This window comes from Zingiber officinale, chromosome 4B, assembly GCF_018446385.1.
Source record: "Zingiber officinale cultivar Zhangliang chromosome 4B, Zo_v1.1, whole genome shotgun sequence".
NCBI lineage: Eukaryota > Viridiplantae > Streptophyta > Magnoliopsida > Zingiberales > Zingiberaceae > Zingiber > Zingiber officinale.
The window spans coordinates 56,363,492-56,435,580 of NC_055993.1; the positions used below are offsets into that span (position 1 = coordinate 56,363,492).

The 72,089-nt window shown below is 37.4% G+C and overlaps 1 protein-coding gene across 10 annotated transcripts; it reads right to left on the minus strand.

Moving 5' to 3' along the window:
• Positions 1–23,908: 23,908 nt before the first annotated feature.
• Positions 23,909–59,965, minus strand: LOC121975078 (probable inactive ATP-dependent zinc metalloprotease FTSHI 3, chloroplastic). 10 transcript variants are annotated; one of them, XM_042526458.1, is made up of 7 exons: positions 59,834–59,965; positions 58,656–59,750; positions 36,583–36,906; positions 36,197–36,497; positions 30,592–30,819; positions 24,755–24,953; positions 23,909–24,275 (listed from the first exon to the last, which is right to left on the minus strand). In XM_042526458.1, the coding sequence occupies exons 2-6, from the start codon at positions 59,664–59,666 to the stop codon at positions 24,769–24,771; spliced, it is 2,049 nt and encodes a 682-aa protein (XP_042382392.1). In that variant the 5' UTR covers positions 59,667–59,750; positions 59,834–59,965; the 3' UTR covers positions 23,909–24,275; positions 24,755–24,768. The 10 variants fall into 10 exon arrangements, with proteins under 10 accessions (XP_042382392.1, XP_042382393.1, XP_042382391.1 ...); XM_042526459.1 differs by having other exon boundaries at positions 59,825–59,951; XM_042526457.1 differs by having other exon boundaries at positions 59,838–59,936.
• Positions 59,966–72,089: the final 12,124 nt, after the last annotated feature.

Genomic DNA, 72,089 nt, shown 5'->3' on the forward strand with positions numbered 1-72,089 from the left:
TAGACTTAGGAATTCCAAAAACAACTTGAACAACAAGTCTTGTACTATTTTCTAGTTTTTTTAGCTATCAACTTCTATAAGAGGCTTCTCCACCTACAACGAAGGAGAATTTTGATAGGACCGGTGCGGCCGGCAAGAGGGGTGAATTGCCTGCACAATAATAACAAACAAAAATCTTTCTCGATCTTTTGAATTAATAAGATACTTGTATAAAAAGAATTGATAAACTAAAAAGAAAGAGGCTATCGATTTTTTTACTTGGTTACAACCGGGAAGGTTATTAATCTAAGACTCTGAAGTAATACTCAAATTTTCTTTTCGTCATAGGCGGAGAAGCCTCTTACAAGCCTTAGAAGAACACAGAGTCATAGAACACTTAAAGAAATTCATGTACAAGTGATTCTTGATTATTGGGATCAGGGCTATATTTATAGCCCCGTTCGGGGCGCTTGGAAGGGTTCTAGGCACCTGGAGGGGGATAAGATTTTATCCTCGTTGCGACAGCTCACGCCACGTAGAGTTTGGCTAAGTTTTCAACTCCGGGCTCTCGGAGCCCCTCTGGGCGCTCGGAACCAAAAAGTCAGCCTCTGTTGACTTTTTGGTTTAGGTCTTCTAGCCCGGTTTCGCTCACTTGGGGTCCGGATCTTTTGCTCCGGCTCTGTTCACTTGGGTGATCTCAGCCATCTAGAATAGGGCTCACCCGAACCTAACTTCCGACCTTCGAGTAATCTTCCAATCATGCTTCTTGTCCCTCAGAAACACCACGCGTCTCCTCGTCCCCCCGCATACTCTTCCACAGCACCTCGTCCCTCAGACACACCGAGCCCGTCGGCTTTCTTCCATGTTGTCCTTCTCGCTAGCTGCGTCTTTCGCTCGACTTCTTATGCTCCTAAGTTCTTGCACACTTAGACACAAGGGTTACATACCAATAGGACTTAACCTGACTTGGTTGATCACATCAAAACTACCTTGAGATACTAACAATCTCCCCCTTTTTGATATAAGCAAATCCAAATTTAGGGTAAATCTAAAAAATAATAGTTATTATTTTTGAAAGAAAAAAATTTGCAAGTAAGAAAAAATTTAAAAATATGTACTAACTACCATCCTCCTAGACTTAATCTTCACTACTCCCCCTTTTGATCACATTAAAAATGGGATACTTTTAAAAATGAATTTGGGGAAAAAATGAAAGGTTAAGCTTCAATAACTCTGGTTTTATTAACAAGTTTTTTTAAAAAAAACTTTAAATGCTTAAAAAGAGTTAATAAGGGTAGAATTTTGAATTTTAGGAAAAAAAATTTCACAAAAAAAAACTTGCATTTTGATAACTAATTCATAGAAAATTTTATAACAAAAATTTTGATAAGCATTTAAAGCATTAGTTAAATGCTTCACAGTAAGTCAATTAAACATTCAATTCAGTAATTAGCTTCCAGGCTGTGGTGAGACACTAAGCCTTCTTAGTTATTTGAGCATCAATCACTTCTAGACAAAACCTCTTAAAGAATTTAAATATTTAATTTTCTTTCTGAAAGCCCTAGGTCTAACTTAAAACAGATCATGCATCAAAAGATAATTTTAATTTAAGCATGATTTTAGAACCCAAAACAGATTCCTTCCTACCATTTATCAAAAACTTTCTAGGAGCATACTTCTGTGATATTTTTCTAATTTGACCTTATGATATTTAATATACTAATTTAGGTTTCTATAAATTTCCCAGGTATTTTGATTATCATATGTAAAGTTTTTTGATTTTTTAATTTGGTCCTTCAATTTTTCATTTTCTTTTTTTAATTTATTATACATTTCTAGGGGGCATGTTTTTACTAGGATTATTCTTAATTCCAAAACTTTCTTTTTTAAATTAATATTTTTTTATTTTTAGTTTACATAGGGACCTGGTCATGGATTTAATACCTAAATATAACTGGCTAGGGGATAGTAAACATACCTCACTTACCAGATCTGTTCTAAAGTTTGTTTCTTCCTCCTCGCTGCTACTTCCCTCTGAGGAGCCTCCTCCTTCATCTATGCTCTCCTCCTAGTGGCTTTCCATCAATGCAAGTCCAGCGTACTCCTCCAGATCTGACTCTGATGACGACTCGTCCCACGTCACTTTCAGGGTTTTGTGCTTTGTTGTGGTTGGTTCCTTCTTGTTTTCCTTCTTTAGCTTTGGGCAGTTATCATTAATGTGCCCCTCTTCATTGCAGTTATAGCATCTTACCTTCCTTGCTCTTCTTTTCTTTGCCTGCACTTGATTAAACTTATTAGTTTTAAAAAAAAATCTTGAATTTCCTTACCATATATGTTGTTTCATCGTCGTCGAAGGAGTTATCAGCATCTGATTCATTCTTCTTGTCTTTTACAGCAATGTTATTTGATTTTTCTATTTCCTGAGAATCTATATAGCGAGACTCGTGAAGTTCAAAAGTCAAAAATAAGCTTTCAAGAGTACATATCTCAAGGTCTTTAGTAAGCATCTACTAAGGGTGACTATTCTTGAGTTCTCGGAAAGGAGTTAAGTGTGTACCTTAAGGAGTCACGATTTGTTACCTTTTTCTCCGAGGTTGTTGAGCTGGGTGATCAGATCTTTGATTCTTGCATGGAGTTGGACTACCTTCTCTCCCTTGTTCATTCGGAGGTTTGTTAGTTGGCTTCGGAGGATGTCTCGCTTAGCCAGTTTAGATTCCGAGGTACCTTCGTAAAGCTTCAGGAATTTCTTCTAAAGATCTTTAGCGGGGTTGTAGATTCTGATTTGACTGACCTCCTTGGACGAAAGAGCGCTGAGTAGATGGAACTCTACTTTTCCATTAGCCACGAATTTGGATTGGTCCTTCTTCGTCCATGTGTATTCTTATTTCTCGGCTCCGTGCTAATCTGTATGCGCTACAAAACCGTATTTTATACTTAAGAGAATTTTGAAGTCGATTTTAAAGAATACCTTTATGCGCTTCTTCCAAGTTGCGAAGTCTCCCTCAAATTTCGATGGATAGATGTTGGATCTGACCATTTCTTTTGCTTCAGATGGTGGTTAGTCCTTCTGAAGCGTGCTTGGCTCTGATACCAATTGATAGGACTGGTGCGACTGACAAGAGGTTTGAATTGCCTACACAATAATAATGAACAAAAACCTTTCTCAATATTTTGAAATAATAAGATACTTGTATAAAAAGAATTGATAAACTAAAAAGAAAGAGGCTACCAATTTTTTTACTTAGTTACAACCGGAAAGGTTGTTAATCCAAGACTCTGAAGCACTACTCCAATTCTCCTTTCGTCGTAGACGGAGAAGCCTCTTACAAGTGTTGGAAGCACATAAAGTCATAGAATACTTAAAGAAACTCGTATACAAGTGATTCTTGACTACTAAGATCAGGGCTATATTTATAGCCCTGTTCGGGGCGCCTGGAAGGGTTCTAGGTGCCTGGAGGGGGATAAGATTTTATCCCCATCACGACGACTCGTGCCACGTAGAGTTTGGCTAAGTTTTCAACTTCGGGCGCCCAGAACCAAAAAGTTAGCCTCTGTTGACTTGTTGGTCCGGATCTTCTAGCCCGGTTCCGCTCGCTTGGGTCCGGGTCTTCCGCTCTGGCTCCGCTTGCTTGAGTGATCTCAGCCATCTAAAATAGGGCTCACCCGAACCGAGCTTCTGGCCTTCGAGCAATCTTCCGCACCGGCTTCTCTTACCTCGAAAACTTCACGCGCTTCCTTCTCGTCCATCTGCATACTCTCCGCAGCACCTCATCCCTCAGATGCACCAAACCCGTCGGCTCTGTTCCATATCGTCCTTCTCGCTAACTGCGTCTCTCGCTCGACTTTCTGTGATCCTAAGTTCCACAATACTTAGACACAGAGGTTAAATACCAACAGGACCTAACCTGACTTGGTTGATTACATCAAAACTACCTTGAGGTACTAACAAATTCTAGTGAAATACTTTTAGAGTCTTGAATTAATAACCACCTAGGTTGTAACTAAGTTAATTTTTAGCCTTCTTACTTCTTTCTTTTAGTTGTTCAGTTTTAATGTTTAATTTAATTGTGTCTACTAATCTAAGTTGAAAGAAAAAGAAGGGATAATTTTATTTTATAGGCAATTTACTCCCTTCTTATTGGCCCTCGCTGCACCAACAAGTGGTATCTGAGCTATAACGCCTCGAAAGGACTATCTGCCAATTGAAGCACCGAGACGATGGCCGAACCAAGCATTTATTCGCCGAAGTTCGAGGGAGATTTCGTGTTATGGAAAAAATGCATATAGGTATTTTTTCAAATTAATTTTAAAATTCTTTTAATAATTAAATATGACTTTGTAGACCTTAAAGACCAACAAGGAAAAGAAAATGAAGAGTATCTCTGGACCAAGAAGGAGCAAGCCGATTTCGTAGCAAATGGACGAGTCAAATTCCATCTGTTGAGTGTGCTATTTCTGTAGGAAGTTAGCAAAATCAATGCCTATGAATTAGTAAAGGAACTTTGGGAGAAGTTCCTAGAGTTACAGAAGGTACGTCTAAAGCCAAGCTTGTAAAACAGGATCTGCTCTAGAACTAACTAACCAACCTGCGGCTGAAAGAAGGAGAGTCAGTAGCACAACTACACGCCAAGCTGAAGGAGTTAATCACTGGACTTATGAATCTTGAAGAACAGATAACAAACCGAGATTCTTTAAGGTATGCATTAAATGTTTTCCCTATGACACAAGATTGGACGTCTATAGTTGTCTCCTATTATATTTCAAAAGATTTAGAGAGTTTATTTTCTACTTTAGAACTTCATGAATCTAGATGTACAGAATTGAAAAAGAAGCCCAGTCAGAACATTATCTTGAAGGCAAGAATGAACGATTCAGACTCTGAAACATCAATTGATGAAGACGAAGCGACCCTAATGGTAAAATTTTTTTAGTAAATTTATTAAATCTAATAAATTTAATAAAGTGTAGGCTAAAAAATATTCTCAGAGCAAAAGGAATGTCCGATGCTGTAATTGTAATGAAGAATGACACATCAAGGATGATTTGCCAAAACTAAAGATGAAGGAAAAGAAGAAAGAGCCAGCCAAATCAAGGCACAAAAACTTAAAAGCAATATGGGATGAGTCATCGTTGGAGTTAGAAGTTGAAGAATACGCTTGTAGCGTTCGAAAATTTCACTACTAAATCGCATGCTCTAGTATTATTGTTAGTAGTAGTATTACGAATTTTACTCCATTATCATATTATTTGAACTATTTAAATTGTTTAATGATGAGTTCTTTTAGAAGTTTAATTTAGATGATACGAGGCCAAAAAGGAGAAGTCGGGAAACACCGTGGTAAAGAGGACTTTTTATAAATTATTTCTTGAGCTCGCTATCAAGGCATTAAGAAAATTTAGAGCATTTAAGGAGGTTTTCTTTTATTATTTTTTTAGCTTTCTTTTTTTTATTAACCTTGTTTTTATTAAAAGAAGAGGATAGATAGATAGTTTTTAATAGTGCTGTGATAAATACGTGATTGACCACTTTTATGTAAATTTAAATAATTGTTTTTTTTTCCATTGAGGGGATATAAATATATATCTAGGAAATCACACATATCAAAAGGGGACCTTAGGTTTTAGGTGGGGCGCCGTTTTTCTCATCCTCCTCGAGGCCCCAATTTTCTAGAGATTTCCAAGAGTTGGTGGCGTTCCATCATCTCCTTTGCAGCTCGCATCGGCTTGGTAGTAAGTTTCCGATCAAGGCAAGTACATGATCTCTTTTATGCACCTCCTGTTCATAGCATGGTTGTAAGATTTGGTGGTTTTTCTTCCCATGTTTCGATTAACTATGATGGTAGATGTGAAGATTATGATGGAGAACCATGTCAAGACTGCCTAGGAATCAAGAGGGGGCAAGTTCGATGGGAGAAAGGGAGGGTTGTAGCCGTGGGAGGTTAGAGCCGAGTCTAGAGGATTCGAGCGGGGGCTAGTGCTGGGATCTTAAGCCATGAAAGACCCTTTTCTCTTTGGAACAACTTATGCCTATCTTAAGAAATACATAATCTTAATTGTTGCCATTCCACTCGAGACTACTTATATCTCTGTTTTTTTTATGTTGATGTTTGTCTTCCTTTAGATGTCACAATAATGCATAGGGTGTTGGTGAATGTGTATTGCAACTTTATCATGCTCTAGCCTATAAATCAAATTGATCTTGGGCAAGTATTCTTGTGGCAACCTAGCTATTGGACTTTTAGCACATTCACACTGAAGTGGACAATCTATAAGTTGAGCTATATACCAAACTCAACATCTACTGATGCCATATTCAAAATAGTTTAAGTCTTATATATTACGTAGTTTTCACTTTATTCCCATTAATGGGTTATGGCTTGGGTTAAAAGTGGTTCCCCCATCTGGACGTTAGTCTCTTAATACCTTAGGTCAATTAATCCTTATTTACTAGCCTTCGAATGAACAATATTGTGATGATATAATCTTGCTTTGCTATGGTTTGCAGTTTCTGTCAAGCTTCTATTTATAATGTGAAAGGAATGATGCAGTTTTGAGGCAAGGAAAGAAACCAAAAAAAAAGAGAGAAATTAATATTAGATTCGAAGCAAGGAATCAGTACGAATAATGTGTCTTGATTGTGGTTGTTCTATGACGGATATGGGGCCGAGAGACGTCTCGTTTGGCCATATCAAATTGACGCGTAGTGGACTTCGGATAAGCACCGGGGTGCCCTACACTTGACGGGTATGGATTCCAGATAAGTACTGGGATGCTATACCAACCTAGTATTATGGTTTGACAAAGCTTGATCAAGCGACTTTGAGATCTAGGAGCCACAGTCAGGAAACTGAATTCGTAGGAAAATACACGAGTAAATCTTATATTATGCTTTTAATTTTAAATGAATAATTATCTTAGCATGAGTATTCCTAATTGCATGCAACTTATTTGTTCATATTTGCTATTCCTCAGATTCTGTATTTGCTGAGTCTTTAAACTCACTACATTTGAATTGGTGCAGATGATGCTGAGTTAGAGGTCAGGGGGCAAGACCCTTGAGTGGATGGCAGCACAGCTTGGCACATAATCCCAGCGATCTTCACGTTTTCTGCAAAGTTATTTTTTTTATTTTTTTTTATATTTTAGTCATGTTGGAAAGTTTGGATGAAATAACCTCGAATTGAGTTGAGTTAGAAAATATTATAAGGAGTTGGTTATCTTTCTTTTAGATTGTTGGTTATCTTATTTGTCAAATTCAAATAATAGAGATTTCTAATTGTTCAAAAAAAATAAATAAATAATATTGGGTGTTTTACAACGCTGGACTAGCCATATTGGCGGACTACTAAGGAGAAGATGAAAGCAGCTCAGAGATAAGCATCGATGAAGGGGGATATCATAATACGAGGTAAGTGAGGTACGTGTCATATCTCCTAAAAAGTCATTTCAATTTATTGAGATACTTTCTAAGAATATAGTAAAACTAGAAAAAGAAAATGTTAAGATAAAAATGACCTTAGCCAATTCATACCCTTAAAAATGTATGATGATCTAAGAGTAGAAAAAAAAAATTGAAAGCACAAATAGAAAAACTAGAAAATGATTATGCATGTTTGAATTCAAATATGTTTCAAAAATTAGAATTAAAAAAATTATGAAAGAATTAACTGGTACATCAAAAATCACCAAAGGCAAATTAGGAAAATCCCTAAAAATTATGTACCTCCAAAATTTTTAGTAAATCCAATAGGTAAAAGTCTATATTGGGTTCCAAAATCTTTTTTTAGATTAAATTCCCAAATGTTTAAATTATTAGGATAGAAATTGTTTTAATTAGAAAATATTTTTCAAGTAAATTTTTTTGTTTGAATTTCTCATTCAAAATTTTTATACTTATAGAACAACGGTATTTCTTTAAGGATTTTTTTTTCCAAATTCTTTTTTGGTTGAGTTATTTTCTATGAAATTATCAATGAAAATCATATTTTGAAATTTAAAATTATTATACAGACGTATTGTTCAAAAATTTTATTTTTCTATGATAAAATATGATATTCTCTATCTTAACAAAAATTTTAAAATTTTTTCAAATATTATTTGAATTATTATGAATTAATTTACAAAAATTAAAATTTTAATATTAAAAAGTCAAGAAGATAGACATTTTGAAACTTTTATTTTATTTACTATTAAATAATTTGTTTTACATATCCAAGAAAATTAGTCGAATTTTTAAAGTTGAAAAATATTTTTTTAGGATTTATTTTTGAAAATTAGTTTCTTTTCTAAAATAAATCATTTCTATTTGCCTAAATAATATTTTTCTATGAAAACTTTTCTACTGTTCTAACTTATTCTGATAAATTTGACAAAAATTATTAGGATTTTTCAAACATGAAAAGTAATTTTTAAATATTTTTTATGCCAAAACAAAGATTAATTATTAAAAATAGAATATATTTTAAAATTATTTCTAATAAATATTAGCCTATTTCTAATTATTGTTATGTATCCCTGGAAATTTATTTCAAAATTTTCTAACTATTTATTTTATTATTTTATTTTTTTATGTGATAAAGGGAGAGAAATAAGTAGAAGTTAAGAGGGGTTAACGGGGAGTTAGAATAATTTTTAGAATTTTTATCCTTGTACTTATTTTACAATTTTATTAACTTGTTTAATTCATTGTATTGAATTTTTTTGTTATAATTACAATTTACTCTGTTATTTCATTCTGGCTTAATCTTAACTTAACTTGGATTGATGCACATCAAAAAGGGGGAGATTGTAAGTACTCCGAGTTACTTTTGATGTGATCAATAAGGTTAAGTTAGGTCCTGTGTATTTGATCATTATGTCTAAGTATGCAGAAACCTAGGAACACAAGAAGTCGAGCGGAAGACGCAACTAGCGAGAAGGATGACACGAGAATGGAGTCCAAGGGCTCAGTGTATCCAAAGAATGAGGTGCAACAAACGAGTACACCGGCGGATGAGAAGCCGGGAAGGAAGGCTGCTTGAGGAGAAGGTTGGAGTTGGGTTCGAGTGAGCTCAACTCCGAATAACCGGAGCATCACCTACGAAGAAGACTAGCTTGGTCTGCCTTGTGGAAGGCACCTTCCATAGGCTAGAAGGCGTCTTCAATGCTTCATGGAAGGCGCCTTTACTAGCCATTACCTTAGGATAAAGTTTTATCCTCGGTAGATAAAATATATCCGATGGAAGGCGCCTTGGACCACTTTGAAAGAGTCTTCAAGCTGCGGATAACATTTTTCAGGGGTTATAAAAAGACTCTTGGACCTAAGAATTCCAAAACCAACTTGAACAACAAGTCTTGTACTATTTTCTAGTCTTTCTTTTGCAACTTCTGTAAGAGGCTTCTTCGCCTATAATGAACGAGAATTATAGTGGAGCACTTTTAGAGCCTTGGATTGATTAACAACCACCTAGGTTATTACCAAGTTAATTTTTGGCCTTCTTACTTCTTTCTTTTAGTTGTTCATTTTTATGTTTAATTTAATTATGCCTAGTAATTTAAGTTGAAAGAATGAGAAGGGATAATTTTATTTTGTAGGCAATTCACCCCCTCTTGTCGGCCCTCGCTCCACCAATAGACGGGAGCATCTGAGTTGGAAGAACTTGGAGAAGAAGTTTCTATGGAACGATCAATGGGTGGAAGGTAGTCAACAAAGGATGAGGCTTGATCAATTTTGCGCTCATTTAGTAGGGCTTCACCCAGTCAAGTCAGAGCGTCCTTCGTTACCCAAATAGTTTTAAAGTGAAATGCTAGGGTAATATCCTTCTCTACAAAAAAAAAAAAAATACAATGAGAGAAGTCAGCATAAATAACTAAGGAGGAGAAAAATTTCCTATCAAAAGTGGCACTTAACCCGAGGTCTGTTGGTGCAATATCCCTAGGTCAAGGTTGACCTGGTTGACTAAGCTTGAGTTGGCTCAAGCTTGAGTCTCTATGTTTGAGTTTCGATATTTGACAATACAGATAATACGTGGAGATTACAGGTGTAATCATCCGATTGGGGAGATTGCTGGAGCAAATTCCCCTTTGGTTAGGGTTTGACCAGTTTGAGTTTGAAGAAGAGTCAAGTGGGTTAAAATTGACCGGATACTTAACTAGGAAGTCCTAGTGAGTGAAGCTAGGTAGAAAGAAAAATCCTGGTGAGTGAAGCCAGGTGAAAGACCTAGTGAGTGAAGCTAGGCAGTTAGAAAATCCTAGTGAGTGAAACTAGGTGAAAGTCCTGGTGAGTGAAGCCGGGCAGTGGAAAAATCCTAGTGAGTGAAGCCAGGTGAAAATTCTAGTGGTTGAAGCTAGGTGAAAGTCCTGATGAGTGAAGTCAGGCAGATGGGAAGTCCTAGTGAGTGAAGCTAGGCGGATTGAAAGACCTGGTGAGTGAAGCCGGACATGTGGAAATCTAGGTGGGTCAAGGTTGACCGGACACCTAGTGTTTAGAAGTCCAAGTATCAAATGATTGACTGGACACTTGGCATGAGATGGTAAGTCCAAGTGGGTCAAGGTTGACCGGACACTTGGTGCGAGGAGAAAATGTCTAGATGAGTCAAAAGTTGACCGAACTCTTAGCGGTCGTAAGTCCAATAGGGAGTTGGCATGGAACTAGGAAGTTCGGACGTAGTAAACTTCCGAAGGCCATAACTTTTGACTCGGATATCGGAATGAGGGGATCTTGGATGTAAAACGAAGCTAATTTCAAGCTCTACACAGTTTTTTGGGTTTCAATTTATTGGCCAATCGATTGGGGGGTTCAATCGATTGGTTGACACGATTTCGCGCAGAAAATGTCTGGATCGATTGGGTAATCGATCAAAACTTCACCAATCGATTGGTCAATCGATTGAGATAGTTTCTGAGTGAACAGTAAGCTTATGAATCGATCAATTGATCGATTGAAACCTCTAATCGATCGGTCGATCGATTGGAGTGCTGGAAATCGCTCGAGAAGCCTTGAATCGATCGGATAATCGATTCAGGGCGATTCCAGAGAGCACAGAGGCGCTCTGGATCGATCGGCTGATTGATCCAAAGCCTCCCCAATCGATTGGGAGCAATCCAATCGATTGAGATTCGACCGTTGGAGCAGATAAAGCCGTTGGCGAGCGTGTCTTCGGTACTTCTTCCATCTCTTCTCTACAGCGATTCCACAGCTTCTCTACAGAGCTCTAACCGCCAGATCTTGAAGGTTCTTGGAGGCATTTCCAAGTCAAGAGGTGGATCTACAGCAAGAAGAAGAAGCTAGGGTTAGGGTTTTCATTGCATATCTTGTAAGATATTTGTTGTATTTATCTTCTCTTGCTTTCTTCTTGTATTGAGAGTGTTGTAAGGCTTCTCCGCCTTCGGTAGTTATTGTAAAGGCGTGATTTCATAGTGGAGAGTGCGTGAGTGTGTGGATCCTTGGATTAGTCACCTCTTCTTGAGGTGGATACCAAGTAAATCTCTTGTGTTAGCATTGTAGTTGTTGTTGCTTGTATTTTTCGCTGCACATCGTCGAAGAAACAAAGCAACAAAGAGCACAAGATCGCGAAGATCTATTCACCCCCCATCTAGCTATATTTCAGTCCCAACAAGGTCAATAGGAGTAATTCCAAAAACGTATAACAAGCCCTTTATAGTCAGCTCGAATAGACTAAATTTTTGACCTCTCAGCTTCTCCGAGGCCTGACGCAGGGCCGGATCCAGCGGATGTTGCCTAAATCTAGGATAGGAGGAAGGTGCTTCTGTCATGTTGTTGGATAAGGCAGAGAAGTCGGGAGTCGAATGAAAAAGTATTTGTCTCTCCACTCGCCCTGAAGCGGAATCTTGTCAAACAGAGGTGTCTTACGATGAGCATGGAAATGGAATAAACCCTCCATTACTTGTTGCGGGTAAAAATAGTGATGGAATAAGCGGAGAGACAAAGGGATGCCTAGTCGGCGGAAAGCAACAGTGACACCGTTGAGAATGCAAATAGAACTAGGGATGAGCTGATGAAGGGGAATCTAAAAGTATAAGCTAATAGAGGCAAAGAAAGGATGAATAGGGAAGCGAAGCCCCACTAAGACCCATTCCTTAAAAATAGCGATACTTTTGCTGGGATGAAGGTGAGGACGATCTTGGCCTTGGGGTATGACTACATAGGTGGGAATCCCATAATTAAAGTGGAGATCATCGACATCCACATCCTGAAGATTTGAAGAGCACTGTGTGTATCATGCGCTATCTTTAGCCATTCAGAGAAAAGAGATGAAGAGCACAAAGAAGGTGAAAGCAACGAGGAAGAAGGAGAGGTAATGGTGTTAAGGCCCTTAGGAATTTCTTATGAATCCTCTTAAAAGTTACATTTTAAAACTAGTTTGAGTAGAGCCATCAGATTATGATAGTGAAAAGGCGAGCTAAATTTTGGACCGTAGGATGGTAAGATGAAACTATGAGTATCTGAAAAGGTGTACCCTAATATTAAGGTAAAGGCACACGTGTTACCAATGGAAGTGCATGTTTGTTACTAATATGACAGACACTTATCCCGAAGTACCGGCAGAGTTATCGAAGTTGACTTTGATTTTTGTACAAGCCTTTAGGGAAGCCCGGTTGCCCTTCGACTTGGTTGAGTTTTTATGGTTTGTTCAAAGAGATAATAATCAAATGTCCGTCCGAATTTACTCTGAACTAGTTTTAAGCCCGATCAAAGTTAAGCCCGAACAAATTCAAGCTCGAATAGTTTCAAATTTTACTTCATTAACAATCATATGTTACAACTCATCCGACCTTAAAATTTGGACGAATTTGAGGCCGAGCGATTTCTGAAAATTGCTAAGTTATCATCACCTCAGTATAACTCGTTCAGACATTGACTCAAACGAATATTCATGGTCCTTAGTCTATCACACCCATTCAGAGAAAACAAAAGATATTAGACAACCAAACATTAGAATAAAGACCAATGATAAATTCAATGGAAACTTAGTTGTACTTGTTGGAGCAATCCCAATGGTCTGTGCAACCATGTGTTTTGGTGTTTGGGCAAAGGGTTTAAGTTAGGTTCACCCTTGTATTTGATATGTGTATTTGAGTTGTGCAGGTTTGCAGGATATACATGTGACTCAGGTTGATGGCTTTGGGTTCGGTGAAGGATGGAGCATCCGAGGGACCGTGGACAAGGCAACGAGAACAAGGGCCAAGGGAAGAGACTTCGAGGCATACGCGAAGGATGATATCGGGGGCAAGCCGCGGGCTTGAATGCATCCGAGGGACGGGAGCCAAAGGAAGTAGGCTTGAAGGCAAGAGGTCAAGACTGCAAAGAAGCGTCAAGTGAGTCATAAGGGTGAGGGTACGAGTGCACGAGAGATTGTACTCGGAGTAAAATCCTAGTTTTAGGGTTTTACCATAGTGTTACTGTAGCAGTACTATAGCGTTACTGTAGCAGTAACATAACGTTACTGTAACAGTCGACTGGTGTAGTCGATCGTGCAGTCGACTGAGAGTGAATAAAATATTTCTGTTCGTTCGGTCAGTGTAGAGCACTCGACTGCTAGTTTTTGCAGTCGACTGGTATCGAGCCGTTGGGATGTAACGGTCGAATTTCCATAGAGGGCAGTCGACTGGTAGGCGGGGTTTTCAACCCGCAGCCTATATAACCAAGGCTTGGAAGCTTGGTTATCCTTGACAAAATTAGTGGTGGTAAACCCTAATTAGTAGTCTACTTGTTCTCAAGTGTTTGTAAGTGTTGTGGTGAAGTTTCTTCACCCACAAGGAGCTACTTGAGATAGTCGGAGTTTACCGGGGGCTAATCGACCGACGGATCGGGATCGTCCACCTCAAGGACACGCCGTGGAGTAGGAGCCCTAATTTCCGAACCATGTTAAACGAACGTGTTAGTGGTTTGCTTGTTTTTCTTTCCTTTAGTCTTTAGCTTTCATATTCGTATTTTGTATTATATTATTCCGCTTGCGCACTAACGAATACGTAGGAAACGAGTATTTGGGGACGCGGTCTATCCAACCCCCTTCAAGTCGGCCACCGATCCCCTATAGTACTTACTAGTGAATAGTGATACAGAAGTTTTTGTTGGTGCAATCAACCTAAGTTTGATCGATACGATTATGATTTTGATGTGTGTGTCAAAGAATCTAAGTTAGGCTTTTATATTGATTTGATATGTGTGTTTGAGTCTTGTAGGACTTGGTGAAACACATGAGGAACTTGGTGCGGCCAAGTTTGGGAAGCTCATCCAAAGGCTCGGATCCTTGAGTCGGTGAAGAATGGTGTGGAAGACATCCGAGGGACCATCGGATGAGGAGCAATGGAGTAAAGCCGAGGGAAGCAGACTTCAAGGCATCGTGAAGGATGACACAAAGAGGAGTCGCGGGCTCGGGTGCATCTGTGGGACAAAGGCCGAGGAAGAGGGCTTCAAGGGTGACTCCGGAAAGGATGAGTGTGAAGGTGTAACTAGGATCAGTCGACTGATGGAAGTTGCAGTCAACTGGATGCAGTCGATTGGGAGCGAACAAAAATATTCTGTTTGTTTAGCCAGCAGTGACCAGTCGACTAGTACTTTCACCATTTGATTGGTAAGTGACCGTTGGCGACCATTGACAGAAACCCTGATTCTGCCAAGTAGTCGTTGGCTGTGTTCAACGGTTGCACCAGTCGACTAATGGAAGTGTCAGTCGACTGGTGTGCAAGGAATGAGTTGCTTTGTAATCAACTCTTTCCTCTCTATATATTAGAAGCTTGGGGCATTGAAGGACACTACTGATCTTGTTGTTACACTCCTAGTCTTGGCCTCCAAGCTTCCAAAGCCTAACACTCTTCTTCCAATTCTCATTCTCAATCTTGTAAAAAAGAAGAGTACCTTGTGAGAGGTTTGCTCCACAGAGAAGAAGAAAGCTCTAGCCAGAGATTGCCGGAGACTAATCCATAAAAGGATTAAGGGATCACCCACCTCAAGGACAAGCCGTGGAGTAGGAGCAAGCAATTTTCGAATCACGTTACATAGAATGTGTTAGAGTTTATATTTTTGATTGCTTTCTTGTTTTAGTTTCATTTCTTCTTGTGCAAACTAACCTTGTAGAGAAGAAACTTGGGGGTGTCCAAGCTATTCAACCCCTTCTAGCCGGCTACAAGATCTCCAACAAGTGGTATCATAGTGAGGACACCCTTCAACGGACTAATCACCGAGAAGAGCAACATCAACACATGGCCAGCTCAAACATTCACTCACCAAAATTCGAAGGAGATTTCTCTTGGTGGAAGAAGAGAATGAGGTATTTTTTGAAACTGATTTTGATATTATGTTAATCATGGAAAATGATTTTGAAATGCCTAGGGATCACAACAATGAGATACTCGAGAAAATAAGGTGGAGCAAGAAGCAAAAGGAAGAACATTTAGCAAATTCAAAAGCAATACATCATCTACTAAATGCCCTTCCCCAATAAGAAGTAACAAGGGTTGGAAACTACTCAAGCGCTAAGGAATTATGGGAAAAGCTAGTGGAGCTTCATGAAGGGACATCGGAAGTGAAATTAGCAAGAAGAGACCTCCTTCAAACTCAATTCAATAATATCAAGCTTGAAAAAGGAGAAAAGGTATCAATTTTACATTCTAGAATTAAGAAAATTTTAAATTGATTAAACAAACCAATACATCATAATGAAAGCCATCAATGCTTTCCCAAGAACCACAACATAGATGTCCATTGTAGATTTATTCTACATTTCAAAAGACCTAGAGAAATTTTTTCTAAATGAATTCTTCTCAACAATGGAGCTCTATGAAACAAGAGTTGAAGGATTAGATGGAGAAACCCATAGATCAAGAGGAGTAGCTCTTATGGCAAACAAGGAAAAGGGGAAGAAGAAGAAATCTCCATCTCCACCATCTTTCGATTCCGAGGAGTCAAGTGCCTCAATGGATAGCAATCAAGAGACATATATGGTAAGGAAAATGAGAAAAGTATTTAAGAATTTTAATTCTAACAAATCATATGTTAGGAGAAGTTCAAGGGGTAAGAGTAAAAGAAGGAAGATAAAGTGCTACAATTGCCAAGGAGAAGGACACATAAGGGAAAAGGAAGAAGAGAAGAAGACAAAGGAAAAAGGGAAGAAGGTCAAAAGTTTATTCGCAACATGGGATGATCCATCATCATCATCGGAGGAAGAAGAACACCTTGTCTCCCATTTTTCGCTAATGGGAATTGATGATATTGCCTCCACCTCATTCGAAAATGAAGAGGGAAAGAGCTCAAGTGAAGATGAAGAAGGGAGCTCAAGTGAAGAGGGAGGACAATCTTCCGATTTGGACTTCTCGGTAAGTGAGGTACACAATCTCCCCCTCATGTTTTAATTAAAATTATTTCAAGTAAAAATGATGATTTATTTAAGGCAAAAAGAAAGAACAAATCTTTGAAAAATAATATTTGCATGCTTAAGGAAAAATTAGAATTCATATCTATTAAGGATAATGATGTGCATGCTTCTTCTTCCTCTATTTTAAATGTATCATGTTTAGAAGAAGAAAATAGGGAATTAAGGGAAAAGGTAGAACACCTCACCAAAGCCCTTAGAAAATTTGAAATTGCCTCAAATACCCTAAGCATGATTATTGGGAGCCAAAGGACGCAAGCTTTAACAAAAATGGGCTAGGATACAATGAACCCAAAAATGAGAAAGTCTACCATTGTTTACTTGCTAGGAGGCAATCCAAGACAAAGACCATAGATAGGAAATGGATCCCTAAAGAGTACTTGGTCAACCCAATTAGAAAGAACTTCTATTGGGTACCAAAGTCAATCCTCAAGAGTTAGAGGATTTTGGGCTAGTCAACTGTGAAAGTCATAATTCTAATTTTTTCCTATATAGTTGACTTAAGACCTTAAGAGGGAGCACTTAACCTTGAATATAACCTCATGAAGGTTAAGTAGATGTTACCTTCATTTCATCTCACAATGAATCGCTTTATCATTTTAAACATAGATGTGAGATGCCAGGATGATATTAATAATTCATTTATGCTTATGACATTTTGATGAATTATGAAATGTATCGATTTTTAGTGATCATAGGCCAACTATGGGGAAAATAAATATTTAATTAATGGGCATCTTGCCCATAGATCATAGTTGGACATTTCAAATGTTTTGAAAATAATTCTATGTTCTATTTATTGTGATATAATTATTTTAAAAGAAATGAATTCAAAGCAAGATTTCAAAGTGATACAAATTTGAGTTATTTTCAAAGTTTTTGAGTTTTTATCAAAACTTTAAAAATATAATGAATTTTTATGAATACATATTTTTCCTAGTTAAATGACATTATAAGAAATATGTGTTCAAATTTTCATGATTTTTTAAATTTTTTGAAATTTTTTATATATTTCTGAAGTTGGCTTCAGAATGCTGAAATTTGAACAACATATGTATCAGTCGACTGCATCAGATACCAGTCAACTGGTACATGATTTCCAGCACTTTTAAAAGCTAGTCTTGGTTAACTTAGTCCAAATTTTGATGCTATGGTATGTGTAATTATTTGGTACAATCTTTTTGATGGTGTCAAAGAGGGAGAAATGAGAAAGTTCAAGTTAGAATGGACTTAATTCTACATATGTGTGCAAAACTTGAAAATTAAGGTTGAGAGCATATGTTAAGAGGAAGTTTGGATTTACACTTCACGTTTCCATATTGCTTGTAATTTTTAAGTTGTTATTATTTGTGCCTAACTTAAACATATTGTCACACATCAAAAAGGGGGAGATTGTTAGTGCAATCGACCTAAGTTTGATCAGTACGATCATAGTTTTGATGTGTGTGTCAAAGAGTTTAAGTTAGACTTTCATATTGGTTTGATATGTGTGTTTGAGTCTTGCAGGACTTGGTGAAACACATGAGGAACTTGGTGCGGCCAAGTTTGGGAAACTCATCCAAAGGCTTGGATCCTTGAGTCGGTGAAGGATGATGTGGAAGACATCCAAGGGACTGCCGGACGAGGAGCAATGGAGTGGAGCCGAGGGAAGCGGACTTTAAGACAACGTGAAGGATGACACGGAGGGGAGCCGCGGGCTCGGGTGCATCTGTGGGACAAAGACCGAGGAAGAGGGCTTCAAGGACGACTCTAGAAAGGATGAGTGTGAGGGTGTAACCAGGACCAGTCGACTGATGGAAGTTGTAGTCGACTGGGAGCGAACAAAATCATTCTATTCGCTCAGCCACTAGTGACCAGTTGACTAGTACTTTCACCAATCGACTGGTAAGTGATCGTTGGCAGAAACCCTAATTCTACCAAGTAGCTGTTTGTTGTGTCCAACGGTTGCACCAGTCAACTGATGGAAGTGTCAGTCGACTGGTGTGCAGGGAATGAGTTGTTTTGTGATCAACTCTTTCCTCTTTATATATTGGAAGCTTGGAGCATTGAAGGACACTACTAATCTTGTTGTTACACTCCTAATCTTGGCCTCCAAGCTTCCAAAGCCTAACACTCTTATTCCAATTCTCATTCTCAATCTTGTAAAGAAGAAGAATGCCTTATGAGAGGTTTGCTCCACCGAGAAGGAGAAAGCTCTAGCCGGAGATTACCGGGGACTAATATACCGAAGGATTAAGGGATCACCCACCTCAAGGATAAGCCATGGAGTATGAGCAAGCAATCTCCGAACCACGTTACATCAAATGTATTAGTGTTTGTATTTTTGATTGCTTTCTTGTTTTAGTTTCATTTCCGCTTGCGCAAACTAACCTTGTAGAGAAGAAACCGACTTGGGGGTGTCCAACCTATTCAACCCTCCTTCTAGTCTGCCACAAGATCTCTGATAGTTTTTTCATCAATTGAAAGGAAAACATAAAGACAAAGCAAATAATTGCAAATTGGAAAATAGGTCAGGCGAACAAGTCTTGATCAACCTCATACGGTCTAGGAAATGAGCAGGGGGATTGGAAGCTAGGTAGCCACCTTCCTTTAACTGCTCCACTGCACCTTCCGCTTCGTGAACAAGAGCTTATTGATGGAGCTAGCAATGACTGAGTGAAACTCAGGTGTTTAAAGGAGAGCCTTCTTCCTCATTTCAAAGTGCTCGTCTTCCCTTACTTGGTAGGCCACTAATTTTGCCTGGGCAGCTGCTAATGCCGCAAAGATGCCCGCTAGTTCAGATTCTTTATCAGATAGAGCGGTCTAGCTGGTCTTTAAGTCCGAGCTTAATGATTCCTGATCAGCATCTTTGGTAGCTAACTCGGTGTCATATGTAGCCTTCAGTTCCTTTAGTTGAGTAGAAAGTTGCTCGAACTCTGTGTTTCTCCTGTCCATATCCGCTTTCATCTTCTCTCAGTCGGATGTTTCTGATTAGTGTTTAGATTTAGAGGTCTCCAGGGTGGTCTTTAGTTTGGTTGCTTCCTCGCGCTTAGTTTTCACTAATTTCTGAGCCTCTTGAAGTTGAGCATCTAACCCGCTCAACCATTCGTGAGAAGGTACGGAAGTAGCTTCAAAGATGCACTGCTTCAGGGACTCATTTTCCTGAGCCAGGGCAGACAATTACTGCACAAGGCTCATTTCGATCGCTTAGCCTTGGAAAACAAACAGCGTTAGAAACATCTAATCTGAAAAACAGTAAGTGAAATCGTATTACTTTGGTCAGTTCGTATGAATGTTCGTCAACCAGCTCCACAAGACTAAGCTCGCTAAGTTTATTCTCGACATTCTCCTAGACATCTACTAAATGACCCATCAAAAGTATTTGGCCAATAGGTAAAGGGGCGGTCAAAGATGATGTGGTGGCCTGGGTGGACGGTAGAGTGAAGGTGATCGAAAATTGGTGAGTGAGGCCTCTTCGGCGTAGCAGAGGTAGAGATTGGGAAGGTCCTCCCACGAGGAGTCATGCGAGGGGCAAGGGTCGGAGAGCTGCCTAGAGGTGAAGTGACCTCATGTGCTTGAATTGATGCTAGTGTTGGACTGGCAGAAGTAATGATATGCAAGGTCCGCTCAGAAGATTGTTCTGGTGTCTCTTTCTGGACGGGAGACAAACATGGGGAATGCACTTGTACAAAGGGCACACGCTCTTCAAAGATTTGAGCGCAGACAAGCCTATGCCTCTTATGTCCCTTTTTCGGGATGTCCTCCGTCTTCGTGGAAGAATCTTCAGGTACTGCAAGGGGATCAGAAGATAGTTCCCCAGAAGTAGTGGTTGCACTAAACTCGGTGGTTCGACTGCCAGAAGCTCCGCTAGAAGGGTCGGCCGATTGAGCAGCCTGCTTAGCTAGCAGTGTCTGCCCTTTAGCGATAATCACAACTTCTTCTACGTGAATCTTGCCACCGACCAAGGTTTCATAAATAGCGTCCACTGTATAGAATAAAAAATACCTTAGTTAGTGATAAGGTAATGACCAGGTTATCAAAACTTACCAACAAAGCAGGGAAGTTTTTGTCGAATAAGGCTCATGCCAAACAAGTGCAGAAGACCTTCTCGTAGCCACTTGTGAATTTTAAAATGCTGGTCGCTAAGTGTAGTGGAGTATGAGATGAAAGTGGGGTCGCTCTTATAACTTCCAAGGTTAGGAAGAGGAGGTAGGGAAGATTATCATTCAGTAGACCAAGTGGTAGGCTCTAGCTTCTCAAGAAAAAAGAAACAAGATTTCCAATCCTTATTTAAGGAGGACATATCCTCAAAGAAAATAGATTTGGGGTGAGATTGAAAAATAAATACCCCTGATTCTGATTTCTTGGTGTAAGAAAATAGAAAAAAATTACGAGGAGTTGGGGGAATATCATATAGGCGAAATAACATGAAAATGCCGCACACAACACAGATTGCATTCAAGCCAAATTGTTGTAGAGGGATACGAAAATATTAACTTACTTCTGATACGAAGGGATGAATAAGAAAATATAGACCGACTGCTAACTGATCCTCAAAGAAAGTGATGTGATTAACAGAGGGATGATGAGGATGGGCGTCAAGAGAAGGGATGACAATGTTGTAACTCCTAGGGATTTCTTATCGTGAGCAGATATAAGCTCTATCAGAGTCATTGAAATCTGAATGAGTGAAAGTATACTAGGGGCGAAAGATTCCTGATCTATGAGAGATTACAAAGCAAACAAAGAACAAACAACTTATTGGAGCACTTAGGTCGCAAGGGAAAAGAAGGTTACAAAAGAGAGGTCGCCGGAGAGAAAATCAGGGAAGACGAAAGGCAAAGGGTTGAGATTTTACGTCGTTTAGAGTTTTTATAAAGTATAACTTAATCCTCGTCGTTCGATCAATATAATGGGCATGCAGCAGACTGTGGATCTACAAGAGGAGAGAGGTTGTTGGTCTATACTAAGAAGTGTGCGTCAAAAGCCATTTCAAAAAATGAGGAGTGGTGCCACATGACATCCACCCTTAAATAGACATTTATAATGGAGGTGACAACCAAATCATTCCCTTGTCCAAACACCTCTCCGCACGCCATCGGTAATCTCTCTTGAACAACTAGTCACTACAAGCAGTTTTTGAAAAAAATATTATCAAGTGCCTAAGGCATGAAGATGTAGGTAATTTTTCGGGCGACCCTAGTAAAAGGGACAAGCGAGCGAAAATTAGGCTTAAGTTCAGTCAGTCGGCAACACCTCCTTCGATTAGACTTGAAGGGGAGGCTAGTGATACGAGTTATAATGAGAGGGCCCAGAAGATGATGTGGCTGTCAAAGTCAAGAGGACGTGGCGATCAAAGTCAATAGAGGAGGACATCTCCCCATCTAGCTCTGATTGACTGCCCAACGCTAAGGCTCACCAAATCAGCCTGGTCGGATTCCAAGCCATGAGAAAAATAACCGATCGACCCTTAAGCCGGTCAAACATAAGGGATTCGATGCTTTACCCTTGAACTAAAGAGACAACGTGCTCGATCACTCAATAGCTGATCGAGTTTAAGGACGACCATCTGCCTAAATAACCGACCCTGGTGAGACATAGACCTGGTCAAAGGGAGGGTCAAACTCCTTACTCTATATGAGCCTCTCTACATATGCCCAGTCGACCTGATTACCAGTCAGCCCTATGGGTATATTCAATAATAGAACCGAAAGGGTTAATATGACTCCATACCCATCTCTTCTATGCATAAGTATAAGATAACTTTATAAATCTGGTCAGAATGGCAAGGACACTTTACATACAAGTTATTATATACCGGCCGGACAAAGGGCCGATTAGGCCTAAGGCACTTTGGCTCAAAATACTTATTGAACCTCTCAGAACATAGTCTTATTTCTCCATAAGCCCATTATACGCCTGGCCGAACAAGAGACCGACCGGGCCTAAGACGCTTATCTTCATATTGCTACCTGGACGGATTTATAACATGCACAGGTTATCAGATGGATTTCCAGAACGCATGGATTATCTTATTATTTCCCAGATGGATTTCCAATATGCCCGGGGTACCATATTATTTTTCGAACAGATTTCTACATAACTTTCAATACCTAATAAAGCATCTTAATGCGAGGACATGCATAAAGACGACTGGTCTTATAAGCCGGCCTGGACATACTCAGCCAACAGTATAATTAGAGAATCTTAACAACTTGTTAGAATAGCAACTATATGTCAGAGAATATTCTTCTAGAAACTTCTTCAGGGACTATCGTGTCTCCCATTAGTCAACCATTTATAGTATCATATTCCTTCAGCAATCCCAATAATAACAGAAGCTATAAACGATAAAAGAGGTATATATATGGGTAAATGAAAGATTTCTCGGATAATTATTGCACATTGCCTAGGTTGTACACTTCCCTTAACCTAACAAACTTTGACACTCTTCGCCACCTCATGATTGCGAAGATTATATGAGGTGGTATATAAAGGGAGAGTCCTCTCCCTGGTGAAGGTACATTTTCTGAACATCTGCAACTTACTCTTACGCACACGTTTTCTACTGTTCTTCATTCACTCATCTGGACTTGTACTGACTTGAGCGTCAGAGGACCTTCATTAGGAACTCCCTCCCTGATTTCTAGACGCTGATGTTTTGTTGATCCGTCTCCATGTGCGTAGGAGCAGAAGGAAAAACTTTTCCGTAGAGTAAAAAATCTTCTAATAATCAACCATCAAACCATCGTACTTAACATATCATCTCTATTTTCAGACAGATCAATAGTCAAATTAGACTAATGTGATTAAACTCACCATCTAATTTTTTTTATATCTAATAATATATTTAATTTAGGTGATACAACCATATATGAAGTAAAATGAATTAAAAAAAATTTAACTTAAACTTATTTTTCTCCCCTTTAATACATTAGATTTTAGTTTTTTTTAAAAATGAAAATAAGATTTGTCAATGCATAACAAATGAAAAAAGAAGAAGAATTTAGACTGATTAGATGGTTTCAAAGTAAAAGTGAAAATAAATGTGTGAGATGATAATTAAGAATAGTATTTACAATTTATTTTTTAAAAAATATAGATATGTTATATTAACGATAGTGTCGATCCCACGAATATAAAGAGAGGTATATGCAAGTATAAAGACATCAGGCGTATGGTAAGATAAATTTTAAATTATCAGTTCTTGAGAATCAACCCCTAACTATTACGTTAGATATGTCATGCGCCCACCATCTGTGCTACATCCGCTTACAATTTATTTTAAAACTTAAATAATTAATTGTCAAACAATAAAAATTATTAATAATTAATATTAAGAAAACATATCAAAATTATTTGTAATATTAATTTTTTATAAAGATTTAATAAGCATTAAATTTAGTGTTAAACTTGAACATGCCATTAATGTAAGAATTATAATAGGAATAAAAAAGACTTCACACTTGGCCAGATATGATCGGAGAAAAAAAAATCACACTCGGCATTATATTAACACATTTGAGTAAATAAAGATTGATTATTAAAGAGAAGCTAAAAATCCTACGTGGTATCAAAATAGATGAACATCCTTTGCACATTGCTTGTAAGTGTATGCATAGATATCTCTGTTGGAGCCAGCGATACTAGACCGTCTAGCATGAGGGTTATCATCTTTGCTCTAACATATAGATATCTCTGGTCACATCTTGTGGAAGATGAATACAGCTGAATAAAAATGAGTCTCCCTTGAATTACATAATGTTCAATACCTAAATTTTGGCAAGTCACTCTTTGATATGCTTCAAATTTACATTTTTTTCCTGGCATATTTTAAACCGAGAGATGCTTACCAAATCAACAAATCATTATAAAATATGAAGAAAAAAATTGCTGCTTTGGGTATTTTCTGGTTGTTACTAGCACGATTCTGTGTAGCCATGCCTGCAGACAGAAAATCAAACAGTAAGTCTATCATAATTTTGTATAGTTGCTTAATCCATACCTTAAGGATCTAAATGAGTCCCTGTAAAGATAATAATGTTTTAAATATTGGATATTATTTTGCTGGTTTCAATTGATTTGCATCCTTGCAAGGGTATCCTGCTTAAGCCATTGACTAAATATTGGTAATTGGCATTCTGACTAGAAAAATTTATACATCTATAGCCACTAAAGAACAACTCACATCATTTACAACCGAGTCTTTCTTGCTTGTTAACCAATGTTTATATACTTGATATAATCAAATAACTTAATAAGACATGGTGGCAAACGTTGTCATTTTAATTTCCCTTCTCAACTTGTATTCTTCCCGAACCATGTTTATGAAACAAACACCCACTGTCTCACTGGCAAAGTTTAAGACTAACAATCTCAAAGCATTGTTAGCATTTGACATCATTATGTGACTTGAAACGTACCTCAACAATAAACATTAGCTCAATGTTTGGTAGCCCATCAGACCTTGAAAACCATCTTTTCCTATTGAAGTCAGCATCCATGGAAATAGTTTAGCAAGACTCTTACTTATCGTCATTGGAGAGCTACGTTTTTGATTAATGCCAAATTTTGCTCGCTCTACTGCCTCCATCATGTCATCTCTGGTTACAGTCTCTGCACCTGCTAAATACATGGCTTAAAATTTATCCATGAACCTTCAAGCATTGCAAACTAGCTTGGATGATCAATGTCCATTTTCGATGGAGAATCTTGACTTCTATAGAATTTAAACAACTTAGTAACAAAAAATTTAAACTTTAGCAAATGTGTACCATATCACTAGCAATAACTTCAATTGACTTTGAACTAAACTATAAAGGCGACCTATTGTTTTAGTTGTTAAAGCATGGGAAATTCTCTTAATATTTATGGTGCATGTTAGGAAAATATTCATACTGTCCATTCATCAATTTATTCCATTCTTCTTCAGTAAATTTGTCCAAAAGACAACCAGTTATTCTACTTATTGAGGTCAAAACCAACTCTTGTAGAATCTCAAACATCTTGAACAACTATGTTCAGTGTCATTGGAAAACTTACATATCCATTCATCGATATATTAAATTGTTAATCAGTTAATTGCCATGGTTGAAACTTCCAAAAGAAATTTATTATGCAGTTTTGTCGTGGGAGTATAGCATAAATTGCTTCAGACATGCGCCTGTCCTAAGCAAACATGATATCTAGACATATTCAAATAAATAACTGCTACTTAAGTTTAGCCATCTAGGGTCTTTAACAAGATGACATTTGAGATTGATCAGCAAGCAAAGAGAGAATTTGGAACGAATGAACAAAAGCACAGAAAAGAAATTGAATTCCTAGTAGAGATAGCCTAATCTCCTATGAATTTAATACTCAGTCTTGAATGATACAAAAGACGGCTAGAAAGTTAAACTAACCGAACCAGCCCAGGCTAGAAGGAAATCAAGAGTGGCTGGGTACCATAGAAGTAACTCAATAAAAATAAGACCCCATTAAGACAATGAAAAATTCATGGTTTGCAACCAACCCATGACCATTGGTATGGGAAATTATCCAGAAGCCTCTGGAACATTCTAAAACCATTAGATGGACCCCACATGTGTAGTCTAGATGATAAGTAGTATGCACAGAGGGCAATCCATGGCACACCATTGGTTCCTACCTAAAGCCATTACATGGCACCCCAAGATTACCAGTGCACTTCCTGAGAGCTTACAAAAGCAGTCTTTCCTGTCAGAGAAAGAACATCTTATATAGTACCTTTTTGGAACCATTACTACTTCTTGACAGTTTCCAACAATCCCAGAGAGAGAGTACTTGTATTTCTCTAGCTACAATCCCAAATTATAGTCCGAGTCACATTACTAATAAAATTAGTCAAACCACTTTTATTTGTTGTGTCCCAATCATAACATATTGGTGTTGTCTTTGTGAAAGCTAGTCAAGCATAGAGGTGAAGATGGCCAACCTAAGTTAGATCCACTAATGGACAACCTCTCTCCTTGATAAGAATGGAGAAATTGTTTGAATCCCATACAACCAAAATGATGGAAATAATGAGTTAGAAATGAGGACTAGACGATTGTAAATAAACAAATGCAGATGTTGACTTTAACTAAGAGAAAGAAAGCGCAAGGAAAACGAGCAAGAAAAGGAAAGGCAAAGGACTTCAAAAGCAAGGACAATAATGAATGACCTAAATGGAACAAATGAGCTGGAGGAAGATTCTTGGGAAATGAAAAGAAGCTTGTCTTGAACCCATAGTACAAGGACTAGAAGGAACCTATGTGGAAAGAAAGACATGAATCCAAAAGAATATGCACCACCTAAGGTCCGTACTCTCTTCACCCTCAAATCCCAGAGGTACCCTTCCAAAAAGATTCTAGGCGACTAACAAAGAAACCTACAAGGGAAGCAACAATTCATCAGAACACGTGCAAGCTTTTAATGTATCAATGCCCTTGTACACACTGATAGATGCCTTTTTCCAACTACCCTCCAAGCGATAGCGCATCAATGGTTTTCTAGCTAACTCTCAATATCGACGAGCTATGCTATGACTTTGAAGTCTACTTCGTGGCAGTTGCATTGCCTAAAGTGTTGACTCATTAGTCACACCTCAACAGGGCTATCACGAGCTGATCTCAAGTGGTTTATCAAAGTGGTCAGGCAAGTGGATGATTCTCAAGGAGCGGTTGGTTTTAATGACTGCTTTTGTGTTCACATTAAAAGGCTCAAAGATTTTCACATCCACTTTATGAAAACCTACTGAAAGACAATGTTGAGATGCTAGAGGCGGCAAGTTGGTTTACTAATTGGTGATGATGTATCACTAGCAAACTTCGTCGAGCTAAAGCTGAAGGTGGAATAGACAAAACACCCAAGAGTCGAAGAAAGTGCCTGTGCGATAATATGAGATCAACAATAATGAGGCTATATAACTTTGAAAATATTGCCACCAAAAATCTTCACGGAGAATAAAGTGATCTAATTAGTCCCACAAGAGAGATTAATTCAAATTATGCATGTTCTAGATGAGCATATGCATTTGAAGAAAAAGATTAATGACTTGATCTTGAGTGGTCACTTTATAAAATTCGTAGTTGGCAAAAAGTTAACTGAGCTAAGGAAGTAAGCCTTAGATTCGAAATGTGTTCAAAAAGCGATTGACTTCATGATTAGAGTATTGATAGGCGAGGTTGAGAGCAGCAAAAAAACCAAGGCCTACAGCTAGGGAAGATCATGTTGTTTTAGAGGAAGATACAGAAGGTATTAGCAAGGATTTCCTAGATGCCTTGCAATGCATGCCTAAAAGGATATGTGTTGTGACTTGTGCGAAAAGAGTTCTTATTAATACTAACAATTTGGTGATGTGTTGTTTGTTGAAGCTTTCTTCAAGATGGGCTACACCCATAAGACTTTGAAGGGAAATGTAGGACTCTGACATGCTTAATTGGATTTGGAATATAGTCACTCATAATGATGACGTTAATAGTTACTTCTGGAGAGGAGCCTTGCATCCACTTAGCTTAGATGGGATTTATGGTTGTGGATCTCTCTCTCAGTCTGTAATGCCTTCATGGGAACGCTGACACTTAGCAAAGTTCAAAGCAACAATATTAGTCTACAATATAGTATGGTTATGAGATTTTCAACCCCTAAAGGCACAGTAGTGGTCCAACCAGATCCCATGGAGTTGCAAAGTTGTTATAAAAATGCTCTTAGCATAGGGAAGTCTAAGTCCTTTGTCCTTCAGATAAGGAGCTACAAGACGAAGCAGCAGTGGCTAAGGAAGCATCAGATCTTGAAGATGAACCTTGTGCTTCATTTCGGATCTTGCATATACTTTCTGCTAGAAAATAATGTCTTTTGATTTAATAAAAAAATATAAACATACTTGTGGGAAGCTAATAGAAATAAACATAGACGCTTACATAGACAGAATAATGGTTGAGAACTAAACTAGAGGTGGGCATGTGCAAGACCAAAGATTGGTGTTTGATCTCTTTTAAGAGTCTGAAATAGGTGCACCCTGATCTATCCTTCTAAACCATTGAAAATTTAACAAAGTTGAGTTGACGTTTTAGCAAAAGGCGAAGCATGAGTAGTAGGTGCTTGACTAGGATGGGCCCATAATCGATGGTTCAAGAGGTCCACTACAAAGTGGACACACACTAAGTAAACCTGGAAGGATAGGGAGATCCCATGGTTCTGGAGCACAGATAACTTAATAAATTTGTAAAGTTAAAATTAGACACACACGAAGTGGCTAACATTTTCCTATAACATGTGTTATAACCATTGCATCAAAATTGTCTTAATTCAAAGCACAATGCCTTAATTTACATGTAAATGCAAAAATACTAAAGTGCTACCATGAGAATCAAGTGGAGATACTTAAAGCCATTTGATATTCGTGTTTTTGCAGCCACATGAAAATGTTGTTTATGAGAAAATCCATACTACAATCTTATTCGGATTGAAAGTTGATCTTTCATGTTATAACCATGGATTGTGTTGTTTGAGAGATTCATACACTTTATTGAAGAGAAGGCATATTTATATACAAACTAGGATCAAACTACAATTAGGCTAATTGATAAATTTGTCTAACTAACCGATATATATTAACTAATATATATATATAGATAATATTGTAACACACACACACATATATATATACAAATATGGTAACTATTATATATAATACTCCCCCTCATATTGGAGCATAAATATTAATTATACCCAACTTGTTACAAAGATAATAAACTTGAACCCCACTTATAGCTTTTGTGAAGATGCCCCCGAGTTATTCTTTAGTCTTCATATATCCTGTAGAAATCAAGTTTTGTTGAATCTTCTCACGAACAAAATGACAATCAATTTTAATGTGCTTAGTTTGCTCATGAAACACATGATTCAATTCAATATAGTTTGGTTATCACACCACAGTTTTGTTGGTACTAAAATTTTAAGCACTACTTTAGTCAAGAGTTGATATATGCACATTATCTCACACACAGACTGTGTCATTGCCCTGTACTAGAGCATGACACAACGTTTTGCTTCTTACTCTTAGACTAAATTTTCTCCAACTAAAATATAATAATTTGAAGTAGATCTTCTATCCATTTTGGATCCCGTCCAATTTGCATCCAAAAAACATTCAATATGAGTTTGCCCGTGATTTTCATATACGATATCTCGTCCGTGTGATGCTTTCAAGTAATATAAAATTTATTCTAACGTTGTTCAATGATAAACAATTGGAGATGACATAAACTGACTAACAACACTAACTGAATATGTAATATTCGGACGAGTTACGATAAGATAATTCAACTTCTCAACCAACTTGCGATATCTCTCAGGATGTTCAAATAGTTCCCCATCTCATGTGAGATGCATATTTTGAGTCATTAGAGCACTACAAGGCTTTGCCCCCAATTTTCCTATCTGAGTTATTAAGTCAAGAACATATTTTAGATAGGAACATACCTTTTTTACTCCTCGTAACCTCCACACCTAAGAAACACTTTAGCACCCCAAGTCTTTTGTATGAAACTGAGTATGAATGAAAAACTTAAGATATGAAATTCATGTAGTATCACTTATAACAATATTATCCACATACACAACTAATAGAATGATATCAACTACCACTGCTTATAGAACATAGAATAGTCAGACTTACTCTTTTCAACAACCTGACTAAATTTTCCAAACCAAGCACGAGAACTTTGTTTCAAACCATACAAAGCTTTTCGAAGACGACAAACTCACCCTAACTCCCTTGAGTAACAAACCTAGGAGATTGCTCCATATACACCTCCTAACGATCACTATGAAGAAAAGCATTTTTGATATCAAGTTAATGTAAAGGTCAATTATGAGTAGTAGCTATTGAAATAAACAGTCGAACATATGTCAACTTTGCAACAGGAGAAAAAATGTCAGAATAATCCACACCATAGGTTTGAACATAGCCTTTAACAACAAGACGGGCTTTTAATCTGGCAACTAATCCATCTAGATTAACCTTAATTGCGAATATCCATTTGCATCCATTAGCTTGTTTTCCAGAAGGTAGATCAACCAAGTCCCAAGTACCATTGTCATCTAAAGCATTCATCTCCTCTATCATTGTATTTTTCCAACCAAGATGAGATATGCCATTATGAACAATTTTAGGAATAGAGATAGAGTTAAGTAAAGCAATAAAAGAACATAAGGAAGATGAAGAAACAAAAGATGTAAGATAAGTGATGTTTACCTTTGCATAACGCAATAGAAAGATCATCGCTCGAGACTTGATTTGATGACAAAGTAGTAGGTGTAGGACATGAATCAAGAGGTTGACGTCTGGAGTAGACTTGAATAATAGGAGACTTGATCATAGTCGATTCCAGGATGGGTGTGGAGGATGTGATAGAATACATCAACAAATCATCCTCCTCCCTTTGACGAGTCGGAATAGGTGAGGACGGGAAATAAGATATGTCTTCCATGAAAGTAAGATCGATTAAGACAAAATATTTGTTAATACTAGGACAATAATACCTATAATCTTTTTAAAGATGAGAATAACAAAGGAAGATACACTTCAAAGACTTGGAATTTAATTTAGTGACATGCGGACGAACATCTCAAACACAAAAAGTGTTACCAAATATCCTAGGGCTAACAGAAAATAATGGCTTATTAGGAAAAATAATTTTGTAAGGGATCTCACCATGAAGAACAGAGGATGACATGCGGTTAATGAGAAAACATGCTGTAAAAACTGTATTAGCGCAAAAAGGTTTGGGAACATTCATTTGAAATAAAAGGGCTCGTGCAGTTTTAAGAAGATGTTTGTACGTTCAACCACACCATTTTGGGATGAGTATCAATGCAAGAGGTTTCATTAAGCATATCATTCTGACTCATATAAGACTGGAATGAACCGGATGTATATTCCTTAGCATTATCACTTCGCAAAGTACGGATGGACGCATTGAACTGGGTTTTAATTTTAGCACAAAAGACACAAAACAAAGAAAATAACTCAAAACGATTTTTTATTAAATGTAACCAAGTTACACGAGAATAATCATCCATAAAAGTAACAAAATACCTAAAACCAAGTTTAGACAAAATAGGATAAGGATTCCAAATATCAAAATGAACTAATTCAAAAGGAATAGTAGGACTAAAACTAAGACGGTGATGTTTTGCAAATTGATACGACTGACAATCTAATGAAGACACCTTACTATATTGTGGACAAAGCTTGTTGAGCAAAGGAAGAGATGGATGTCCCAACCTACAATGAGCCTTAAAAGGAGAAGTGACACTTGAGCAAGCAAAAGAATTTGGGAGCGGTATATCAAGAATATGGAGGCCTCCAGACTCATGTCCTTTACCAATAATCTTCTTCGTCAAAAGAGCCTAAAATAAGCAATCATCAGGACAAAATGAGATACAATAATTGAGATTACGAGTTAGTTACTGATAGGGAGCAAGTTAAAGGACAAATTAGGTAAATGTAAGAGGACAGAGGAAGAAAAGGGGTAGGATTAATTGTGCTAGACCCACGAACACAAGATAAAGAACCATTTGCTAAAGTAATAGGAGTGTTAGCTTTGGATTAAGACTAGAATTACTTGTCCCATTTGGAGGATGAGGAAAGAAGACATGCATTTTGTTTACCTGAATCAGCGATGGCAATGATAAAGGGTGATGAAGGCTTGAGTATTCCTGATATTTTGAGAACTTAGCAAATTCATCTGTAGAGATATGGACCGTTTTATCAGAGGCATCATTAGTGGATGCAATATGGGCTGGGCCAAGTGTTTTTGCTAATTTTTATACTGAAGCTTTTTTCACTCAAACTTCGTATGGCCTGACTTACGACAGTAGTTGCACACAATACCACTCGAATTCGACATTTGAGTTCCAAAATCCTATGAGCCACCTTCTTTGTTTTCATTATACTAGTTGATCTTCCAAGCTCATAATTAGTCTTGTGACTCACCAAAGCACCACTAAGCGAAACAGGTGAAGTATTTTTTGTATGGAAAAAATGACTAAATACATCTTGTAAAGAGGAGACCTCAGAACTAGAAAAAACTTGTGACTTAGCAGACTCAAAATCAGGAGATAGAAGCTCATGATAGTCATCTTCTCTCGTTGGTGTTTGTTGAACCTTCAAATTAGGGATAAAAGCTCCTCATATGTCTTCTTGAATGCCATAAAATAATTGATCAAAGGTTGATCTTGTTTTTCCACATGGTAAAATGCTTTGCAAACCTCATACATATGAGAGAAATTCCCTTTTCCAGAGTATAAAAATTCTAAATAATCCATTAGTTCTTTAACAAATTCACAATGATTAATTAAACCAATTATCTCACTATCAATACAATTTTGAATCTGAAGGAACAATGGAGCATCCTCTCTAAGCCATGTATGCTTTGAATCATCTTGAGGAGGATCATCAGTTAAATGACCATATTTGTCAATACTTCGTAGATAAAGATGAACAATTTTACTCCAATCCAAATAGTTCAAACCATTTAGCTTATAGTCCGTGATTTTAGCTTATTGTTGTATTTTGTTTATATACGATAAAGGCAAAGTAGGAAGTTTTATTCTCCTTCAAGGAGATTCTCTTGTGTTTGGTGTTAGTATAAATTTAAGTTGGAGTTAGAGGGAGAAGAGAGGCAATGTTTATGGGAATCTTGTTCTCCTTTTGTAATGATTTTGAAAAATTTCTAGCTTTAGGGGAGCTTAGGCGAAGGGAGAGCCTAAACTTAGGTCCCATTGCATAGTATATATTTCATTTACATTCATTTGGTTTTCTTAACTTCAACATATTGCCAAACATTAAAAGGAGAAAATTGTTCGTTTCGATCATGCCTTAAGTGGGGTTCCATGCGACCTTAGATTTTGATATTTAGGCAAGAGTGTTTAAATTAGGCTTTGTTGTGTGGTCTAATATGTGCTTGAGTATGCAAGGACTTGTAGGAATATACATGGAACTTGAAGAGCTCGTTACTTGGTGTGGTCAAGGTGACATACTTAGTCGTCTAGAGATTATAGATATTGAAAAAGGATGTTATGGGACATTCAAGGGACCGCAAGACAAAAGCACTAAGGTGGTGATTAGAGTAACTTTGGAATGGTAACTTGTGGCCAAGTTGGAGGCTCAGTGGCTCAAGGTGTAAAGATATCAAAGAAGGTTACAAGGTTACACGAGGCAACCAAGGGGCCGAAGGATAGAGCATCGAGAAGTAGCATGGATGACAACTAATGGACGAGGCTGAGAGCTCATGTGCATCTGAGAAACTGAGTAGCCTAGTAGGAGATGGCTAAGGAAAAAAGTCAAGCTATGATGTAAGACTTCATAGTGAGCTGTGAGAGTTGAATAACTTTTACTCATGGATGCGAGTAGAACTTAACATTGGCGGACTGGACCTGGTCATAGTGTATTGGATACTAATCAACCAAGAAACCTAATAACTCACATTTATTTAAAGTTTGTAGTTTGAGCAATCATCTGATGGAGCAATCATCGTTTGCAATTTCATATGTGCAACTATATTATTTTATCTTTCATCTATTATTTTCCTATCAAATATGATTTTACAAATTATACTGATTCAATACCACTGATCCTGTTTAAATCCGACGAGATGAAGCACTGGTGCTCTGGTGGATGAAGATGGTGAAGGAGATGAGTCCCGAGCAGCTAAAGAAACTCCGGTGCGATGGATCTCCGGCGAGACTCCGAGGGGTAACTAGGAAGGCTGATGACGAGGATCCCGATGCTGCGGATATGAAGAATGACACCTCCAATGAAGTAGCTCTGAGGAAGATGAAGTCCAGCGAAGCACATCTGGCGAAGCAGATCTGGCGAAGAAGAATCCCGACGAAGCAGATTTGCTAGAGAGGATCTCGCCTGCACACCACGAGATCGGCCAACCAAGCGTTAGTGACCTAAGATTGGGGTGGGAATCCTTGGCTAGGCCCTCCGACGCTCAAGTTAGTTCTCTCGTTGGAAGATGAAGGAAAAGGAAGAAGAACAGTAAAACTGAAGTGGAATTAGGGTTTGAGTGATGATGTTTACCTTACCTGGCCAGCGGAGAGGATTCCCCTTTTTATACTACCTCATATAACCTCCGCAGTCATGAGGTGGACCCCGGTTCGTTAGAATTTGTTAGGAGATGACGCCATCTGCAATAATAGTTCAAGGAATCTTTTTTGTACCCCAGATGTACCTTCTTTGTCGTTTAGTTCACCTGCAAAAGTCTCTAGAAAATATTTCCTACCAAATGAGGCTGTCATATGATCATATATTGTTCACATATCATTAATATAACATATGTATTTGTATATTGAGAATATTTTCTGTTAAGCTAATTTTGATCAAGTATATGTAAAGGATGTAACAAGATTGTTTATGCCCGGCCGGATTTTGCCAGGTCAATCTTATACTAATAGCTTTAGAAAAGTGCGTGCCTATATGCCCACCCGAGATTTTATTATCGAGCGTATTATGGATATGCTCGACCGGATATTTCCAAGCCGAGCCCGTTCTTATAACCTTAGTAAGTTATATGTCTGCTCGCCCGCCCGAGATTATATTATCGAGCGGGTTATGTTCATGCTCGGCCGAGCTTCTACTACCGAGTGTGTTATATTTATATTGTGTTTATGTTCGACCGGGCTTTGCCTGTTGAGCGTTCCTAAGTTTATTGGCATTCTGTTGCTTTAGTTTAACCAATACTTTATGCTCGATCGAACCTCGACTGTCGAGCGTATCTGAACGCGCTAGTCCTTTGTCTGTTTTAGTTCAGTCGGGATTGCATGCTCGACCGAGACTCGCCTGCCAGGCGTACGTGCGTGTGCTAATATTTCACCTAATCTCGGCTCGTCCGGTACTCCATGCTCGGCTGAGCTTTGCCTGCCGAGCATCTCTACATGCGTCGTGCCCTTAGTCGGTTTTAGCCCGGCCGGTCCTACATTCTCGACCGGGATGTGCTTATCAAGCGTATCTATCTCGCCCGAGCCTCCCTACTTCTTCTTTCTTCTCCTTATATCTCTTTTCACATTATTGTATGGGATCTGCTTCTTATAATCCGTATCAACCACTAATAGAAAATTTAAAAAAAAGGTAGATACTGAGAGAAGATATATAATTAGGAAGAGATAACTTAACCTTTTCTTTCCTTTTGTCTACTCGAAAAGAAGGAAAGTCGGTAAGATGGATATTTTGATATAAACCCTTTCTCTACTTGGGAAGAAAATAGAGAAGTTAGATTCTTCAAAATTATCTTAAAAAACCATTTTATTGTTAGTGGATAAGAGAATGGAGAGCAGGTGGTGATGCTCAGATGACTTACTGAAAAGGCACCACTTGAATTGGTTACCTGAAGAACTGATATATGCAGGGAAGAGGTTAAAGAGGAGATGGCTAAGCTCAGGTGAGTCAGTTAGAGAAGAAGATGACACTCGAGTGTTTCAGTAGGAGAAGAAGCTGCTTCGTCGCTGAGGTTGCTGGAGATCGTTTGTCATTGGTGGGAAGAGATGACACATTATTTTTAGGGTAAACAAACAATATGTATGCTCGATAATAGATGCTATTTTTTACTAGGAAAAAAGCATATTTCTCATCCAAATTTCACTTTGAAATTTCAGCTTTTAGGTACATAACATGATATTGCTTAATTATCTAAACGAAGTTACAACCAAAAGAACAGGTAGCAACATGACATTAAAGATAACTCATTTACTTTTTAGTTTTGTTCTCTCAACATGATTGCAAAACTACTACAAGGATAAAGTTTTTGACTTAACTAACAATACTAATAGTTCTACAGGAAAGCACAACCAACCTCTTCGAGCAGCGAGCAGTGCAGCCTCATTTATAATGTTTGCAAGATCAGCACCAACAAGGCCTGTGGTCAAAGATGCAATAAGATCACAGATAATCTCAATTTCTTCATCCAATGGTACTTGTCTTAGATGAACAGCCAGGATTTTTTTACGCCCTTCAAAATCTGGTTCCCCAACCAGCACCTTCCTTGAGAAACGTCCAGGTCTACAAAGAGCAGGGTCTAGCGCTTCTGGTCTATTAGTCGCTGCAATAACAATCACCTTAGTGTCTGACTCAAACCCATCCATTTCTGTCAGCAACTGGAAGTAAACCAAACCATAATTTAGAGAATTTGATATCAAACAACTTGGCAAGCTAAACAAACAAATTAATATATCCAAATACCTGGTTTAGTGTTTGGTCCCGCTCATCATTAAAACTTCTTCCACGCTTTCCTCCCACTGCATCAAGCTCATCAATAAACACTATTGATGGTGAACATTCTTTAGCCACATTAAAAAGGTCTCTTACACGTGCTGCTCCTCTTCCAACAAACAGTTCTACAAATTCACTGGCAGAAACTGAGAAGAAAGGAACTCCTGCTTCTCCAGCAACTGAACGAGCTAACAAGGTCTTCCCTGTCCCTGGAGGTCCAACAAGCAGTATTCCTCTGGGCAATTTTGCTCCTAATTTTTTGTAGTTTATTGTTCCTTGTAAGCAAGAGACTATCTAAATATACAGTTTTATTCAATTAGATGTCCACAACAGGAAAAAAAATACAAAATTTAATGCGAAATTATATGCTTTCCCACAAATAAAAGACTACAATTTCCCAACAATGTTCCTGCAAATAGAACTTAAATATACCAGTGGCATTAGGCGGAGACGAACAAAATTTCAGATTAAAATTGAGTTTTTGTTGATAAAATCACATTGTAGTATTACAACAACAAAATAAAAATATCCTTGTCAGCAAAAGAAAAAAAAAAATGATGCTAAAAAATCTCTCATCAGCCTCATGTCTTTGGAAGAAAAATGTCAGGAGATCTTCCACTGTAAATCATGACTGTGCTTAGTCTGATCAGTGATTGCAGGACAAATGATATCCCTAGTATATACCAAATTGTAAGAATTTGTCTATCCCATAATCTTGTAGAAATTGTTAGTCCTATTTACTCCTACGGTTAGATATGATACTTAAATAATAATTAAATAATAAGTGTTAATTAAAAAGTAATCTTATATAATTTTCTGAGAATTTTTTGAAATTTTTCGGAATTTAAACTGAATTTGTATGACGTGTTTAAGGGGATAAACCTAGTAGGTTTGGAGGAAGCATGCTTGAAATATCCTTTAAGTTAGGAGTTGATTGATTTCATTAACATAAAGTTAGGATTAATTAACCTAGGTATAAATATAAAAACCTAAGTTTTCATTGCCCTCATTTCTCTCGATCCATTGTTGTCACTCTCCACTTCGTGTCATAGCCCAACGCCGCACTGCCCTAATTTGCCCAACGCAGCATCACCTTATGCCTGACACTGCCACCGTCACCGCGTCACCCCTTGCCATCCCGGAAGAGGGGCTATGCTTGGTTGTTGTCATCGCCACCCTATGCCTTAGCTCCCTACCACCGTTCACTCTCGCGAGCTCCCATCTCCTGACCGCCATCGCTACCTTGTCATCATCACCACCCCTCCTTGTCGTGCATGTGCTCATCCCAGAGAGCAGCCGTCGTCGTTTCCCTTCTCGCCCACCAGATGTAGCCACCACTACCAGCCTGTAGCCGTGGCCCACTCCGCAGCTACCATGGCTAGCCCTATGATTGCCGCAGCCACCGACTGTGTGAGAGCCATTGTTGCCCTCTTCACCCGTGACCAGGCCAACCTTAGCCTTGGGCTTCCTCCTCGGCCACCGCCGCTTGAAGTTTGCTCCGGCCATGAGCAAGACACCGGCGGCCTCCCTATGACCAACCTGTAGGATCGGTGGCGTCGATAGGGGGGGGGGGGGGGGTAAAATATCGACTCATCGCTTTTGCTTTGATTTTGTTCTTTCTTTCTATCAAAGTCGTTAGTATGCAACGGAATATAATAAACAGAGCAAAAAGATAAATGGAATTTACTTATTTCCCAACCCCCAAGGTCAATATGTCTAAGGCCTACGCACTTAAGCGCGAGTCCACTAGTGGTCTCCTTTCCAGAAGCTTTCCGGAGATAGAGAAACCCGTCTTACAACTTCCAAACATCAAGTTCTGTTTGGATCAACCCTTGGTTAAACTGACCGAACTTAGTTACATTATCAAACATCAAAACCCTAGAAGCAGATTGCACCAACACAACCCTCGTTGATCTCCTTCGTGGCCACAACCTACACTGTGATCGGCTGTTGCTGTGTGAGCCATCGCCAGATTTGGTGAGAATTAGGTTTTGGGATATGGCTAAACCTAATTTAATCAATGGGTTGGAATAATCGAAGATAATCAATAATTGGGATGGATGGATTAGGGTTTTCTAATTAGATTTGAATTTAGGTTAGCTATTTGATGCATGATAGGATTTGCTAATCTGTATTTTGTGTTGCAGGACTCTGATTCAAGACAAAGGTTTCAACGTGGGAATAATTCAGCACGAACTACATTTGAGGCGGGTATTTCTTCCCTTGCTCTCATATTAACCTTAGTGCATGACTTATTACTTTGGTTGATAGCTATATTTACCTTGACTCTATTCACATTACTACATAAGTTTGATACTTGTTTGCTTGATCTTTGAGTTGATCAGTTTATATCCATGCAGTCTCGTCTTTGCTATTCATCTCATGCAGTATACCACATATATGGTGTGTATAATAGGATGATGCTTATGTTTTGTTATGTATATATATCATGTAGTGTACACACGTATGTAGTGTGTACAATAGATGCTTGTCATTATAGCTATTCATATCTTATAGTTGTGCACACGTGTGTGGCGTGCGCTAATGATAGTTACTAGATATGATTATGTACCATTGTATAGAGTTCATACACTCTTCTTAATGTGGTCGATTACTATGTAAGTGACATTACACTAGTTATTTCCTTCCCTACGATATTGAGAGAGTTGACACTCATACTAGATATGATTGTGTACCGTTGTATAGAGTTCATATACTCTTCTTAATATGGCTGGTTACTATGTAAGCGACATTACACTAGTTATTTCCTCCCCTACGATATTGAGGGAGTTGACACTGACTTGTATATCCTGTTGACCCTGTCTCCTACGAGTGGTTGACGTTCATGTCTCCCTTACGATGTTGAGAGATTTGACAGTGACCGGTATATCTTATCGACCATGTCTCCTACGAGTGGTTGATGTCCATGTCTCCTCTACGATGTTGAGAGAGTTGATTGACCGGTATATCTTGTCGGTCATGTCTCCTATGAGGGGTTGTGAGAGTCGTCAGTGAGTGATTGTGATATGCTTGTTGTATTGTTATCATTGGATTGTTATACCCTAGGCTGACCACGAGTATCCATGGTAGAACGTTCTCCGGTAGCATGTAGCTAGATAGCTATATCTTGGCTGCCCCCATGAGTATCTATGGTGGAGCGTTCTCTAGTAGACAGGGACTTGACATTTCAGACTGTCCACGGATATTCGTGGTAGAGTGTTCTCCTACAGTCCATAGCTAATGTTTTGGTCATTTGTATTTCTTGTGGTGGAGTATTACTCCCACATATGATGATATTTCTTGTGGTAGGGTGTTATGAAATTCCTTGTGGTGGAGCATTGCTCCCACATATGATGATTATTGTTTCTTGCACTGGTACTACTCATGGTATTATTTGCAGCAGAGTAGGTTGATTATGTAGTAGATGCATACATATGTTATCTTTAGATGATGAGACTGTATACCTTTGCTCTCCTTATGCTTAGATCATATGCTATCTTTGATTATCCGCGGAGTTATTCGGACTCACTACCCTATTATACTTTCTTTTTTCAGGTAGCAAGTAGATGATATATATATAGAGTCGCTTGGAGGATCTTGTCTGTCAGTTCCACGTCACATTTGAGATCGTGTTTCCATGCTATTTCCTACTACTTATCTTGCACTTTAGTTTTCAGACTTGGTTGTGTAATAATTATTAGTACTAACAACATGAAACATAGAATAAATCTGTAAGCAACAGTAAACACTTACAGTGATCTATGAGACGATCTTGAAGATGACAAGTCAAATCTTGATAAGTTCTTCTTGCTTGTTGTAGGAAGAGTGATCACGGATCGGAAAGCTTTTCAAGTTTCACGAGCCAAACCCCTCACGACAGATGTTCCCTTTGCCCACCGTCCCTTTACTGCGCACACACTGATCACCGTCGCACACCTCTCCCTTTTGATTGTTCTTGGACGCCAATTTCTATAGGAAGCAAGCATCGGTTATAAGTCGATGCTTTGATGGCACTCAATGGGGGAAGATGAAGGTGAAAAGGCACCCCTTCATCTTCCTAACGTTGCAACTGATGCAACGTCCAACATCTCCCACTCGTCCAAGTCAATCCAAAAAGGTTATTTGGTCACATAGACTATGTCAATCACATAGACTACAAGATGATCATGTCACAATGCTAAAGTTAAACATTAATTGATCACAAAAATCGATTAAGTTACACAGACTATTTGACGATCAAATCACGAAGACCAGAGCAAAATTAATTAGTCACAAAGTCCAAATAAGAACCTCCATTCCATACATTAGGGAAAATAGTTCATGCGACAGTAAGCATTGAGCATTCATTGTTAAGACGATTGTCACACCTTATATAGTTGCTCCATAGAACGAATTAGAAACATCAAAACTTGCCTTTATCCTAGATTAAATTATTTACATCAATATAAACATCTCTAATCCCTCATAATGACTATTATGTCAAGAGCATGTTCAACATCTTCAATAAATATAATTATTCACAATTACATTTTATGTACTAAACTAAAAATGTAACTGGTACAAGTGAATAAATGTCACAGATGTAAATCAATCTTAATCTTCCTTTTTAGCTAGCATCTATTCATTTTAATCAGTCACTTTTCTAGTTATGCTCCATAGACCGAATCACCCATAGCCAATAGGAAACATGCTAAAGTAGCAGATACTGATCAGAACTTCAAATATATAGCTAAATAGTCACTTAGGGTAATATTGAGATTAACTTATAATCTCAAATGTCTCACATAGTAGAGAAGCAGGGATCCATTCTCCTATTGCCCTTCTTGTCGCCATAGCACATGTGGCATGAATCACATGCTACGATGTTTACTAAAAAGAGCGCATGATTTTCCCAAAATTTAATATCGTACAGATTTCGATCTAGATATACCTAATATCTAATCCTGAATTCAACATATGAATTTCAATTTGACCTTGAGTAGATTTAGTAAATAGTGAGTGCATTTACTCCAATCATTATATAAATGATTTCATCTTGACACAATTATCAAGGCGACCTTAACTTATGGGTATGTCCCTGTTCACAGCCACATAAGCTGTCCTATAAGTAACAGTCTTACTTCTATTTATACTTAACAAATAGATATGATTATCCATGTGAGTGGACTAATTTCAATCTGTCAACATGCTTATCGAGACTTTTATTCAAATGTAACAAAGACATATATACTGAATAGATCATGACATTTCTCATTTATCAAAATGTCTTTACAATAAGTTACATTTTTCGAAGTCCCAAAGACTTCATATGTCCATGAAATGACTCTTTAGTCAATCGCTTAGTAAAAGAATTAGCAAGCATATTTCGTATAGGGATGTATTCAAGAATTATCTTTTTCTTGTCAACAATATCCCTTACCAAATTATACTTAATTTCTATATGCTTGCCTTTGCTATGATATTTAGGATCCTTGGAAAAAGCTATTGTAGCTTGACTGTACTTCGCAATTTTTAGATGTTTTAGAAACCTTCTTAGCTAGACAACCTCTTGCACAACCGCTGTACAAGTCACATACTTAGCTTCCATTATTGACAAGGCTACACAATCCTGCTTCTTGCTGTTCCATGAGATGATGCCACCATTCAGCAAGAAGGTATAGCCAGATGTGGATTTTCTGTTATTAAAATCCCCTGCCCAATCTACATTTGTGTAGCCACTCATGTTTATATCTAATCCTTGGAAACAGAGGCAATAATCTGTTATTCCTTTGAGATATCTGAATATCCTCTTCACCGCTTTCCAGTGTCTCGATCCTGGGTTTAACTGGAAACGACTAACTAAGCCAACAGTATAGCTTATATCAGGACGAGTACACAATATAGTGTACATTAAACTACCAATAGCACAAGCATATAGTTTTTTCTTCATTTCGGCTATTTCCTTAGGACTCTTGAGATACATACTTTTGCTCAAAATAGTATCTCTAGGCGTCTGTTCAATGTTGCAATCTGACATATTGAAATGTTATAGCATCTTAGTAATATAAGCTTCTTGAGACAAATCCAAAAGCCTTTTTGATTGATCTCTAATGATCTTCACTCCTAAGATGTACTCTGCTTCTCCCATATCTATTATGTCAAATTGTGATGAAAGTCAGAATTTGACTTCTATCACACACTTTGTCACTTCCAGCTATTAGCATATCATCAACATATAATGATAACATGATAAATTTTCCTTTTTCCTTTCTTAGGTAAACACAATGATCCTATCATTTCAAAACCATAAGACAAAATGACTTCATTAAATCTTATGTTCCATTGTCTTGACGCTTGCTTTAACCCATATATAGACTTCCCAAGTCTATATACTCTTTTCTCTTGGCCTTCAGCAACGTAACCTTCTGATTGTACCATATAGATTTCTTCGTCAAGATTACCATTAAGGAAAAGGAAAGCTATTTTTACATCCATCTGATATAATTCCATGTCAAATTGTGCTACTATAACTAAAATGACACGTATTGACACAAACTTCACAACCGGAGAGAATGTTCCTTCAAAATCAATACCCTCCATTTGGGTATATCCTTTTGCAACTAATCGAGCTTTGTATCTATTAATCGATCCATCTGCTTTCTTCTTTACTTTGAGAATCCACTTATTCCCAATAGCCCTTTGGCTCGGAGGAAAATCGACTAAATCCCAAACTTTATTCTTTCTCATTGACTCCATCTCCTCATCCATTGCAATCTTCCATTTTTCTCTTATTAAGCTTCTCAAAGCCTCCTCAACTGTTCGAGGTTCCTCATCGTCAACTAGGAGAATCATCAATGCCTCATTCTGTCAAACCTTCTTCGAAGAATAATCTGACGACTACTTCTTTGTAGGTTAAACTGTTAAGAAACTGACTCATCAATGACAAATTACTCCCACTAGGTTGACTAGATTTAGGCATCTCCTAATTTGTTGATAAAGGAACATTATCCTCCTCCTTTATCTTATATAGAAGAATTGTCTTAACAACTTCATCTCGTGTCGGGAACTTAGTTCCAAGAAAAAAGTATCGCTTAACTCTATTTCAGAGATGGTTCTATCTTGTCGCTCACTAATGAAGATATAACCCTTAGAAGTCTCAGAATACCTTATAAAGATACACTTCTTACCTCTAAGTCCTAAATTTTCATATTCGTAAGTCTTATCATGAACGTAGGTAGCTGAGCCCCAAAGTCTCAGATTACTCAAATCTGGCTTCTTGCCTGTCCAACGTTCATGTGGGGTAGATGAAACTGACTTTGAAGGCACTTTGTTAAGTATATAAACCGCAACTAATAATGCATCTCCCCAATAGGAGATTGACAAATTAGCCTGCCCCATCATAGACCTAATCATTTTAAGAAGAGTTTTATTTCTTCTTTCAGCAACTCCATTTTGATGTGGAGTTCCAGGGATACTTAGCTATCTAATAATCTCTTTTTCATTACACATTGTCTTGAACTGATTAGACAAATATTCACCTCCATGGTCAGTGCGCAAGGTTTTACCCTTACGTTCCAATTGATTCTCAACTTCGTTCAAATAATGAATGAAGTAATCTAATGCTTCAGATTTGAGAGAAATTAAATACATATGACCAAAACGTGTGAAGTCATCAATAAATGTAATGAAATAAGAACTCTCATTTCTAGCCTCACATTCATTGAACCACAAATATCCGAATGAATTAATTGCAATGATGATTCAGCCCTAATAGTCTTACCAAATGGTTTCCTAGTTGTCTTTCCAGCAAGACAATTCTCACATATAGACAAGTTAATCTTAGCATGAGTGCCTAAAAGATCCTCCTTAGCTAATCTATTCATTCATTTTTGTCTTATATGTCCTAGTCTAGCATACAGGACATCATGTAGAAACAAGGTACGACCACCACGTAAGTTGAGTTTGCAAGTGCCAATTCCTTTGACTTCAATTCTTGCATTGTTTCCTACATATATCCATTTGTTGTTAGCTAGTACCCGACGGTACTCCACATATATAGCTCGATCACAAACTACATGGTTCGATGCTCCTAAATCTACAATCCACAAAGGATAAGAATCAGCTAACAACACTGTACTTGCAATAAAATGCTCATGGAAAAAAGTTAAAGATGGATCTACCTTTTTAGGCTCGGTACAATCCCGAGCAAAATGACCCTTCATGCCACAGATGAAGCAAGTCAGCTTACTTTTAGGTTTTTATCCATATTTCTTTCCTTTCTTCTTGATTTGATTTTTAGCAGCAACAACACTAGTCTCCTTTTCTTTTACCCTTCCTTTCTTAAGCCATCTTTTCTTATTCTTGGAACCAGAACCTTCAACTATAAAAGCTTGACCAGAAATCCTTGCGGATTCAATCCTCTCCGCCTTAAGTTCTACATGACGTGAGACATCAGTGAAAGTTTTGATACTCTCACTGTGTGTTAGATTCTGTTTCATCGTTTCCTAAGAATCAGGAAGGGAACATATAACTGCCTGAACCTGTTGTTCATCAGCCAAAGCATGACCAATGTCTTAAGCTCTCGAATCATGTTACCCATCTCCTGAGATGTTGGACCATAGTAACATTCGAACGTTTTTTAATCAAACTTGATTGTTAGCTGACGGAGCTTACTCAGACTTACTCCACTTCTTTCTAAGGGTTGCCTAGACAGCATGAGCCGATGGTAATGGCTCATACTCAAATACCAGGTCATCAATCATTGAACTGATATATTCCCTTAGCAATGAAGTCCTTCCTTTTCCATACCTTATAGGCATCAAGGTCACGTCTGTACTGTAGAACCATCAGCAGTTCGTCCATGAATTGATTTACAACCACTAGACCTTTTGAGGTGTCATATTTTGTAGATATCCCCATATAATTTTTCTCCTTTATTGAGTTCAGCTATAATGTTTTTAGTTGCCATAATCTACATAAATAAACACATTATTTATTATTTCAGTGTAATTCATATGCATGCAATTAATTATTGGCTCGCTATAAATTAGAATTGATTTACAAAATCAAGTGATAACTATGTTTCCACTCATCATTTGTATGTGCCAATCTAATCAGCATTGATCAATTATATTACACACATCCCATCTAATGAACAAATCATTTAATATGGACGAATCATATATATATAAACTAATCATATAATTGAACATGAACGAATCATGAAATGAACTAATTATTTTCTAGTTTGTTAACACATGACATAACTTTTCATAACATAACTCTATTCGTACATAACGACAGAAATTATTACATGACTCAAAAACTAAATAGACTAATACTTTTGATACATAATAACAATAAACAGAACACTAGTAAACTAGATAGGCCAATACCACTGCCACTAGGACAAATACTAGTACAGTGCGGCCAACATTATCCCTATCATCCTGGACTCATTTAGGATAATCTCAGATGGGACTGCTGCTTTAGGATTCATCATCGGACTCATTTCTGGATCTTCCTCGAGCATTTCCTAGTCCTCTTCAGACTCTTCAAGATCTTCTTCACCCATATGGTGAAGTAGTTCCTCACACAGTTTTGAATATGTGACGCGTCCTTCATAACGTCCCTATACATAGTCTGCTATCACCTTAGGATACTCTGACAATGAACACATCAAAGCCCAGATCCTATAACTGTCCAGGATTGAAAACTCTTCTTGCTAAGTTTCCAAAATAGTCTATCAAGTTGTCTAACATGTTCGTTGATTCCATAAGCAGAGTTATACTCTATCTCTTGAATCTCCTCCTTGAGCTGGTTTCGCCGCACTTCGCGACAAGTCAATGTGGTAATCGTCCATGCCATATGAAAAATTGAATTTAAATAAATCAGTACAAAACCGACTAACCAGTACAAAACTAATTTAATTCAATTTATACAGACATAGAGCTATCATTATAAATCAAGAAAAACAAATCTTCTTGATTTTCAGGAGTTTAAGTCGACTGACCCATTAGATCGGTCGATCAGGAATTCAGATCTGAAGCTTAGTCCATTGTCCTTATTAGAACTAATATAATTTGGATAGAGATTTCTGACCTATGTTCTGTTATTGTTTAAACTCATTTAAGTCAATCTCAAACTTATTGATCAAACTTAGGTCTGTTTGATTAATCCAATACTCATTAAATTAACCCATTAGAACAACTTTAATTTTTTTGATCAAATCTGACACAATAAAAATAATCTGGTCATATTTGATCAGTCCAATTTATGTAATCAAAATCATCCCAATTAATTCAATAATAAACTGATCTAGTTATACTAACAAATGATTTGAACCAGATCTAGGTATTATTGAATCAAACTGGTCTGATTAAATTAACCAATAGTTTGAACCAAACCTGATTTTAATTGGACCAAATTAGTACAGTTCAATTTTCAATTAATTGAACCATAAATTAATTAAGCATATATTTATTAATAAACAAATTATTTCTACATACATAGAATTAATTAATAAATACATTTACTTAAATTTCATCAAACGTTTTCATCAAAACACTGTTTGATTTTTTTTAATTAACTTGAGAACGTTTCATTTCGTTTTTCCTTTTTTTTTACTTTATCTGATTTGGACACAGGAACAGTAACAAATACTATTTTCTTCATTTTAATCGATAGATGAATCGATTACGCACATAAATCACTACCGTTAAATTAATCAATTCAAATTTTCTTTTCAATCGATTCAAATGAATGAATCGATTGAGTAATAGATTCAAACATGAGGAAAAATACTTTGCTGGCCACGGAAGCCAGTTGCCTGCCAACGTCAATCGCAGATCGCGATTGCGTTCAGCGGCGGCAGATTACGATTTCTTCAACAAAATCGTGGGCAAAAGAAAAAAACAAAGGGAATTTCAAGGATTTTTCATGCACTTAGAACTAATCGCTCTGATACCAATATTAGTTTTAACAGCATGAAACACGTAACAAATCTGTAAGCAACAGTAAACACTTATAGTGATCTCCCGAGACGATCTTAAAGACAACGAATCAAATCTCGATAAGTTCTTCTTGCTTGTTGTAGGAAGAGCGATCACGGATCGGAAAGCTCTTCAAGTTTCACGAGCCAAATCCCTCTCAACAGATGTTCCCTTTGCCCACCGTCGCTCCACTACGCACACACTAATCACCGTCCCTTTTAATTGTTCTTGAACGCCAATTTATATAGGAAGCAAGCATCGGTTATAAACCGATGCTTTGATGGCACTGCACCCCTTCTATCTTCCTAACGTTGCAACTGATGCAACGTCCAACAATAATTGCCTTGGTTATGAATTTTAACCTTGTGGTACTCTTCTATTCTATTTGGTATTTGTTATGTGTTAAGCCGTGCCATCATCTTATGTTTTCCATGTTTTTGAGTGAATTGAGTAAGTCCCTCTATTGTATAGTTGGTTGTCTTATATCTTCCACTGTATCTTTATTCTTGATATGTGGACTTATATCATGTTGTATCAAACATTGTCAAAGGAGTACCGTCCGTTTTGTCGGACAAGTACACCTCCTAGACATGACACATACAATACCAATAGATTACTTAATCATTCTAAATCTAACTTCTTTTGAAATATGAAAGAGTGATGAATGCAGAACGTAGAAAAAAAGCCTAAGTGTCGACCAAAATATATGCACACAAACACTATGAACTTATATTTTATAATGACAAATACTTGAACTTAGAACCAAGGTTTGTGCAAGCTTGACAATGGCATCGTGTTGGCATACAATAAACATCAAAATCAATGATAATCATATTGTTGAGAATCTTATAGATACAAGTAGAAGGGGAGCCTTGGCGCAACGATAAAGTTGTTGCCATGTGACCAAAAAGGTCACGGGTTCGAATCCTGGAAACAACATCTTGCAAAAAGCAGGGTAAGGCCGCGTACAATGGATCCTTCCCCGGGACCCTGCATGGCGGGAGTTTCGTGCACCGGGCTACCTTTTTTTTTTTTTTTTTCTTATAGATACAACTAGTTCATAAAGACGACTGAACAAAAGATTGTTCAATCGTAAATTAGTTCGGAACATACCATGAAAAGTTTAAGACAGTAATCAATTACATAAAATCTTGTTGTATATGTAAAGAATTATCAATTTTTACTAACTCTGTCATCTAATGTGTGTGCATTCAAGATATTTCCAATCACTTATTTTCCACTTGAAAAAGTGTTGTTCATCAGTCAAACAAGTAGGAATTTCATAAAGACAATAAATAGGAAATAATAGAAAATAAGAGGTTGTGGGGCCCAAGAAGAGCGTGTCAGATATTGTAACATGACACCGAAATTATGTTGCCAACATGACCCGCCAAAATCAAGCAACACATTTGTGTAACAAAACCTGACTCGGCCACCATAAAGACCCCATTAACACAACCTAAAATGAATTCAAACAAATATCTAACAAAATATATTCATCATGAACCAACATCATTGTAACATCAAACCATGATTGTCCCAACTATTTGGGATTGGCTATTGTAATATCATGTCTATACCAACTATTTGGGTTGACTTTGGAAATATGAAGCCACGATTGTCCCAAATACTTAGGAATACTTAGGACTAGCTACATGAATTTTATTCCATTCTATTGAACTTTAGATAATATTCAAATTAATTTAATAATTTTTATTATATTGATTAATTATCATCAAAAGGACATCTCGGTACATGAAACTCCAATATGAGATCTCAGGAAAGGATCTATTATACGCAGCCTTACCATACTTTATAAGATGCTATTTCTGAAACTCGAATCCGTGACCTCTAGATCACATGATAACTTTATGGTTGTGTCAAGACTCCCCTTCATATTGACTAATTATCATAAATTACTAAATTACATGAATCATTTTTATTATTAAATTAATAATTTATCATGACTAACAATTATATATCATAACTTAAAAAGAAATTGATGATTTCCGAGTTATGGAAGAGTTTACTCGTTTATATCTTGTACAAAGAATATGTGAAAATCAAACCTGCCAACTTGCATATCATGTCAAATAAATAAGCCTTGCTGAATTTTGCTAGCTCTAATTATGTTTTAAAACTCCGCTCATGACGAATTACTTTGTTATGACCGGTCCCAAATTCAAATAAAAGAAAAGAGTTGTGTTAGGTTGTCAACCAGTATTAAATTAATGCAAATGTTCAATGAATAGATCTATTAAACTGTTGTCTAATGCTAGATTGTTTCCCGGAAGGAACACGTTGCAGGATCCGACTATAACTTCTCGGTAAGGACAACTACATCTCCAAAACTTGGGTGTAGTGTTAAATATGCAAGAATTCGCACTGCAAGGTCAGATTGTAATATATTGGCAAAGACCGCTACATCTCCCTAGAACTTAGGTGTAGTATTAAATAGGCAAGATGTCTCACATCGATAAGAACGAATATTATAGGAAAACTAAATTAAAAACATGGAATATAGGAACCCTCACTGATAAAGCAATGGAAGTAGTAGATACAATGATTAGAAGAAGAAATTAGTATTTTGTGTATAGGTGATAAAATGGGTAGGCGAAAATGCAAAGATAATAGATAACTTGGGTTTTTAAATTATGGTACAGGAAAGAGTAAAATAAGAAATAGAACGGGTATCGTTGTAGATGGTTCGTTAAATGATGAAGAATAGTTAGAAAGTGGAATAGAATTATAGCTCTCAAAATAGTAGTGTCGAAAAAACTATATACGTAATTAGCATATATGCACCTAAAGTAAGATTAGATGAAGATATCAAATCAAGGTTTTAGACAACCTAAATGAAATATTACAAAACATTACAATAACAACAACAACTAATCTTTATCCCACTAGGTGAGGTTGGTTATATGGATCCTTTTAAGCTATTGAGCTCTATCTCCTACTATATCATCTATACTTAAATAAATTTTATCTTATTTTATTGTTGCTAACCCAGTCATTTTTTTATCCTTTTCTTCTTCGTTTGATATGTGTGTTTGTCATAATTTCACATCGTCTAACTGGAACATTTATTGGTCATGTAAGTACATGCCCGTACCATCTTAAACGTGTCTCTCAGAATTTTTTCTCAATAGATGCAATTCCGACTTTCTCTCTAATGTTTTCATTTTTTATTTTGTTCATTCTCATATGCCCACACATCTACCTTAACATCTTCATTTTTGTAACTCTCATCTTTTGCTCATGTGCTAAGTTATAGCCAACATTCAACTCCATATAACATAGCAGGTCTAACTACGATTTTGTAGAATTTTCCTTGAGGAAACAGCAAGGGTCAAGTAGGAAGAAGTATGTTCCTGCTCAGTTTCAAGGTAAGGTAGAATCAGACACAGCCACAACAACGACACCAGGATCTCGATCAGTGGATGACACTACTTCCAAGGTGTACGACAGAGTTCAGTGTTCCAAATGTGAGAAGGTTCATGCAGAACAGTGTCGGTTCAAATATTTATTACATGTGCAAGAAGTCAGGGCATTTTGCTAAAGATTGCACCCAGTTCAAGTAGCCAGTCAAAAGAAGGGTATTTGCTATGACACAGGAGCAAGTGGATTTGGATTCCGCTATCATCACAGGTATAATCTTTGTTGCCAACCTACCTGCTCACGTATTAATAGATTATGGAACTACCCATTCTTTTATATTTGGCCTATACTGCAAAACTGGACATTACACCTGATCGAATAACTATGAGATATAGCGTTTCTTTACCTTATGTAGAAAAACTACAGTAACAATATGGTAAGGAATTGTTAGATGATGATGTAAAGTCGTCCGGTGTATGCAGAATTCATTGTCTTGGAAATAGCAGATTTTGATGTGATCTTGGGACTGGATTGGTTGACCCAACACGAGGCTATCATTGATTGCAAACAACGGGCGGTCAGGCTGAAACTACCAAATGAAGAATCCTTCGTTTTTAATGCAACCCCAAGACCGAATCTCCCCCATATCATTACAGTGTGTAAAGCTCAACGTATGCTGGGTAAGGGGTGTAACAGATTCCTAGTCAATATCATGGTTAATTTTGAGTATCGTAGACAGAGTTTGGAGGAAGTGGAGGTGGTATGGGACTTTTCAGAAGTTTTTCCAGACGACATCACAGGATTGCCTCCCGTTAGAGAGGTGGAGTTTGGGATAGAATTAATACCCGGAACCATCCCAGTATCTAAAGCACCGTACCGATTGGCGCCTACAGAAATGAAAGAATTAAAGGAGCAACTGCAAGAGCTATTGGACAAGGGTTTCATCCGACCGAGTGTGTCACCATGGGGAGCGTCGGTGTTGTTTGTACGCAAGAAGGATGGGACAATGCGTCTGTGCATAGACTACCGGGAGCTGAATCGGGTAACAGTCAAGAATAAATACTCACTACCTAGGATTGATGATTTGTTCGATCAACTACAAGGAGCAACGGTATTCTCAAAAATCGACTTGAGGTCTAGTTACCACCAAGTAAAGGTGAAAGAGGAGGACGTCCATAAAACTACATTCAGAACTTGTTACAATCACTACGAGTTTCTGGTTATGCCATTTAGGCTTACTAACGCCCAACAATCTTTATGTATTTGATGAATCGGACCTTCTAGCCGTATCTAGACCAGTTTGTTATTGTCTTCTTTTGATGACATATTAATTTACTCTTGAGTCGTGAAGAACACCATCAACACCTAACTGCGGTGCTACAGACTCTGAAGAATAGATGCTTATACGCGAAGTTCAACAAATGTGACTTCTGGCTGGGGCAGATTCCATGCCTGGGACACATAGTCTCGGAGAAGGGTATAGAGATGGATCCAGCTAAAGTAGAGATAATCCGAAATTGGACTACTCCGAGAAATGTTACCGAAATCCGAAGCTTCTTAGGGCTGGCGAATTACTATCGCAGGTTCATCTAAAATTTCTCACGGATTGCCCTACCCCTGATTTCGCTGACCAAGAAGGGGGAAAAGTATGAATGGACAGACCAGTGTGAGAAGAGTTTCGAGGAGCTGAAAGAAAGATTGATGACGGCGTCGGTACTTGCAATTCCAGGCGATTCAGGTCGTTTCGTAGTAAACACAGATGCCTACAAGAATGGTTTAGGGGCTGTGCTGATGCAAAATGTGAAGGCAATTACCTATGCTTCACATCAGTTGAAGGTGCATGAGCAAAACTATTCCACACATAACCTAGAATTAGTGACAGTCGTCTTTGCTCTAAAGATTTGGAGACATTATCTTTATGGGGAATGTTGTGAGATTTTCACTGACCATAAGAGCTTGAAATATTTCTTCACACAAAAGGAATTAAATATGAGACAGAGACGATGATTGTAGTTGGTGAAGGACTATGACTGCAATATTAATTATCACCAGGTAAGGCTAATGTGGTGGCAAACACTCTAAGTCGCAAGTTCGCGACGCTATCGCAGTTGACCACCCAACTACAATTGATATCAGAATTTCAACAGATGAGGTTGGAAGTGTTAGCACCAAATGAGCAGATTAGTTTGTCAACATGGACCGTTACATCAAACCTACTAGATCAGATCCGCAGTTAATGGAATGGAAACGCAGAGACGAAGCAAAGGGGCACGCTATCTACACGACGATTTATGGGATTGTGCGATACAAGGGCCGCATTTGGGTGCCTAAGGTTGGATCACTTAGAGAGGACCTCATGATTGAGGTATATACCACGCTGTACACTGTTCACCCCGGAAGCATGAAGATGTACAAGGATATGCAGCTATTGTACTGGTGGTCAGGCATGAAGAGAGACATAATCAAAGTGGTTCACGAGTGCGTTACTTGTCAACAGGTGAAGGTCGAACACCAGAGGCTAGCGGGACTATTGGAACTGCTTCCAATTCCCATTTAGAAGTGGGAAGATGTTGCTATGGATTTTGTGGTGGGGTTAGAAACCATACCTAAGGGATTGAATGCTGTATGGGTTATTGTGGATCGGGTGACGAAGTCGGCGCACTTTCTGCACCTTCACCATGACGCAATATGCAGAAATATACATACGGGAGATAGTACAGTTATATGGAATTCCAGCTCAGATCGTGCTATATAGAGATCCAAAATTTACTTCCGGGTTTTGGGAGAGTTTACATCGTGGGTTAGGTACGAAGCTTACTTTTAGTACCGCTTTCCACCTATAGACTGGCGGGCAATCCGAATGGGTGATTCAGATTCTGGAGGATATTTTGCGAGCCTATATGATGGATTTTAAAAGAAGCTGGGAGTCAAGCTTGCTTCTAGTAGAGTTTACTTACGATAACAGTTATGAAACCACTATAGGTATGACTTCGTATGAAACGTTGTATGAAAGAAAGTGCAGGACACCATTGCATTAGGATGAGGTAAGAGAGAGGGCAGTTTTGGGCCCGGACATTGTGACTCACGCAGTGAATTTGGTGGCTAAGATTTGAGACAAGATGCAATCAGCACAAAGTCGCCAAAAGAGTTATGTCGATCAACGACGAAGAGATTTGGAGTTTGTAGTAGGGGGCCTTGTATTTCTCAAGGTGTCACTGATCAAGGGAGTATTGGGGTTTGGAAAGAAGGGGGAGCTCAGTCCAAGGTATATTGGACCTTTTGAGATTTTGGACCGGGTTGGAACTCGAGCACACCGAGTTGCCTTACCACCGAACCTATCAGGAGTTCATAACGTATTCCACATATCCATGCTTAAGAAGTACCTTTCTAACCCTTCTCATGGTCATGAATCCGTACAGTGGATGCCGGACCTGTCCTATAAGGAAGAGCCAAAACAAATCCTTGATCGCCAAGTGCGGAAGCTGAGGAATAAGGTGATCAAAATGGTGAAGGTTCTATGGGGAAATCAGCTTATGGACGAAGTTACCTGGGAGACTGGATTGAATATACACAACCGCTACCCCAAACTATTCGGTAAGTTAAATTTCGAGGACGAAATTTTTATAATGAGGGAAGAATTGTAAGGTCTCACGAGCGATAATTAAGGAATTAACTTATAGAATTTTCTAGGATTTTTTTTAGAAATTTTTTGGGGTTTAAAGCAAATTTGTACGATATATTTTAAGGGGATAAAACTACTAAGCCGGATAGAACCCTATTCTAATACTCAATTAAGCTGAGAGTTGATAGATATAATTACCCTAAGTTAGAAATTAATTGACCTAGGTATAAAAGCCTCTACCAACACTCCTCACTCACTGTTCCCCCAAAATCGCCGTGTCCTCTCTTCTCACCACCTCCGCCAAATTGACGGAGCACTCTACTGCGTCCTGAGCTTCGGCCAAGCTTCGCACCACACAGCCGATCCCTCTGCCTAGCGTCGGCCGCTCGATCAGTACCACCTCCGGCCACGAAGAAGAGAAAGGCAAGTACACCTCTTTATGCTGGTATGAATTTAGCGAGGTAAGGGATAGATGCCTAGAAGGAGTCGGATTTCTTGTCTAGGATGGCCGAAGGGTTGAACGGGTTGCAATTTCAATGTTCCGGTGATGTTTTGCTTCATCGCGTGTTTTTCTCCATATTTCTGCAATGGATTTGGCATTTGCGATGGTACTTTCGGCTTTGTCGGTTTCTTCTAGACGATTTAGGTTGAGGGATCAAGCTCTTAGTTGATTCGGCTGGTTGCGATGGTGATTTGCTCTTTCCTAGCGCTGCCAATAGTTTTGGGACAGATTGTTGATGGTTTACGCTGTGATTATGCTCTTGCATCTTTCTGATGCTCCTGAAATGCCAGACAGATTTGGATGGTGTGGACTTCCTTTTGAGATTGTTCTGTTCTCCGAATAACTGTGGATTTAGTTCGAATTCAATACGATGTTGTTCTGTTTTTCGTATAGTTGTGAATTGTCGGGATTGTTTGGTAGACTTTATTGCGTTTCCATGGTGATTTTGAGTTCTCCATGGGTTTTGGAATTCCAGGATAGTGTGGATTGATCAGAGTTTGATTCGATGGTGACCTTGGTTCTCTTTCGAGTAGGTACAATTTTGTGGATAGATCTAGTAGATTGTAATGTGAATTCAATGTGGCTTCTGCGTCTTGTGATGATTTCAGACTTCTTTTCTTTTAGACAAATAGCAAGATAGAGGATTGGTTTTGTGATGTTCCCGTGCTCTTGTGAAGGATAATTAGGCGTTGATTACATAATCGTATGCATGTATGTTTTAGGTCCTAAAATCAACTTTTGCTTCCTTTTGTAAATGCATGTTTCTGCAGTTTCTTTCCAAGTTTGTATGTTTATAGAATGAATGGAATGTGCTATTGATGTAAGGATAGTGAGGTGTGCATGCCACATGTAGTGACTCTGTGACAGTACGGGTTGGGTGCCCTGGGATAAGCTCCGGGGAGAGCCCTTCCAAATGGAAACGATGATGCACTGAATGGAGGCTTCGGTCATATGACTGTAGAATAACCTAGACTATACCTATAAAGTTCATGATCATGAACCAAATGAATGGCTCAAATGGTAGTTACCACGTGTGATATGTTCACCCTTACTAAATTAGTAGGCTTTGTTTGTGTTTTTTCCTTTACCTCAAGTGTAAGTTTATGTTCTATGCTTTCTAGCTACTATCCCTACCTCATTATGAATGTCATACTTTTCATATTGGGATGTTCTTGCTGGGTCTATAGACTCATGATGTATATCTTGTAGGTGAGGGAGACATCTCCCAGGATATTATAGAGGGCATGCACACAGAGTAGACGAGGAGGCGGGATGGTACCTCGACACCCTGTTCAGGAACCTTTAGGAATGCTGTGAACACTTGTTTTATGTGGAGTCCGTTTTTTACATGTATGAGGAGATGTGTTGGTGTCTCTATCTTCCTTGTTCCTTTGCTTAAACTCTTTAGATCGTGTAGCTATGGTTTGTGTTGGTTATGGTGGTTCATGCATGATGAGATTGTCTACTATGGATCCTTTACAGCAATGTTTGAGAGGTTTATTAATTGATTGAACGTTGGTCTTCAAGTTAGCTGGTACAAGTTACAAACTGTTGTTATGGGTCCCCGGTATGTGTGGTAGGTTAAGGGTCCTTTCAGCACGGCTAACACTTTAAACATGTAACATATATTAAACTAATTAATGATATATGTAAGGATGTAACGACTAGAGTGAAGACTTCAGGCGGATTAACTGAAGCATTTCAAATAAAGATAGAGTTATTGAACTCTAAGTCCCTATCTCTTTATACTAATCATAAACGAACTCATTGGACACATTCAAGACACGTATATTGTTTGCAAATGATATTGTTTTGGTAGATGAGACACATGAAGGAGTAAATGCTAAACTAGAACCTTGGTAGGAGATACTAGAAGTGAAAGGTTTTAGGCTTAGTCTGTAAAGATCAAATATTTGGAATTTAAGTTTAACAATATTAGACGTAATGAGACAATTGTTAAGATAGGAGATGACGAGTTATCTCGAACTGAGAACTTTTAGTATTTAGGATCATTTTTACAAAATGATAAAGGATCGAGAGAGATGCTTTATATAGAATATAAGTAGGATGATTAAAATGGAGGAGAGCGTCAGATGTTTTAAGTAAAGTACATCTAAAACTTAGGAAGTTCTACAAAACAACGGTTAGACCTGCTATGTTGTTGAATGTTGGGCTATGATTCGGGTACATGAGCAAAAGATGAAAGTTGTAGAAATGGGGATGTTAACGTGGATGCATGGACATATGATGATGGACAGAATAAGAATGAAAACATTAGAGAAAAAGTCAGAATTGCATCTATTGAGAGAAAACTGAGAGACACATTTAAGATGGTACAGACATGTACTTAGATGACAATAAATGCTCTAGTTAGACGATATAAAACTACAACAAATATACATATCAAATAAGGAAGAGGAAGACAAAAATAAACTTGGTTAGCAATAATAAAACAAGATAAATTTTATTTAAGTATAAATAATGATATACTAGGAAATAGAGCCGTGTAGAAGGATTCACATAGCCGACCACACCTACTAGGATAAGGCTTAGTTGTTGTTGTTTTAAATTGGTCAATTATATGGTTATGTGCCTTAGCATCTTCCTTAAATCTAGTAGGTAAAGTGTATAGCTTCAGCTACTAAATATATCTTAGATGTGTCTCATAGTACCTTAGTACCTAGGAGCTCCAGAGATTAATGTTTGAGGCATAGAGGAAACATTCACCAAAATTGAGTCTTAGCCTCTAGACTACACTTGTTGGATAGAGCGGAATGGAAAGAGACTTTTTTTTTCTATTTAGTAAACACAAACCACAAGTCTATAGAGGCCTTTATTCTCACATACTAAACAAAAGTAGAAGAATTTAAAAATTTAGTTGTTTTGGTCTTATCCATAGGCCATTAATGATTTCAATATCATATCTTGTAATTACAAACCACAAGTCCATAGAGGACTCTATTTTAACATAATAATGCATGTAGAAGAATTTAGAATTTAGTTGTTTTTGAACTTATCCATAGGAAATTAACAATTTCCATATCATATCTTGTGATTTTGAAAAACGGAAGGAAATTCTAGGGGGAACAATAATTCTTATGCATATTACTTATGAAACAAACAATAAACCTCACTTAACATCATAGCATGAGTTGGGAAAAAGGGAATGCTAACCTCCATAAGAAATCAGAAAGTCAGTTGCTTTTGGACTTATCCATAGGAAATTAACAATTTCCATATCATATCTTGTGATTTTGAAAAACTGAAGGAAATTCTAGGGGAAACAATAATTCTTATGCATATTACTTATGAAACAAACAACAAACCTCACTCAACATCATAGCATGAGTTGGGAAAAAGGGAATGCTAACCTCCATAAGAATTTAGAAATTTAGTTGTTTTTGGACTTATCCACAGGAAATTAACAATTTCCATATCATATCTTGTGATTTTTGAAAAACTGAAGGAAATTCTAGGAGAAACAATAATTCTTATGCATATTACTTATGAAACAACAATAAACCTCACATAACACCATGGCATGAGTTGGGAAAAAGGGAATGCTAACCTCCATTAGTTCTAGTTTTGCTGAATCAACTCCCTCCACATCATCAAAGCTAACAGATTGCTTACTAGGCCGTCGTTTCTTTGCATGACTATTGCCCGAGTAAAATTGGCGATAGAGCAACCACACCATTGGAGCTAATGGGATCCACAAAGTAATCGATGTCATCACAAGGCTTCTCAATAATTGGTGCGCAGATTGTGGAGCAGAACTGTATGCAGTTCCTTTCTCTCTCATTAACCCAAGAAGAAAGCTCTCATCATGGTTGATCCTTCTCGTAGAGTACCGCCACTTTAGAATAGAAGTACCACCTCTCTCTCTTACAGATGAGGTGCTTTTAGATCCTTGTGCATGGACGTCTAGGTCATCAGCAGCTAGTGACAAGCCCTCTGCTACCGTTTGATCATCAGAATTCCTATTGAAGTAAATATACCGAGAATCCTCTTCAAATTGTACAGCAGACACACTTCCACTCTGAAGATTGGATACAAACTCAGAATATGGAACGTCTACTGAAGCAGGTCTAGATGTGTACTTCAAGAACACAAAAAACAAACCCAATACAAGGGAAAACCAAACAGATAATGTAAGCTTCTTTGCATTTCTGTTCAGTGCGATCCTAGCATTTTTTGTGAACTGTTGAACCGTAAATCTCTTGAGACTGTCTGAGAGTAACCGCAGCCTCGGGCGAAGCCGAAGAGAGAACTGTCTTCTCGACCTAGGCTTCCCTTCTATCCCAAACTGGGTATGCCGCTCTTTGCTCCTATCAACCTTTGCAAGTGTTATCCTATTACATTTTGATGATAATCTTGATTTACGAGAACTCCGCAAGGAGGGAAATTGGGATTTGTGATAAAAAGAAGATAAATTCCAGTGTCCTTCCACCAAAGACGAGATTTTTCCTACTTGGAAATCCAATCTCCTCCTATTAGAGAACAAATTTGGCCAATTGAAAGAAGAAGACCGACAGGGGCTAAAAACTCGATTAACTAAAACCAAGGGAAATAGGCTCATTTCAATTCTTATGTACAAGAATCTCTTCGGTTTCGAAACCAATAGATCATCAAGGAAAGTTATATATAATTTAAAGAAGTGCACCTGCGCCAAAAGAAACCATCAGGGCGTCCAAGAAGATGGGGCAAAATCGTCAAGTAAGGAAGGAGGTAATGTACCGATCCGACCTACGCTTCCATCAAGAGTTCTGCGCCCGTTCCTCCTCCGCCGTCTTCTTCTTCTTCCATTCTTCCACATTATCCTTGATTTTTTTTGTTTTTTTTACATCTGACTTTATCCACGTGGCACTCTGACTTTATCGACGATTTTATCCGATCAGAAAATTAAATTGTAGACTCGTAGGGCCTGTTCGTTGAGCCACTGGATCCCGGTGGTGGAGTCAGATTGATATTAACCCCTCTATTCCAAATGGGTCAAAGCCGAGTAATCAAAATAAGGCTAACTTCAGTTCCTCTAAACTAGGGCAATTGAACTTATTGGAAATACTAATACTAATTATATTTAATTATCTAATAATATATTTTAAATTAAGTATGTCTTTAATATTAATGCGTTAAGCGTATTCATTTTATTATGTCAATTGGAGTTTTAAAGAGATAAAACTAAAATGAACATTAGCAGCTAGAATATTCATTCAGTATAGACAATAATATCAACTAATTAATAATGTAAAAAAAATAAAATATTATAATTATAAAACATCATAAAATAATTATGTTTTAATTATTTCATTGAGTCTTCATATTTTAAAATCTTTGTACAATAGTTTCATTATCGACTGATAGCAATATATTTTTTCTTCATATAGATAATAAAATTATCATTCATTCAATTATCACTCATTTGATTACGCAATCTATTTTTCACCATTCTCATAGTAGAAAACATTTTTTACTTCATAGTCGTAATTAGTAGAATTAATATTAATTCACAATTCTAATAGTAGAAAACACTTTCTACTATCGCAGTCGTAATTAGTAGAATTAATGTTAATGTTAAAATCTTATAAACTAACAAGTCCACCATACTTTTTTTGACATAATTTATTTCTTTGAAAGATCTTCATAATCTTTCAATCCTTGAAATACTTTATTAGAACACATATCATATATATAAGTTTTAAGTTAATCATATGAGGAGATCAAATCTTGAGAAATCTTATGGATAAAATTTAACTAGTTACATCAATTTTTTCTTGTCAAAAGTTAAAAAAGAGTTTTGTGGACACAGACAAACTATACAAAGAAGTAACTAAGAAACGATCATTTAACTTTTGAAGTTGCATATCAATAATACCATAGAATAAATCAACGTGATAGTTATGTAAATTTGTTACTTTTAATGGATTACGATGAGGACGACCACGTGGTGCCTAAAGTGTGAACATATCATCCATTTTGAGAACATAATCTTGCTGACAAAAACAGTGAACCTTTTCTAAAAAAAATCTTAACATTCATCTCTTATACTTTAGAGTGGTGTTTACATATTTGTACCAAATCTATTGCATTTACAATATCTTGATCTTTCTTTTACAATATCATTAACAATTCACTCAAAATCCCTAAAACATATTTCATCAAGTGTAGATTGAATGCAAAATTAAATAAATGTATTGGCTCTAATAAATTAAATGTCTCAGTTTTTTTATCAAGAGAACTGGAATCATCTTCTGAAATCATTTCAAGCACATCACTGATAGTAAAGAACATTGAAATCAAGCTGATCAAACAATTATAATGTGACCCCTAATGTGTATCTCAACACATTGAAGGTTGGTTTATTGATTAAGTTCTCGACCACTTGAAATTTCACCCCTCTCTACTACCTCAATAATAAAATTTGAACGTTTCTCCTTAAGAAGATTAGAATGTTTGCAACAACATTTGCACATCACCAACAACACGAAAGAAATTAGAAATAAAAAGATTTTTCTTAGTCACAACTATAAGAGCTTGTAGAAGCTGATAGGAAAAATAATTTATGTAAAATGCACATGAATTCTTCTTTAAAATATGTACTTTTAGACCATTAAATTTACCTTGCATACTACTTGCTCTATCAAAACCCTATCCTCTCAACTTAGACATGCTCAAATTATATTTAGAGAATATCTTATTAGTGCTGGGAGCATAACATTTAACCTAGAATTTTGATGTATGATTGAAGTTAAAATTAGGTTAGTTGTGATATAATAATTTATGTCAAGTGTACAGGTGCATGTTACTTAACAAGTGGTGAGGTCCTGATTGGGTGCCAGACAGTGACTAAATCCTAGTGGAACTAGGCAATTGAAGACTTGATTGGGAGTCAGATATAAGTTAAGTCTTAGTTGGAATCAAGTACGAAAGTCCTAGATGAGTGTCAGGTGAATCATGTCCAAGTGGAGCCAGTTGGATTTTGAAGGCTTGACATATAAAGACCAATGGAGTAAGTTGAGAGGCGAGAGCTTAAGCTTAGTGGATAAGTCCAAGTTGAGGAGGCTTGGAGCTGAAGCTTGGAGGGTAAGATTGTAGGGATCTAGTGCTCTAAACACGTGAAATGCATAGCGAAAATTTTACTAGATCCTCTTCAGAAGATTCATGCGAAGGTAAAATCTATCATATACTAAGTTTGATGAGATTTATACCTTTGTTGCGTGCCTTTTGCAATCCCGGCAGTAACTTTTCTTTGGATGCTGATCTCAGTGCGATCAAGCGGTCGCGCCTCTATGGTATCTACATGAACACGTCCTTCATTCGTTACACGAACTAAACCTTCAGAGAAGAACCACCTTCGTGGTGCTAGCCACACAAGGTGATTCGGCCAAAAATAGGATTCGGCCAAGAAGGAAGAAGAGGAAGATCAAGAGTCACACTTTTCATCTCTCATACAAAATCTAATCAAAAACCTATTTATATTCATCTAATGAATACCAAGAGTTTTTTTATCTCTTTGTATTCCTCTTATTGGGTTGGATTATTATATTGGATTAACCATTAATTCAATAACCTAATGAGTCTAATCCATTAATCCAATAGTCTAACCCATTAATCTAATATGTCTAATTCGGATTGGACTCAATCCAATGAGTGGATTCATTTGAGTCTAACTCAATGAGTAACTCAAAAAGCCTAATCATCTCATAATTGGCTCTTAGGGCTAATACCAACAATCTCCCACTAGCACTAGTGCCAATCAACATAAAGATGACACAAACACTTTGGATTAACCCATTATTTTTAAGATCCTTAGTATTTTAGTCAAACTAAAATACCAATCTTCAAACCAACATATTATTTGTGTGTGACCCAATAGACTCTCGTAACGTTGACAATGTATCCAAATCAATATTTTAGATACATAAGCAATGAGTGACATCTAGCAATGCATCATTACTACCCAAGTGACGAGAATGCCGAGATCCGACTTAACCTTTTAGTGACTATTATCTTATATGACTCAGTCCTTCTATCCTTGATATTTAAATTAATCAATGAGGTATAGACCATGTCATCCTTTTATCAATCTTTGTATTTCTTGATCTCTAAGTAGACACACTCAAAATAAATAAGCTTAATATCTCATATTGACTTATTTGAGCATGACCATGTATTTTTGTGCCATACTAATCAAGGGACCCATAAATATCACTTCTGTCATATGGAAGGGATAAATCCCATCTAAATCACTCACATCCCTCCGCATAAGTTATTGCATACCCATCGATCGATTTTATAGTCCACCCTGTTACAAGTGACGTTTGTCAATACCAAAGTATACAACGCCTTATGTAGGGAACCGTAATGACTTCAGGTCTAAGGACTATTCATACCAATAGTCACATGAGAATATTTTTGACACTCATATAATGATCCATGAAACATTCTCATGGAGGGGCATTCAGTATATATTCTCTAATATATACCCATGTGCCAACTTGATATCTCATATCCATGACTTGTGAGATTAAGTCATCCGTTGACCTACATGCTAGTCTCAACGCATTAATATTGTCCTTGCATATTAATACTTAACTAGGAATAGTTAAGAGCAAAGTTCTATACAAATATACAATATCCCACAATCAATTCAACCAATAGACATGTAAGAACCTATTACCCTAATGATGTCGTGACCGTAAGCGCACAGTTGCCATCAAGTAATATAATTTATAAATGTCGATCCCACGAGGACAGAGGATTAAGTACTAATCGGTTATGTACTTCAAATTTAACTAGACAAGGTCAATAAGTGTTTGAATGGAGATTTTCAACTAATACTGTAAAGTAAAAGAAAGAAAATCGAGGAAGTCTTTATGTCAGAAAGTGTTCTAGGCCGTTGGTTTCATTGTAATGGTGGATGTTATACTATGAATTCGCCATTTCTTAGTTCTTTACTTATATGTTTACAGGACAGTCTAAGTCACTACCGAATCCCACTCCGTGATAGTGTATCGAAATACTTTTCCTGCCAGTAACTAGGTATACCATCAAGTGAAGAAGTAACTTAGAGAGTCTGGATTTTCAGTAGAGTACCTCTTGTCACAAGGTCTCCCCCGGGTATACGTTTCTAGATTACATAGGTCACTTGCATAACATATGATCAGGGAAAGTCCATTAAATCAAGTAAAAGACTAATCCATATATAGAATTATCTCCCCTAGGAGGTTATAACCCATATAGAAGGATAGTTACTTTAGATACTCAATTTTGAAACAAGCATCCTAAAGCCATGCCAAGCTATATCGGATCACACACTCAAACGAGACAACAATTTATGCATCTATTTAATGAAAGTTCAGGTTCATGTTTAACTCTAGACACACAGCAATGTATCTAGTACAAAATTCAGATCTATGCATACAGAAATGCCATCTAGATATACAAATTTAAGTTCATAAAAGATAGTCTTGTTACAAGCATTTCATCAAACAGAATAGTACATACAAGCTTCATCAAACTAGGGAATCGACAATTCAATAAAGTTTATAACATCCATACATTACAATTTCTACATACGTTCTAGAACAGTAAAGATCTACTTTATAACAAATATAAATATAATCTAAAGACTCAAATATATAAAAATTTCTAAATCCATAAAGAAATGGAGTAGAAACTTATCTTTGATGTCGAGTGAAGCTTTTTGATGTAGATCTTGGAATGTCGATGAGGATGGAGTAGCAGAATGGCCTCGGATCGTCCAGATGATGACTCCAGATGTAGGGGTTTGACCTAGATGATCTCCTCCGATCCACCAAGCTTCCCCCCTAGGAAGGAGATAAAGTGCCCCTTTTATAAGGGTGAGGCATGGGGTGGTCGTGCCTTTAGGCACGACCAAACCGTCTCTTAGCCATGGCCAGAGCCAAGTTGGCTCTAGCTCAAATAGCTTGGCAGTGCTGAGAGGCACGACTAAAGCTCTCCTCTAGCTACTTAGCCGTGCTTTTTGGCATGGCTTGGGCAGAGGTTGCCCTATTTTGCCTTCATGGCCATGCCATTTAGCATGACCTGTTTTCCAAAATGGAAATCTGGAGATGTGGTCGTGCTTCAAGGCACGACCAAACCTATTTTGGCTCTAGAATGTGGCATGGGCAAGCTCTCTGGCTGTGCCTTTTGGCACGGCCAAAGCCATTCCTGCTCTGGATCTCTTCCTTGGCCGTGCCATTTGGCATGACAGCCTTCCTTTCTTGTTCCTTAACCATGTTGCTCGACTTTTCTTTCCATGGGTAGACAAAGCTAGGTCCTGATCTTCATCAAATGATCTTCCTTTACACCTTTAGAAACTTTTTCCACTCCATACTGCTCCTGAAAATGAAAATAGACTCCGAGCAGATCTCTGAATGCAAGATAGTAATTATGCTCTAGAATATGGCACGAGCAAGCTCTCTGGCTGTGCCTTTTGGCACGACCAAAGCCATTCTTGCTCTGGATCTTTTCCTTGGCCGTGCCATTTGGCATGACAACGTTCCTTTCTTGTTCCTTAACCATGTTCCTCGGCTTTTCTCTCCACAAGTAGACAAAGCTAGGTCCTGATCTTCATCAAAGATCTTCCTTTACACCTTTAGAAACCTTTTCCACTCCATACTGCTCCTGAAAATGAAAATAGACTCCGAGCAGATCTCTGAATGCAAGATAGTAATTATGCTAAAATTAATATGATACAGGGTGCAAAAGCATAGATTATAGACAATGAATGCAAAAAGATGTGCGTTAAACCCTACAAAATAACATATATAATCTATGCACATCACCTAGGATATTATTATACTTATTCATTCGGCACTGAAGTAAAATAAATATAATAGCAAACTTTACCTTTTATTAATAAAATATGATACAATATGTCCTAAGTTAATCAACTCTTGATTGGCTCTTAGGGCTTACACTAAAAATCTCCTTATGTCACTAGTGTCAATCACTGAAATATCTAATATCCATTGACCTACTGTAACCATCATACTTTCTCTGTGCCAAAGCATTAGTTGAAGGATCCGCAATGTTAGTATCAGTCAATATTCTGCATAGTCTCACATCTCTTCTATCAATGATCACTCGAATGAGATGGAAGCACCATAATATCTAATACCGAGCATCACCATTTAAGTAAAATACATACCCTGACTGTGATTTGGAATCATCCTTATTAGTTTGGAATCTACCATCGATGTAACCCTTTACAGCAAGATCTTCATTACCTCCAAAGATTAAGAAATAATCTTGAGTTCTTCTCAAGTATTTAAGAATATTCTTGACTGTTGTCCAATGACCTTCACCTGGATCTGACTGGTATCTACTCATTATGCTTAATGCATATGAGACATCTAGGTGAGTACAAAACATGATGTACATGATAAATCCTATAGCAGATGCATAAGAAATCTGATCTATGCGGTCCATTTCTTCCTTAGAAGAGGGGCATTGAGTCTTTGAAAGACTCACAACATGTGACATTGGAAGGAATCCCTTCTTAGAATCCTACATGGTAAAATGTTTAAGCACCTTATCATATATGTACTCTGACTTAGACCAAGCAATCTCTTAGATCTATCTCTATAGATCTTGATGCCTAAAATGTAGGTTGTTTCATCTAAGTCCTTCATTGAAAAATAATTTCCAAGTCAAGTTTTCACTGACTTAAGAGTAGGGATATCATTTCCAATGAGAAGTATGTCTTCTACATACAATATGAGAAAGATGACTGTGCTCCCACTAACCTTCTTGTAGACACAAGGTTCATCTTCATTCTTGATGAAACCAAACGCTTTGATCATATCATTGAATCGAAGATTCTAGCTTCTAGAAGCTTGCTTTAATTCATATATGGATCGTTGTAACTTATATACCTTTCCAGTATGCTCTGGATCTACAAAACTCTCAGGTTGTGTTATATACACCTCCTCGAGTAGATTTCCATTAAGAAATACGATTTTGACATCCATATGATAGATCTCATAATCATAGTAAGCTGCAATAACAAGCATGATCTGAATGGACTTTAGCATCGCAACTGGTGAAAATGTTTCATCATAATTTATACCGTGAATCTGCTTGAATCCTTTAGCCACTAATCTACCTTTATAGGTATGCATATGATCATCCATGTTAGTATTCACTTTGAAGACCCACTTACACCCAATGGGTTTGATCCCTTCATGTGGACAACCAAAGTCTATACTTGGTTAGTGTACATGGATTTTATCTTAGATCTCATGGCCTCTAGCTATTTCTCAGAATTTGTACCTTGTATAGTTTTCTGATAAAATGTAGGCACGTTGAGAGCAACTAGCGCTACATCACCGTTATCAAACAAGAGAAAAGAATATCTCTCAGGTTGACAACGGGTCCTATCAGATCTACGTAGAGCTTGTGCTACTTGAATAAGTTGTTGCTCCACAACTTCTTGCGGTGTAATAAAATCATGATCCACAACATCTTGTAGTTCTTGTTCAGTTTCCATCAAGGTGTTAGTGCTAGTTTGTGTATCTTGAATTTCTTCAAGTTCGACTTTACTCCTACTAGTTTTTCTAAAAACAAATTCTCTTTCTAGAAAGACACTAATTCTGGCAACAAACACTTTATTTTGTGTGAGATTATAAAATTAATATCTCTTTGTTTCCTTGGGATATCCTACAAAATAGCACTGGTTTGATTTGGGTCCTAGTTTATCTGAGACTTATCGTCGAATGTAAGCCTCACATTCCCAAATCTTCATAAAAGACATCTTGGGACTCTTCCCAGTCCATATCATATATGGTGTCTTTATGATGACCTTAGATGAAATGTGGTTAAGTGTGAAAGCAGCCATCTCTAGAGCATGCCCCTAGAAGAAAGTAAAAAGATCGGTTTGACTCATCATCGATCGTACCATATCTAATAAAGTATAATTTCTTTTTTCTGATACACCATTCCATTGTGATATTCTAGGTGGAGTGAGTTGAGATATGATCTCACACTCAACGAGATGGTCATAAAACTCTTGGCTAAGATATTCCCCACTTCGATCTGATCGAAGCATTTTAATACTCTTACCAAGTTGATTTTGTACTTCATTCTTGAATTCTTTAAATTTTTCAAAGGATTCTGACTTGTGTCTCATCAGATACATATAGCCGTACCTACTGAAATTATCAGTGAAAGTAATGAAATAATGATAGCCTCCTCTAACTGCTATTCTGAAAGGGCCGCATACATCAGTATGTATGAGTCCTAACAAGTCATTAGCTCTTTCATTCTGTCTTTGTCATCTTGTCTTGAAGACAAGATTTGCATAACCTCATATGATTCAAAATCAAATGAGTCCAAAAGTCCATCTTTATGGAGTTGAGATATGCGATTCTCATTTATATGACCTAAGCGACAATGCTAGAGATATATTTGGTTCAAATTATTAGACTTGAACCATTTGGTATTTATGTTATACATTGGATTGTCAAAGTCTAGAACATAGAGTTCATTCACAAGATGTGTACTACAATAAAATATTTCATTGAAATAAATAGAACAACATTTGTCCTTTATTACAAATGAAAAACCTTTCTTATCCAAACAAGAAATAGAAATAATATTCTTAGTTAAGGCAGACACATAACATCACTCTTCAAGTTCTAAAACAAGCATAGTGGGTAAAGATAAGGAATATGTTTCTACAACTATAGCAACAACTTTTGCGTCATTGCCTACTCGTAGGTCCACTTTACCCTTTGTCAATATTTTACTATTTCTCAGCCTCTACACATTAGTACAAATGTGAGATGCACACTCAGTATCTAATACTTATGAAGAAGAAATAGATAGATTGACTTCTATAATATATATACCTGAGGCAGAAGTCTCACTTCTCTTCCTTTTCAGTTCCTTTATGTACATCTTGCAGTTCCTCTTCCAGTGTCCGGTCTCACCACAGTGGAAGCAGGTTCCTTCCTTAGCAATCCCACATTTGGATTTCAATGCATGAGTCTTGCCCTTGCCTTTGGCTTGGGTCCTACCCTTAGTTTTGGGTTTCCATTTGCCTTTTTTCCTTTTGGAACCATCAAAATGGTACTAGGCTTTGCCTATTAAGGTTGAGTTCAGTAGTTCTTAGCATGCTCAACATATCAGGCAATGGTTTGTCAATTTCATTCATGTTATAATTCATGACAAATTAACTGTAACTCTCGGGCAACGACTATAAAATTAGGTTAGTAGCCAATTCTTGGCCTAGTGGAAATTCCAACCTTTGTAGATCATTTTAAGCACATAAGTCCTACGGGACTTCCTTCTTGCATTCTGCATTGAAATAGAGCCTTGGAGATCTGAAATCTCTCATGCCTTGCTTGTCCTTGATACAGTTATCTAAGATGTTTAACCATGCTTGTCCTTGATACAGTTATCTAAGATGTTCAACCATATCATAAGCATCCATGTTCTCATGTTGCTTCTGAAGCTTAGAGTTCATGGTTGCGAGCATAAGACATGATACATCTAATGCATCATCTTGATGCTTCTTATAAACATCCTATCAACTCTAGTGGCAGTACTAGAGTTAGTTCAAGAATGAGCTGCTCTAGGACGTATAATTTTCTCTATTGCTTGAGAACTATTCTCAAGTTTCGGTACTAGTCTAGGAAGTTAGCTCCATTGAGATTGTCCTTATGAAGGACAGATCACAAAGATAGTGTATTAGATGTACTAGACGACATAATGATCTATAATAATAAAATTCATAAATAAGTATCATATTTAGATTATTTAATTAGGCCTTCAATTAAATAATTCTCTTACTAAATTCTAAATCTTAGTGGGAGCAAGTCACTACTAGCTCTAACCTAGGAGAAAAGACATTCAAGTGGGATAAGATCCATATTCTACCTCATCTTAAGTTAACTTTGACTAATCATCCAAGACTTGTATAATTTAGGTAGGTTAACGTGTACCAATTGGATAAGATCCATATTATATCTTATCTTGAGTTAGCTTTGGCTAATTACCCAAGATTTATATAACTTAGATAGACAACGTTTACCAATTATATCCTATGTAACTCTTGTATCATTGGGTGAACAAGACTATTTATTCATTTTCCCATCTTATGAAATCTACATTATAACACATCTTGAGTTAACTTTGGCTAATCACCCAAGACTAGTATAATTGAATTACATCGTATGAGATATGCCTCTAAGTTCTCAATCCAATTGAGGTAACTTAGTTAAGTCACACCCAAAGTCCAATAGTTGGATATCACAATTGTCCTGTCATACTTTACCAAGATAAAATGAGTCACTTTACTTTGACAAAACCTGACTACAAATGATCGAGGTATTAGTGAGTACAAAATTTTGGTAGGCATATGAAAAGGACCAAATTATGATAGCTACACATGCATCACATACATTTATGACATATCATGGCATACATCAATCTATACACTAATTAAATGTGACATAAATATGGCCCCATAAACTAGGATCTTCTCAAGATAATGAGAAGATCGAAAGGTCAACTTAGGTCTAAGCATCTTCTCCAAGTGCTTCCTTGGTCATCATGTGTTGTTGTCCTTCTCCTTTTTTTCACCATCGCCCATTAGATTCATTTTTTCTCTAATGTGTACATTACAAAATCTAAAAAAATATCGAGTTACATTCGAGGGTAGTCTAAAGTTACAACAGGAGTGATAAAAGATGAAGGCACGACTCGCAGGTCATATTATGAATTATAACATCACACACATAATCATATTAGGGTAGAGGACCATAACCATGTACCATGTACCATGTTATATATATTCACAATATCCTTATGACATAAAATCTACCATGATTTAATAAAGAGTTATGAGTCGCAACGCCATGACGGTCCCGCTAGCCGGTTAGTGAGCAGGGGTCAAGGGGGAAGCACCCCTTGTGGGGGTGAGGGGGCAGCACCTTTGAAGCAAAAAATATTTTGCATACTTTATTGTATGAGTTGTTGTTATGCCTAAGACCCTACTACCCACAATACCAACTATGTTTCGTTCCCAACAAAATACCTTTGGCAAAGACCTTGTTAGTCACAACACCAACTATGTTTTGTTCCTAACAAAACATCTTTTGGCTGAGACTCATAATTTGGCTGAGACTCAGTTTTGCGAGATCATTTTGTTCACAATAACTTTGTTTCGGTCCCAACAAACATAGATTCATAATCATGCAAATCATAGTAAACATCTCATGCAATTTCTATATCACATATAAAATCTAACAACTTAGTATACACCTTCGCAAGTGACTCTGATACCATTGTAGGGATCTAGTGCACTAAATATGCGAAATGCGCAGCGAAAAATTTACTAGATCCTCTCTAGAAGATCTATGCGAAGGTAAAAACTATTATATACTAATTTTGATGAGATTTATACCTTTGTTGCGTGCCTTTCACAATCCCAGCAGCAACTTTTCTTTAGATGCAGATCTCAGTACGATCAAGCGCCCACACCCCTATGGTATCCACTCAAACACATCCTTCATTCATCACTTGAACTAAGCCTTCGGAGAAGAACCACCTTCGTGGTGCTATCCACACAAGGTGATTCGGTCAAAAATGGGATTCGGCCAAGAAGGAAGAAGAGGAAGAAGAAGGGAAGATCAAGAGTCACACTTTTCATCTCTAATGAAAATTTTTATCAAAAACCTATTTATATTCATCCAATGAATACTAAGAGTTTTTTTTATCTCTTTGTATTCCTCTTATTGGGTTGGATTATTATATTAGATCAACTATTAGTCTAATAACTCAATGAGTCTAACTCATTAATCCAATAATCCAATGAGTCTAACCCATTAATCTAATATGTCAAATTTGAATTGGACTCAATCCAATGGGTGGATTCATTTGAGTCTAACTCAATGAGTAACCCAAAAAGCTTAATCATCTCATAATTGGCTTTTAGGGCTAATACCAATAAAGAAAAAGTGGAGTAAGCTGG

Excerpts from the sequence above, each read along its gene's own strand:
- LOC121975078 (XM_042526457.1), bottom strand. The coding sequence starts at position 59,903 with ATGTGGAAGAATGGAAGAAGAAGAAGACGGCGGAGGAGGAACGGGCGC. Across the intron at positions 36,498-36,582 it reads GGGACCAAACACTAAACCAG|TTGCTGACAGAAATGGATGG; the intron begins GTATTTGGATAT and ends GTTTACTTCCAG. Across the intron at positions 30,820-36,196 it reads ACTGCTCGCTGCTCGAAGAG|ACATATCTTATTTCCCGTCC; the intron begins GTTGGTTGTGCT and ends CTTTCATGGAAG.